The 62,580-nt window shown below is 42.2% G+C and overlaps 2 protein-coding genes and 1 long non-coding RNA gene across 3 annotated transcripts; all 3 read left to right on the top strand.

Moving 5' to 3' along the window:
* Positions 1-2,435: 2,435 nt before the first annotated feature.
* On the top strand, positions 2,436-14,583 carry LOC134445671 (tripartite motif-containing protein 16-like). Its single transcript, XM_063194707.1, has 8 exons — positions 2,436-3,052; positions 3,523-3,618; positions 8,039-8,272; positions 10,941-11,112; positions 11,208-11,243; positions 12,506-12,565; positions 13,475-13,531; positions 14,060-14,583. The coding sequence occupies exons 1-8, from the start codon at positions 2,468-2,470 to the stop codon at positions 14,581-14,583; spliced, it is 1,764 nt and encodes a 587-aa protein (XP_063050777.1). The 5' UTR covers positions 2,436-2,467.
* A 4,131-nt stretch (positions 14,584-18,714) lies between these two features.
* Positions 18,715-53,638, top strand: LOC134446519 (E3 ubiquitin-protein ligase TRIM47-like). Its single transcript, XM_063195882.1, has 8 exons — positions 18,715-19,305; positions 27,435-27,530; positions 29,539-29,766; positions 30,538-30,591; positions 40,232-40,311; positions 41,791-41,963; positions 43,448-43,612; positions 53,109-53,638. Exons 1-8 carry the CDS (start codon positions 18,727-18,729, stop codon positions 53,636-53,638), a joined length of 1,905 nt encoding a protein of 634 aa, XP_063051952.1. The 5' UTR covers positions 18,715-18,726.
* LOC134445683 (uncharacterized) lies at positions 30,420-31,155 on the top strand. Its single transcript, XR_010034339.1, has 3 exons — positions 30,420-30,709; positions 30,813-30,848; positions 31,094-31,155. It is a non-coding gene; the product is annotated as an uncharacterized LOC134445683 (long non-coding RNA).
* Positions 53,639-62,580: the final 8,942 nt, after the last annotated feature.

The following is a 62,580-nucleotide window of genomic DNA, read 5'->3' as shown; positions in this document are numbered from 1 at the left end:
GACGGAGGCTACAAAACGCTGGACCTCAGCGTTCTGGACATCTTCGCTCTGGATTCTTCATGACGAGAGGCTGCTGGAGAGGAACATTGTATGAGGAGGGACACACGTGTGTGTGTGTTGTATATCTTTTATATAGTAATCCCTTTAGTTTTAATAGTTTCCCTTTTGAAATGATTTTCATTTTATCTGTGATGATGAATTACACATGTAGAAGCCAGTTGCAGTTTGTTGTTCAAATGATTTGACAGTGGCAATAAAACTGAACTATTCTATTACCATCGTAAATTAACTGGTTTATGTGTGTGTGTTACATGCTTTAGTCACTCACCAGGTTCATCGATCTATATTTATTGTGAACTTCCTTTTCTTACAGACATATATCTAATTGTCCTCTTTTACTCTCTGATGTACTTTGTAGTGATTGCACACAGAAGTTCTGAAGTATAGTAGTCGTGAGTAATTGTTGAAGGGGCTGGGCTGGGTTGGGGGAGGGTTTGGTCTGATTGTATGTAAGCCTATTGACTTGTCTTGTCCTCATGTCCAGTGTGCCTACTACTACTGTAATGGGACAACACAGGCATACAATAATCATAGCCTGAGAGCTCCCATACTGCCTTTAGTTCTACACAATCGTTTCGATCTGAAAGACACTTGTGATTAGGTCTGGTGTTAACCAGGCAACAATAATCATGCATCACACAATGAAGTACATTACAAAGTTACTACAGTGGCAGCTATGCCAGCGACCCGCGTTCAAGTCCAGCCTGGCCATTTCCCAACTCGACCCCGTCTCTCTCTCCCACGTACTTCATGTCATCTCTTCACTATCCTAAACATTAACATAGGGTGCATCCCAATATGTGTCCTTGTCTCCTCCACTTGTGCTTGTCTCCTCGTCCCGCCTCCTGGCCCCTCCTCCGTGGAGAAAACGATAAAGTTTCCCAGCTGTCAGCCTCGCCACAACAACTTTTGAGGGACTGTTTTTCATTCACCATCCCAATTGCAAATGAGAAAAAAACTTTACAATTGAGCTTTTGCAAGATATTGAAATATAATGCTGTTGTCAGTGATGTCATCATGACGGGAAGCAAGTGGAGGAGGCAAGTGGAGGAGGCAAGGTCACATATTGGGATGCACCCACAGAGAACTAAATAAAGCAGTGCACTACCAGTACCAGTCAAAGGTTAAGGGTCACACCCCCACACCCCAACCCCACCCCCACCCCATACTTTTCAGGTATAATTCAGTTTATTCTGTTAGTGGGTTTGTTGTGGCACTGCTCTCTGAAATTAATTTGATGTTGGAAAAAATAACTGTGGATTGAATTTATAGGCAATTCAGGAAATAACACTCAGCATTATTCAAATGTATCTATGTACAGAACAGACCAAAATGTAGGCCTATCCTAAACATCAAAGTGTAGACAATCCACTATGAATGAATAATAGCCAGTTGCCATTCTACACTACTGTACTCCCGGGGTGAGCTGCTGTCCAGAATGCTGTTGTTATTGTCATGGACTCAGGGCCTACAGCTCCTCTGTTCTCCTCACAGGTTCCAAAAGGCTGCAGTGTGGTGCTGATGTTGGGAATGGTGAACATACTGTTTGGACTGAGGAGCTTCATTGGCCTCTAAAATGCATATGGTTAGTTTAGGGTGGAGGTGTTAGTTTAGTTAGTTAATTAGCTAGTTAGCTGAGGTAGGGTGGACACCAAGACAAAGGCTCCCCAAAGGTTTGAAGTGAGGAGTCGGCACGCTTAAAATCCGACAACATTTTTTTTGTTTAATTCCATGGCAGGATTACGTTTCAACAATCGTCTTCATCAGATTATCTACAACTACTATATGTATTAGAATCTCAACTTTACAGATAATCCTTACATTAAATTAAAAAAAAAAAAAGAATTGCGAGTGTGCGGACTCCTCACTAGATACAGTAGGCTAACTCTGAAATGTCAATGCCATGAATATCATTAAATTACATGCATTACATTTAGCTGATGTTTTTATCCAAGGTGATGCAGTTATACAGCACTGCATTGGTTACAGCATGCTCTCCCCAGACTACTTCAGGTAGGGACACGTTTACTAAGTGGGACTCGAACCACCACCCTAATTAGGCCACAGCTGCCCCTCACTATCAGAAAATGGTCACAGTCTTTTTAAATACAGGGTGTTACAAACATCACCATGCATTGTCAATAAACATCTGAAGATGACATTAAAACCAACTAAACTGTATTTGTTTGTTTGACTATCAAGAACAGTGTGGTGTTATTTGATACAGCCTCTGGGTAGTCTGTTTGCTGTTACTAAACATGACCACATGATGGCAGCAGTACTCCATAAATAAATACTCCACCCCATCCAGGAAGTTTGGAGCGCCACATGAGAAATCGAAACTAATGTGGACTTGTTGTTCCCAAGGAGCTGTGATGAGCCTACCTGTCGCCGATTTCTTCAGAAAATGGCTGAAGCCATGGCGGGTAACCAGGACATTTTCACGTGTCCTATTTGTTTAGATCTTCTTAAAGATCCGGTTGCTCTTAATTGCGGACACAATTACTGTTTGGGCTGTATTGAGGACTGCTGGAATGAGGAAGACGTGAAGGGAGTTTACAGCTGTCCCCAGTGCAGAAAGACGTTCACTCAAAGACCCGTTTTAAGCAAGAATGTTATTATTGCTGAGCTCGTGGATCAAATGAGGAAGAGCAGAATACAAACTGCAGCTCCTGTTGAATGTGCTGCTGGACCTGGAGATGTGGCCTGCGACGTCTGCACCGATAGAAAACTCAAAGCTGTCAAGTCCTGTCTGGAGTGTCTGAAGTCGTACTGTGCCACTCACCTAAAAGCTCACAACAGTGACCTAGATGGGAACCACAACATTACCGATGCCACGGGCCAGCTACAGGAGAGGATCTGTCCCAGTCATAAGAAGGTTTTTGAAATATTCTGTCGCACTGATCAGAGTTGCATCTGCTACCTGTGTATGGTCGATAATCATAAAGGCCACGACTCAGTCACAGCTGAGGCAGAGTTGAGTCATAAAAAGGTAAGATCTACTCAAATAGGCTACTGTATTTACTGCCTATTTCTCTTTTCCATTGAAGACGCCGTCTTTATTAAGCTATTATAACCAATGAAGGCATATGTGCAATTTGCTGGCTTCTTTTCACCGATGAGCACCTACAAGTACATTCACAAGTACAAGTACATTCTGTTAAACATTGACAGGCCATCTTCAGGCTGTAGCCCGCTGCTATGCCATACGTCGCATTGTCTTTAACAGTTTTTCAGTTTGGCTCTGGTTGCATAGGCCTACTGTTTCTTTATCAGCAATTTTTTTACATCTGCGCTCAGGTTGCATTTTTTCAATGTTTCAATGCAACTGTTAATATAAATCATAAAACAGAAAAAAAGTATATATCATGAAATGATATCTTCTATTGGACCTCCAAATATATGACAATTTGAAATCAAGTTACAATTCATACTCTGGTACTGTGATTCCTGATGTTCCAGGAGGAGTTGGGGCAGAGCCAGAGGAGATGCCATCAGATAATCCAGTTGAAGGAGAAGGAGCTGCAGGAGCTGAGGAAGGCTGTGGATACTCTCAAGGTGAGAACTGACCAGAGGAGAAGACACTGTGTGTGTGTGTGTGTGTGTGTGTGTGTGTGTGTGTGTGTGTGTGTGTGTGTGTGTGTGTGTGTGTGTGTGTGTGTGTGTGTGTGTGTGTGTGTGTGTGTTCGGCTTGTTTTGAATTTCCCCGCCGAAAGGGGTGCCAGGAGAGCAAAGACGTCGGTATAACTCCAAATGTGGTTCTTCTATTTTATTTTTCTTTACACACATTCCATCAGGTTATAAACCTGTAAGATAAAACACCAAAGTGTACTGTAGTTGGTTTCTCAGATTGACAAGTACATAATATCCAAGTGCAATTAAAATACCTATATGGATGCACGGCAAATGTGTCTATAAACCTTTCACTTTGAATAGGCCCATACATCATAAAGTGCTAAATTTATGTATATAAAGTCTTACATTTTAATTTTATGAATATTAGAATATATAAATTGGAAGTTGTAGTTAAGCTACATACATTAATACATAAGCAACAAGTACAAACAGCTAAAGTAGATAGCATTCTAGATAAGCAACAATTCCACAATAACATTTCTAGACAAAGACAATACCATTACACAGGAGCCAATAGAGCTCTTCAGCGTTGACGTCAACTTGTATGCGGCGTTTGGACTACCGGTTCCCTGGCGATTTTTTACATTGCAAAACGCCATAGAGATTCAGGTTTGGCAAAAATATAAGTTGCACGGCAACAACGAACATTAGCGTGTCCCCGCATCCCTTTCTCATTAGTGGAACGGATCGTATCATCATGTTGGTGTATTCACATGTTAAATCATGACGATTATAATTCAATATTGCTAACCCCTTTCTGATCATTAAAACTTCCGAACTACATACTTTCCTTTGGTTGCCATGGGTACAACCTTCCGCACGTACATGCCGTTAGATACTGGCGCCGTTTCTGTAGTCGCCAAAAGCTTCCGGGTTTAGCATATGGACGCAACATCGTATTTATGTCGAAGTTTGACACAAAATGATCAACCATGTCATACCTACAGCCTATTTTTAACACCCTCGACAGTTTGCGGGGGTTCGCTAAGCGCGTGCTTGCACTCGGAGCTTATTTGAAATTTACCCCTATTCATTCCCAATGGAGGCCGGAAGCCGATAGGAACCAGGACGTCCTTAAATGCTAACATGAAAGACTACAATCTACTACATGCTTCCGCTTCCGCTGAAGAACTCTATTTGCAGGGCAACAACCACAACCGGCAGCTCTAAATGGCACAAACAGCATCCACTTCTCAATAGTAAGTGGATAGACTACGCTACCCATAATGCACCACAGGAAGCGATCAATTATAGCGCGACTACATTTCCCAGAATTCACCGCGAACTAGGAAGTAGACCTCGTAAGGAGAACGCGCTGCGGTTTAAATGTTTACACAGACGAAACTTATAAACTAAACATTACAACCAGTGACGTGCAGTGAAGGGTATGGTAGGGTAGGCAGTAAATATAGAATATATATCTATTTATATATATATATATTAACGGTGGGTTCGGTCCTCCCCCAGAAAAAAATGTATTTCTTAGATGCAATTTCCTGCATTTTAACCAAATCTGGAGAGTCACTATCAGCTAAAAACTTTTACAAATGTGTGTGTGTGTGTGTGTGTGTGTGTGTGTGGTGTGTGTGTGTGTGTGTGTGTGTGTGTGTGTGTGTGTGTGTGTGTGTGTGTGTGTGTGTGTGTGTGTGTGTGTGTGTGTGTGTGTGTGTGAGAGAGAGAGGGGGGCCTTATGCCACAAGGTATGGTTTGAATAGGCAAATAGGCCTATTCACATAAACATGCTGATATTTTCTTTAATGTGCAACAAATTAGTAGGCCTATGTTTCTCTAAATACTGTAAATATAAAGTAGGCTATAAGATGCCATCAGTGCTTAACCACCACAGCTCTAATAACTAAATAAGCAAATAGGCTACACTATTTAGACATTTGGACATTGTCAGTAGACCTAAATCTGAAACAATAAGTGAAAACATAATTTCAATTTCTTGAAAAGGCCAGCTACAATTATTTGTTTTGCCAAATTGCCAAATTAGCTCCAGGACCCATACTTTGTACACCTTTAAGGACCTGTAGGCCTACATTTTACAATAATAATTTAGAAAGCTACAACATTTTGGGGGAAAAGCTTTAACTTTTGGCTTTAGCAGTTGATTTTGTTGCTCTTCTGTTTATTCTGTTGCAAATGCCAGGGCGTTTCACATGGATGGAGGGTGGCACAGTGTAGCCTACTTTTGAAGATAAAATGTCTAGTTCACCAACTGTGAATCACACCATAGCATGTGAGGGGGAAACGATTTACATTTAGCAATAAACCAACCTAGGTAACAGCTCCTGCCTCACTGCCGCGTTTTGTGCTGATAATCAAACACTCACAGACAAGAAGGAAAGTAGGCAAGGGGGCGGGTTGCTTGCAAACATGACCCGTGCATTCAGACAGTATCGAGTAAACCAACGAAACCACTTCTGAGACTCATCCTTGTGCGTGATAGTATTCTCAAACACTTCAGCTACGGTTGTGCAAGGTGTTTCAAATAAAGTCAATTTGTGAGTGCGGAAGCACTCCGAGAAACCATCCCCAGTCAATCGTCCTGTTCCACGTTGATCTCAACTCGCACACCGCGCACTTCAAAAGAACGCAGCTGCACTTGCTAACAGGCTCCACACAACTCACGCATTGCGTAGTCATCATCATAATAAATTAGGGAAATGGAGTCATGTCGTACGCTCAAAAAAACAATCTCGCGTCGATAATAACACACACACGGTCTATTCATGTCCACCACCGCACAACCAATCTTCAATGTCAACACCCTGACAAACGGTGACAACAAAAGGCACCACGAACAAACTTGAGCATGTTCATGTTAAAAGGCTACCCGCAGCATAATAATTAGATGAATCTTACCTTAAAGCAGAATCACAAGTAGGCTGTGTTTTTCATGCAAGCTAGTTCCATTAAAAGCCCGGGGTGGTTGACATGATGAAGACATTTTGTCCCAGTGCAAACTACTTGAAGCTGCTACCCATCTGATGTTGAATATTTCCACAATGCAGCGATTGCAAACGGCTCAGCTGTCTGTCACTTTAACCGTCTTTCTTGCTACTTCTCGGCATTTTTTTAAAAAATAATAAAGACAAAAAGCCAAAGACTGCCATGTTTTCTTTCCGATACGGCTAGAGATTTGAACAAGCCTTGCCTTGCTAGTTGTTGCTATCATAGCTGCCTGTAGGGCAGAAATTGGCTACTACCTGAATTGTAACAATTTTTCATTTTGGGCGCTGTGATTGGCTCACATACTCCCGCCACAGAGTAAAGGCTCTGCTTTTAGTCCCATTGACAAGCTATGTGACAACTTAATACGCATGCGCAAACTTCTACATTGACAGCATTGAAGGCAGGGTAGGCAGAGGAAAAGCGAGCCTTACCGGGCTGCCTGGCTGGCATTCGAAAGCTCTGCTTTCAGCCTGTCTCTGCTACCAGCCGGGACTGCGCGTTGCCACGGCAACCTGCCCAAGCCTGAGCGCTTTGCTTCGTGCGATTACTTAGGTTTTTGATCGTTGTCCTGTGTATACTGTACTTTAAACAGCTCATAATTTATGCTGAATCAATGTTATTGTTGTGTAGGCCTATGTGAACTCTGAAGAATATTTTTTTAAACACGTGTTAGTTTTTATTTTTAAGACATTTATCCCAGGGTAGGCACTGCCTACCCTGCCTACCCTGACCGCACGTCTCTGCGTTCAACACATTATAATACGGCTCTCACCAAGCAGGCAGAGTGACAAGTTACTAAATAAAGGGTCATTTAAACAAACGGAGATAATAACAAGCAGTTCAGCCAAACAGCAAAGGAATATAAAGAGGCACCTTACCAGTGGCGTGTTGCTCTCGAGGCATGCAAGTGGATTTGTGTTCCTTGTCTCCATACTCATTCTTGGAGTAACTGACAGTGCCTTTGACCAACCACCAGCCAGTGTTTCACACCCAGGTAAGTGCCCCTCCCATTTACTCAGCTGTGCTGCGTTACTTTTAAGATTACCCGTGGCTACGGATTCTCTCAACCATCACCAGTGTCAGTGAACGCAACAGTGTGTGTGTGTGTGTGTGTGTGTGTGTGTGTGTGTGTGTGTGTGTGTGTGTGTGTGTGTGTGTGTGTGTGTGTGTGTGTGTGTGTGTGTGTGTGTGTGTGTGTGTGTGTGTGTGTGTGTGTGTCCTATCACATTGCTTTCCATGATTTGGTCTCAATTAAAACAAAAATATTATGAATCTAATCACTGTGCCCCTCTCTCTCTATCTCTCTGTCTGTCTGTCTGCCTGCCTGCCTGTCTGTCTGTCTGTCTGTCTGTCTGTCTGTCTGTCTATGTGTGTGTCCTATTAGTCTGGTGCACAGACAGCAGTGGAGGAGAGTGAGAGGATGTTTACTGAGATGACCCGCTCCATTGAGAGAAGGCGCTCTGAGGTGACAAAACTGATCAGAGCTCAGGAGAAGGCTGAGGTGAGTCGTGCTGAAGGACTCCTGAAGCGACTGGAGCAGGAGATTGCTGAGCTGAAGAGGACAGCTGCTGAGATGAAGCAGCTTTCACTGACTCAGGATCCCATCCATTTCCTCAAGGTAGACAACATTACTTTATAGCAGTGACGTGCAGTGAAGGGTATGGTAGGATAGGCAGTAAATATAGAATATATATATATATTTATATATATATATATATATATATATATATATATATATATATATATATATATATATATATATATATATATATATATATATATATATTAACGGTGGGTTCGGTCCTCCCCCAGAAAAAAATGTATTTCTTAGATGCAATTTCCTGCATTTTAACCAAATCTGGAGTCACTATCAGCTAAAAACTTTTACAAAAGACTAAAAACTTTGAACAAATAGTCCCCTTTCATGCAGATCTGAAATGTAACGTGTGTGTGTGTGTGTGTGTGTGTGTGTGTGTGTGTGTGACAGTGTGTGTGTGTGTGTGTGTGTGTGTGTGTGTGTGTGTGTGTGTGTGTGTGTGTGTGTGTGTGTGTGTGTGTGTGTGTGTGTGTGTGTGTGTGTGTGTGTGTGTGTGTGTGTGTGTGTGAGAGAGAGAGAGAGAGGGGGGCCTTATGCCACAAGGTATGTAGGCCTATTCACATAAACATGCTGATATGGTCTTTAATGTGCAACAAATTAGTAGGCCTATGTTTCTCTAAATACTGTAAATATAAAGTAGGTTATAAGATGCCATCAGTGCTTAACCACCACAGCTCTAATAACTAAATAAGTAAATAGGCTACACTATTTAGACATTTGGACATTGTCAGTAGACCTAAATCTGAAACAATAAGTGAAAACATAATTTCAATTTCTTGAAAAGGCCAGCTACACTTATTTGTTTTGCCAAATTGCCAAATTAGCTCCAGGACCCATACTTTGTACACCTTTAAGGACCTGTAGGCCTACATTTTACAATAATAATTTAGAAAGCTACAACATTTTGGGGGAAAAGCTTTAACTTTTGGCTTTAGCAGTTGATTTTGTTGCTCTTCTGTTTATTCTGTTGCAAATGCCAGGGTGTTTCACATGGATGGAGGGTGGCACAGTGTAGCCTACTTTTGAAGATAAAATGTCTAGTTCACCAACTGTGAATCACACCATAGCATGTGAGGGGGAAACGATTTACATTTAGCAATAAACCAACCTAGGTAACAGCTCCTGCCTCACTGCCGCGTTTTGTGCTGATAATCAAACACAGACAAGAAGGAAAGTAGGCAAGGGGGCGGGTTGCTTGCAAACATGACCCGTGCATTCAGACAGTATCGAGTAAACCAACGAAACCACTTCTGAGACTCATTCTTGTGCGTGATAGTATTCTCAAACACTTCAGCTACGGTTGTGCAAGGTGTTTCAAATTAAGTCAATTTGTGAGTGCGGAAGCACTCCGAGAAACCATCCCCAGTCAATCGTCCTGTTCCACGTTGATCTCGACTCGCACACCGCGCACTTCAAAAGAACGCAGCTGCACTTGCTAACAGGCTCCACACAACTCACGCATTGCGTAGTCATCATCATAATAAATTAGGGAAATGGAGTCATGTCGTACGCTCAAAAAACAATCTCGCGTCCATAATAACACACACACGGTCTATTCATGTCCACCACCGCACAACCAATCTTCAATGTCAACACCCTGACAAACGGTGACAACAAAAGGCACCACGAAAAAACTTGAGCATGTTCATGTTAAAAGGCTACCCGCAGCATAATAATTAGATGAATCTTACCTTAAAGCAGAATCACAAGTAGGCTGTGTTTTTCATGCAAGCTAGTTCCATTGAAAGCCCGGGGTGGTTGACATGATGAAGACATTTTGTCCCAGTGCAAACTACTTGAAGCTGCTACCCATCTGATGTTGAATATTTCCACAATGCAGCGATTGCAAACGGCTCAGCTGTCTGTCACTTGAACCGTCTTTCTTGCTACTTCTCGGCATTTTTTAAAATAATAAAGACAAAAAGCCAAAGACTGCCATGTTTTCTTTCCGATACGGCTAGAGATTTGAACAAGCCTTGCCTTGCTAGTTGTTGCTATCATAGCTGCCTGTAGGGCAGAAATTGGCTACTACCTGAATTGTAACAATTTTTCATTTTGGGCGCTGTGATTGGCTCACATACTCCCGCCACAGAGTAAAGGCTCTGCTTTTAGTCCCATTGACAAGCTATGTGACAACTTAATACGCATGCGCAAACTTCAACATTGACAGCATTGAAGGCAGGGTAGGCAGAGGAAAAGCGAGCCTTACCGGGCTGCCTGGCTGGCATTCGAAAGCTCTGCTTTCAGCCTGTCTCTGCTACCAGCCGGGACTGCGCGTTGCCACGGCAACCTGCCCAAGCCTGAGCGCTTTGCTTCGTGCGATTATTTAGGTTTTTGATCGTTGTCCTGTGTATACTGTACTTTAAACAGCTCATAATTTATTCTGAATCAATGTTATTGTTGTGTAGGCCTATGTGAACTCTGAAGAATATTTTTTTAAACACGTGTTAGTTTTTATTTTTAAGACATTTATCCCAGGGTAGGCACTGCCTACCCTGCCTACCCTGACCGCACGTCTCTGCTTTATAGAGGGTTCAAAACATGGCTAAACACAGTGGCAGTGCAGCCCTGTTAATTACAGTTCAAGCTCTCATGCCAATAGCTCCCCCTCAGCCTGTTGTGTGTGTGTGTGTGTGTGTGTGTGTGTGTGTGTGTGTGTGTGTGTGTGCGCGTGTGTTTTTCTGTGTAGAATATTGTGTCCATCGATACAAGGCCTTACAGCACAATTTCAACCAACGTGACCTTCAGCCAAAACTTCTCCTTGGAGCCCCTGAAGAAATCTGTGTCTGCACTGAAGATGCAGCTGGAGGAGAAATTAGAGTCAGTCTTCAAGCAGGAAATAGTCAAGATATCTGCAGCAGGTTGGAGAAACATAAGAATCATAACAGACATCTTCAATTAGTTTTTTAAAGTGAAACATGACTCATTTGATTGTTTTGCTCTTTTTATCTTAAAGCTGTGAAGAACATTCAGATCATCGAGAGCATACAGCGTGAGTTTTCAAGACACACATATATGCACACGCACGCACGCACAGACACACATACAAACATACACACACACATACACCACACGAGCACGCACACACAAGACACACACACACACACACATGCACAAGCACGCACACATACACACACACATACACCACACGAGCACGCACGTACGCACACACAAGACACACAGACAGATATTGGACAGGATGTCTGTGTCTATGTGTTTGCATCACCAGACAAGTATGTGTGAGTGTGTGTGTGTGTGTGTGTGTGTGTGTGTGTGTGTGTGTGTGTGTGTGTGTGTGTGTGTGTGTGTGTGTGTTATTTGTGTAACATGGTTTTTGTTTGAAAGTTGAACGGGCAACCTTTTGGCGCCTAACCGTTTACCCATGACTGAAAAAACATTTGGCTTGTCGTTGAGTCAGAGGGACGAGTGCTCTTACTAATTATAACGTCGACCAGTAACACACAAAGGCATTTTCTATGCTGGTTATTGAACGGTAACACACAAAGGCATTTTCTATGCTGATTTACCAGTAACACACAAAGGCATTTTCTATGCTGATTACTGACCAGTAACACCCAAAGACATTTTATAGATGCTGGATATGCCCTGGTCTGATTTGATGATTATTTCAACCAATAGCAGTAAAAGGCATTTTATAGACACTGGTTATGCCCGCCCACTGAGAACATCCAGGATACTGCAGCTTTGCCAAATTATTGTTAAAAAAAACTCTGCCGTTACGAAAGCCATGCTATCACAGAGTAACTATTGTGATGTAATATTGATATATTGTGATTATATTCATGCTCCAGACAAAATGCCACCAAAAACAATGTTTTGAATAATAATGATTTAATGAAATAGCTGCAGGTTTTGGATGCGGTCGTCAACAAGCCATTTAAGACTAATCTGTCCAAGTGGTAATGGTGCCTAGTGCAGGTTGAGTGAGGAAGAGAGGAACAGGAGCTCTTTGTTGAAGAGCAGCTCTGTGGCCTTTTGTGAGATGTGCTCATTGAAATGAATGATGCTGTGAAATGTGTTGTATTTGAATGTGAAAAACACAATCCTCAACCTCTCCAACAACAGCAGAACAACCGAAATGTTCATCTTGAGTCTTGTATCTAGGGTTGTCCAATATGGTCCAGAACACAGGTATCCATGTGTCACCATTTGTACTCACTGATGCCCAGCCCTCCTAAGCCATTGGATGTGAGATGCATGTGGGTGAATGTGTGTCTCTGTGTTGGTCTGCAGATACTGATCCTGAACTCCCAATCAGAAGAACAGACAGCAAGCAGGGCATTCCACCACTTAGTAAGTCATTACTGTGTCAGTATATTGTGTAGTGGGGGGATGGTGGGGGTGGAGGTTAGGTGGTGTTGAGGAGTCTGACTACAGAGGAGTGTGTGTGTGCAGGGAGAGGGGTGGAGGAGACTGGAGGTGCAGCTGTGTGGTAACTCAGTGAACTCAGACAGCAGTGTGTGTGTGCGTGTGTGCGTGTGTGCGTGCGTGCGTGCGTGCGTGCGTGCGTGCGTTTGTGTGTAAGGAGAGGGGTGGAGGAGACTGGAGGTGCAGCTGTGTGTGGTAACTCAGTGAACTCAGACAGCAGTCATAGCTACTGTATGGGCCAACTAGTGGTATCAGGGGGTTAGATGGGCAGCCCTGCTTCCTATAGGTGGACTATTCCACAGCAGAAGTAACTACTGACCACTCTAGTGGCTAACAAGGTAGCACATATGATATTGGGAAGCACATGTGTCATTTCACAAGGAGAATTATTGCAGAACAAAGTTGCCCTGACACGTAATGCCCAGTCGCTCATGTTGGTTAGTTTTAGTAATCATAAACCGGTAGCAATCATCAGAACAGAAGGATCTTGACATCTATTCTGAAGCATACAAGGAGCCAGTGCAGTGAGGCTAAAACAGGAGTGACGTGATCACACTTCTTTGTCCTGGTAAGAAGCCTGGCAGCAGCATTCTGACAAGCTTGAAGCTGCTTGATAGATTTGTGATTGAGACTAGCAAATACAAAGATCCTCAATCTACAAAGGGACGTACAGAGTGCACCCTCATCGTAAAAGAGATGCTGCCCTGTAAGATGTCTAAAGCTGGAGACTCGTAGTGTCACTACGTCATATGGTCTCCTCTGCTCTGGTTGAATATGTAGCATATTGTGGTGTTCATGCACTTATTTAGATCAATGTGATGTTTTATGTTTCAGTGTCTGATGGCCAGGCTCTCATTGCTGAACCAGTGACCAAAGAAGACTTCTTACAGTGTGAGTTGGACACACACACACACACACACACACACACACACACACACACACACACACACACACACACACACACACACACACACACACACACACACACACACACACACACACACACACACATACACACACACACACACACAAACACACACACACATACACACACAACCACATTGTATATTTGACAACACGTACACACACATGCACGCACACACACACACAAGCATATTGTACATTTGACAACACACACAAACACACACACACACACACACACACACACACACACACACACACACACACACACACACACACACACACACACACAAACACAAGCACATTCTACACCACACACACACACACACACACACTCACGCACACACTTGCACATTTGACAACACACACACACACACACACACACACACACACACACACACACACACACACACACACACACACACACACACACACACACACACACACACACACACACACACACACGAGGACTAAAAACGTGTGTCTTGTCTCCTCTAGATTCCTGTCACTTCACTCTGGATCCAAACACAGCAGAGAAACACCTCCATCTGTCTGAGGGGAACAGGAGGGTGGAGAGGAGACCTGAGACCCAGTCATATCCTGATCATCCAGACAGATTTAATTTGAATGTTCAGGTGCTGTGTAGAGAGGGTGTGTCTGCACGCTGCTACTGGGAGGTTGAGTGGAGTGGAGTGGTTAATATAGCAGTGTCATATAAAAGCATCAGCAGGAAAGGAGATGGTAATGAGTGTAAGTTTGGAGGTAATGATCAGTCCTGGAGGCTGTACCTCAACCACTCCAGCTGCTCTTTCCATCACAATAATACAGAGACTAAACTCCCTCTGGCCAGCTCTAGAATAGGAGTGTATGTGGATCACAGGGCAGGAACTCTGGCCTTCTACAGCATCAGGGGAGACACAATGACCCTCCTGCACAGAGTCCACACCACATTCACACACACACTGTACCCTGGATTTGGGTTATATGATGGATCATCAGTGAGGCTCCATCCCTACAGATAAATGCTGCTCCTGTGGCCACACCACATAACCTGTACAACACGCGTGCATGCCGTGCACACACACACACACGCACACACGCACACCCTGTTGATCAGACCTGGAGTTTGTTCCTCTCCAGACCCAACTAGAGTAACTGGGGAGAGCAGCCTGCCCCTTAGCCACCACAAGAGGCACATGGTGTGTAATGAACAGACTAAACTCCCTCTAGTAACCAGATTTTGTATGCAGATTGTTTAATGTAATTCTTTCTCATCCCTGACATATCTGTTCCTACTGTATGCTCATGAATGCAGGCATGTCCCATATCAAACAGAACTTGATTATACACCACTGATCATATTACACTACATTCAGTTGTATCATATGTGATGACAATACACACACTGTTATGTTGATAATATTAAGTAGATGCATCGTTTAAGACCATACCATATTTCTATTTTAATATGGGGATGGTGTGATACTGTTTTACTTTTGTGTTTGTAATTAAAGTGTGGAGTACACCTGATGAAGACAGTAAGTGACAGTAAGAGAGACGTTCTGTATGGGTTGTGGAAATATTCTTTTTACTTTTCTGACCTGTATTGATGCACTTGGTGAAGACTTGTAGACTTCTGTACATGTATGCAATAAAATGTTTACTCATAAACTTTGAACAGCTGTGACTGATTTGATAAAAACTCATAATGGTAGTCACATGGTTGAATCACACAGTGATGATAGTACTAGATGCCTCATTTAGACATTTATATTTCTGGTTTAATATGGGGATGGTGTGATACTGTTTCACTTTTGTGTTTGTAATTAAAGTGTGGAGTGCACCTGATGAAGACCTTTATGTCCAAACTCTATGTGTTCCTGTCAAATAGATCACAGTAAGAGAGATGTACTGTATGGGTTGTGGTTTTTCCTTTTCTGATGTGTATTTTTGTACTTGGTGAAAGACTACTGTACATGTATGCAATAAAATGTTTTCTCATAAACCTTGAACAGTTGTGAATGATTTGATAAAGACTCATATGAGAATCACATGGTTGTAATCAGAGACTTTTGATTGGACACTCAGCAAGCACTACAAGGCAGCTGATTAGAGAACAGGGGGGGGGGGTGAATCAGTCTCTCTCTCTCTCTCTCTCACACACACACACACACACACACACACACACACACACACACACACACACACACACACACACACACACACACACACACACACACACACACACACACACACACACACACACACAGGGCCACTGACAGCTTTGGCTGGGCCTGGGACCAGGACATCTGAAAGGGCCCCAAACCCAATACAGTATACAGTGTAATGGGAATCCAATTCTGGGCCCCCTCTCTCCCTGGGCCTGGGACAAGTGACCGGTTTGTCCCCCACCCCTCCTCTGTCAGCTTCCCTGCACACACACACACACACACACACACACACACACACACACACACACACACACACACACACACACACACACACACACACACACACACACACATATTCAAAATATGTAAACTGCTTCACTGGTCTGTCTCCCGAGGAGAGCGAGGCGCCGGACATCACAAACCTGAACGTGGACCACGACTTCTTCCAGGACCAGATCTGGCCCCAGCTAGCCCAGTGCATCCCTGCCCTGGAGAGCCTGAAGGTGACAAGTGCCTGGGCTGGCTTCTATGACTACAACACCTTCCACCAGAACGGCTTGCTGGGAATCCACCCCCTGGTGCGAAACATGTACTTTGCCTGCGGCTTCAGTGGCCACGGGCTGCAGCAGTCGCCTGCCGTAGGCCGAGCCGTGGCCGAGCTGGTTCTGGACGGAGGCTACAAAACGCTGGACCTCAGCGCTCTGGACATCAAGAGGATTCTTCATGACGAGAGGCTGCTGGAGAGGAACATTGTATGAGGAGGGGCACGTGTGTGTGTGTGTGTGTGTGTGTGTGTGTGTGTGTGTGTGTGTGTGTCAGTAAATACAGGGTGTCCCATGTTTCTACATTTCCACACTGAATCTGTACAAATAGCATCAGAAAATCAGGAGAATGTGTTTTAAGATAAAACAAATGTTATTGGTGTTATTTAATAATCTGCATTTGGCAGAATTGAAGATGAGCAGTGTACACTAGTGCCTCCATTTTCACTCTTCAGACTCCTTCAGGCCTTTTTGTGGTCTCTTCCCAGGACCCTCCTCTTGTATTGGTGGTGGGGGCCCTATACATGGGTCAGCAGTGTTTATAAACACGATGTTATGAGGAGGGGCAAGACACTGGGACCCTGTTGTATTGGTGGTGGGGGCCCTATACATGGGTCAGCAGTGTTTATAAACACGATGTTATGAGGAGGGGCAAGACACTGGGACCCTGTTGTATTGGTGGTGGGGGCTAGGGGTGGGCAATATGACGATATAAATCGTGAATCGTGATATTGAGTAGTACAAGATCGTCTTGAATCCACCAAAGTGAAGAAATATCTTCTTGCAGTGAGGATGTTAACTATGAGTATGAAAGTGATGTTTACTTACTTGTGTTATTGTCTTCACCTTTATTCTTTACATTATTATATTCTAATTGTCCACTTTATGAGAGTGTCATCAGTGTATTAATATTTTATTAACTACAAATTACAAATTGCAAGCATATCAAAATTGATTTTAGTTGTTTTTTATTTCTTGGATGGAAGATCGTGATAAAAAAATCGAAATCGAGATTTCCTGTTAAAAAAATCGTGATATGACATTTTTGCCATATCGCCCACCCCTATAGGGGCCCCTATTGTGACCTCGGCAGGCGGTAGCCTATGGGGGGCCCTGTCAGTGTTGTGCCCTGGGGCCCTGTGTGCAATTATTCCACCACTGTCCCTTCCTTCCCCAGCCTTCATGTAGGCAGCACAGCACAACACAGCTACCTCTCTCAAGCTGTGCCAAATGTACTTTATTACCAAGGTACTCTCAAGCTGTGCCAATGTACTGTATTATCAAGGCTCTCTCAAGCTGTGCCAAATGTACTTTATTACCAAGGTAGGCTACTCGTTTTAACCCTTCAGGTCCTTATGCAAAATACTCATTACCAGTTAAGTGGCGTGCACAGACATTTTTGGGGGCAGGTGCTGAAAGGGGTGGTTGAGGGCATGTTGAACTTACTAAGCTAAAGAGGCGATATATTATATCGGTGGCATTATTGTCACATGCTTTTGATCATGAAGCTTTTTTTTAGCTTATCATGTCAAAATGGACAACAGTACATTGTGACAAAACACTTTTTAAAAAAAAGAACTTTCAAAAAGGGCATTTTTGTCCAGTAGTGCAAGGGGGGCAGGTGCTTCAGCACCACCTTGTCCCTATCAGTGCACACCTCTGCTCATTACACATAACACGTGGTCTCAAATGAGGACATAGTCCGCAAACCAAACCACACATTCGTATTATGTGATCATCATAGGCTACTTGATTCCTTAATGTTCTCATTTCCTGTTTTGCTGGGCGAGTTTGGACAGATGAGGTGGACGTAAGGAGGTAAGACTAACGAGTGAGAGGTTGCAGGGGGACCTTATGAAATAGCCTACTATCTGCATTTAGGTTATGACCAAAGTTATACACACTAAAATTAGGCCACCATAATTCCAAGAAAACACCCAACAGGATAACCAACATTACAACCAAAATCTAAAACATATCTCTGGTCCTCCCTGTACTTAGTCATGAATGTATTGATTAATGTGTCAAGCAATAGTAATGGTAATTAGTCCCTTAGATTAATTCTTTCAGCCTGTATATGGGTTGAATTTTGGGTTGGGTTGGGAAGAGCTTCGATAAAAAGTTTCAGGACCACCAATGAGAGTAGGGCCTACATTATAACCAAAGAATATGGAATAATAACATTACAATGGGAGATAGGCTACTGCTCTAATGCAGTGCACGTCGAATAACTATCCTATCAGCCTGTATCACTAAACATGGCCACTAGATGGCAGCAATACTCCATGAATACCAGAGCCGTTTATAGAAATCTCTATATACGGCTCTGATGAATACTGAACTCCATCCGGGAAGTTTGAGGTGCCACAAGTGAAAACGAAACTTAACTCACTTGTTCCCGGGACGTTTTGGCTGTCTTCTTCACCACGTATCGCTTCGACAATTTGAGAAAATGGCAGAGGTCAGGGCAGGTAATACGGACATTTTGGAGTGTTCTATTTGTTTGGGTCTTCTGAATGATCCGGTGACTCTTACCTGTGGGCACAGCTACTGTTTGCGCTGCATTGAGAACTGCTGGGATAAGGGCGACAAGGCCGTTTACAGCTGCCCCGAGTGTAGACAGGCTTTCGCTCAACGACCCGTTTTAAACAAGAATATAAAACTTGCTGAGCTCGCGGATCAAATGAGGAAGATTGGAATAGAAACAACATCTCCTGAATGTGCTGCTGGACCTGGAGATGTGGCATGTGACATCTGTAAAGGGAGAAAACTCAAAGCTGTCAAGTCCTGTCTGGAATGTTTCGTGTCGTACTGTGACAGTCATCTGAAAGCTCACGATGAACTTCTGGGTAGAAAACACACATTGGTCGATGCCACAGGCCAGCTACAGGAGAGGATCTGCCATAGTCATAAAAAGGTTCTTGAAATATTCTGTCGCACTGACCAGAGTTGTATCTGCTATTTGTGTATGGTGGAGGATCATAAAAATCATGACACGACCACAGCTAAAGCAGAGTGGAGTAATAAAAAGGTGAGATATGAATTTACAACAGGCCTACCTCCCAGAGGTTTGTATTTTCTTTTACTACTAAAGAAAGGAAACAGTCCATAGGCTACACAGCAAATGTACAATTTGAGTGACTTTTTTTTAAATGTTTTTATTTTTTTTTACTATTGTGGCTATTTACCCCAGTGAAGAGGCACCAAGATATAGGGCCCCTCTCAAAACCTAGGACAGTGCACTTCCAAGTGTATCAGCCTAATTACTCACGCCCAGTGATTGGATACTCTTTGGTGAACTCTACGGAATATCCAGTCCAGTGATGCGCGGGTCGACGAAAAAACAAAACACACCCGACCGCTTTTTTCCCGTCCGCTTGCCCTGCCCGCAAGAAATATTCATGAAAAATATTGACCCGGCCCGTTTCCCGACCCGCCTTTGAAAATAGTAGCCCTGCGTCTTTATGAACACCCTAGCGTCATTGGCAAAGCGCAATCGCGTCAATAAAGGTCTCAGCATGGTTCACTTCCGATGGGGGGCCAAGATGGCGTCAGCGGAGGAAGGCGTGTTCGTTTGAGCTCGTCAAGGGAAGTGGTTATTACAACTTTATAACAACTAATATTGATGCAAACCATTCGTTTTATTTCGTGTTACGCTATGTTTAATAACTGAACTTCATGGGAAAGAAATTGAAGAGTGGAAAAATAAAGAAGAAGATACCGAAGATGGCAGCAGACAAGGCTAACCATGTGGGTGAGCAAGTGGAAGACATGATATTCTTTGACGACTCGAATTCAAAAATAACTGAAGACATTGCACTAATTCCCTTGCCGGATACCCCAGTGAAACCGTTGTCCAAAAAATCTAAAAGAGAAGAATCACACAGTGTTAACGAGGACATTTTAGCTGCGATAAGCAAATTGTCCCTCAAGCATGATGCTACCTTCCAGAAAGTGTCAGTGATTGAAAAAACAACTCAGGCTACTTCAAAAGAACTGGACAAATTATCCACTACAGTGAAGCAACTCGTTGCCGAGGTTGGTGAAAACAAAAAGGAGCTTTCCCGTCTGCAGAATGAAGTGCACATGCTGCAAAAAGACAACACCGCTTTGAAAAAAGCTTTGATTGAAACGCAACGCTACGGCTGGAGATCCTTTCTGAAACTCCATGGTTTGAAAGAACAAGCTGGAGAAGATGTCAGAGGGAGAGTCATCGAGGTTCTACAGCGAGTGGCAACTGATCTTCCTGCTAACGACCTCTACGCGGGTGTGGATGTGGTACATCGCCTCGGGCCGCCACCAACGGATGCGAAGTGCAGCTCAATTATCATCCGCTTCTCATTCAAGTTCAAGTTCAAGTTCAAGTTCAAGGAGTTTATTGTCATTGTCAATGAAGTCAACGAAATTGTGGGTGGAGCAACAACACTGCGTAGTTTGAAGTAGGCCTATAGAAGTAACCAAAAAGAAGTCAAATAAAGTCTAAATTCATGAAGGATATCATGAAGTATAATAAATTAAAGTAAATAATAGTAATAATATGAGTATTAACAAATTAATCAAGTAAATCAAAAACAGTAAAAAAAAATAAAAAAAAAAAAAAAAAAAACAAAAAAAAAAAAAGAAAAAAAATTCAGAGAGAGTGTCGGCCCGTACCCACACAGAGTAATTCCGCTCCGCTCTCATTGACTTTGAATGGGGGCGATATCGCGCTTGACAGCGCGGAGGGGAAGCGATATCGCAGCGGGACGCGGTTTGATATAGACGAGATCTCTATATCATGCAAATTTGATGGTCCAATAACCAATCAGATGGGCGTATGGGTAGCAAGGGCGGGAGTTACAAAAAAATTTGAAAAACATGGCGGCGATTTCTGTGATTTCCAACATCACGTTTTTGCTTAATATAAAGACCCTAAATGCTTATAAATGTCACAACTACCACGGATTGATGTAAAAATGCACCACGAACTTATGTAACACAAATAGGTTACCCCACATTACCATTTGATCACTCGATGTTTTGAGCTAACCGGGTAAGCTAACGTTAGCATTTTACCAGAACCAGACAGCTACAAGCTTATATTAGACTACTTCTGTACTTCTATACTGATATAACGGGGCTTAAATGTTATCTAGGACCAAAACACAATCAAATTTAAGCCATGTACACACTGTGTTGTGATATTGGGTGAGTAATGTGTGCAAACGACCTTTCGCCGTTTGTTATCTCGCTCGGTCTACCCGGTGTCAGCTGCGAGACAATGCCGCGCCGCGAGGCTCGAAAGTCGGGTGAGCAGCGTTGTTAGCCCCGGGGAGAATCTACTGGGAGTATCCGTGACCACACCCCCAGCGCGATATTGCGCGTCGCGGATCCCGCCTGCCAATTTCCCCAGTCGGTACTAGGCGTGAGAGACGCGATCTGGCAAGCTTCGAAAAAGTGCAAGTGTCTTCAGCATAACGAACTATCTATCACGGAGCCTGTCCCACCAGAAGATAGAGCGGCACGAGAGAAGTTGTGGCCTTTAGTCCAGAAGGCAAGAAGCCAAGGGAAGAAGGCATCTTTCAAAGACTCTCATGCTCTCATCGACGGTAAAAGATATGATTATACAGAGGTCACTGTGGATTGAATGGCATAGGCTATAGCTCCATTTCTAGTAAACATGCCAAATCTACCTTTGCTCTTATTTTCCTTCAGAGATGATGGGCTCTTAATTTAGTCCTGCCTTTTTAAGTTGTATGGTTAGACCTACTCTAATTTATAGGATAGGCCTATATTTCCCAGTAACTTCTGTGGTAGCCTATTTTTTTTCTCTCTTTTGCTGATATTAGCCCATACCAAAAAAAAAAATCCTTTGTTTTTCAATAAGCCTAAATTCAAAATAAACAGTCAGTTTACACTCAGTGAGCTGAACTTAAAGAGATTTCAATAAGTTTAATAGGCTATCTGGTGATGCTTATTGTGCATCAGAATATGTTAAGGTTGTTATCCACCTCCCTTTGTAGGTGAGTTTTTTGTGCAAGTTCTTGCATATCAGTGTTTATTGTTAAGTTTATTTTCATGGTTGAATCTTTGTGTTGTGTGTCTTTAAATGTTAGAGGAATACGAGAAAATGTGAAAAGAAAGGCTTTATTTTTATTTTGCAAGAGAAGTGAGGCAGATTTTGTTCTGTTACAAGAAACACACTCACTTGAAGAAGATGGTAAATTTTGGAAATTACAATGGGGGAACAAGACCTACTATTCTCATGGTAGCAGCCACTCTGCAGGTGTTGCGATACTCTTACATAGATTTAAAGGAGAGGTTTTGGAAATGATGCATTCTTTAGAAGGTAGATGGGTCTTAATTGTTGCCAAATACGATAAGAAAACCTTTATTATCGGTAATATCTATGGGTATAATTCTAGTCAACTTAACAAAATCCTTTTTGCTGAGATCTCCAGTAAAACTAAATCACTCAATGACAAATATAAAGACTCAATAATCATTCTGGGTGGAGATTACAATGAATGTATGGACGGTTCAATTGATAGATTATGAAGTTGAATCAAAGTTCTTATTTAAATAACTTAATATTGTCCTTAACTTCTGATCTATCTTTAACTGATACTTGGCGTTTCTTTAACCCAGATTTAGTTGATTTCACTTGGTCCAACAATACTATGACATTGAAATCAAGAATTGATTTTTTTTTAGTCTCACAGTCTGCTTTGTCTTTAGTTATAGATACCACCCACTCTGCTGCACCTTTAACAGATCACAAACTCATAACTCTCAAGATTGGTGACCTACACACCAAACCAGCAATAAGAGGATATTGGAAATTTAATAATTCCTTATTAACTGATGAGGAATTCAATAACTGTATTAAAGCACTTATTAAAGAGCTGTTTGCTGATTGCAGTGATGGATACAAACAAAAATGGGAATTTTTTAAATACAAAACCAGACTCATTGCTTCAAAACGATGTAAACTAATTAAAGCCAGTAGGAATCAGTTAGAAACTGAATTATTGCAACGCTTAAATGTATTATCCAAAGAAGATAATACAGAAGAAGAAAAGTTAGAAATAAAACAAATCAGTCTGCAACTTGATGCTCTTTATTTAAATCTAGCAAGAGGTGCCTTTGTGCGGTCTAGAGCCAAATGGCTGGAAGAGGGAGAGAAAAACTCTACTTACTTTTTTGCTTTGGAGAAAAGGAATGGTCAAAGGAAAATGCTGAACTGTCTTAATATTAATGGTAAAATCTGTAATGATGACACTCAAATTTCAAACCATGTTTATAATTTCTATAAAGAATTATACACCTCCAATTTTAATGACTGTACAGCAGAGGTGTTCATCAAAAAAATTGAGAGATACATTCCAACCATAGATGACTCTTATATGTCATTCTGTGACTCTGACATAACGAAAACAGAGATAAGGAAAGCACTCTTTTCAATGAAGAAAGGTAAAGCCCCCGGTATAGATGGTTTATCTATAGAATTCTATGTTCATTTCTGGGAATACATTGAGAACCCATTATTCTGTATGTTCACAGAATGTATTGAACAAATGCATATGACGACAACTATGAAGCAAGGAGTTATTTCTCTAATTCCTAAACCAGGGAAAGATGTGCATTCCGTTGAAAATTGGCGCCCAATATCTCTGTTAACAATTGACTATAAAATTTTAGCACTGGTCTTTGCAAAAAGGTTCAAAACTGGCCTTGATGCTATCATATCAGAGACACAATCTGGATTCATGAAAAATCGCCACATTACAAACAATATAAGACTGGTACTTGATCTTTTGGATTACTCAGATGAGGTACACTCTGAAGCTCTCATGCTACTACTAGACTTTTACAAGGCCTTTGACTCCATTGAGCATCAGTTTATTTTTCAATCTCTCAAGCTATTTGGATTTGGTGAACCCTTTATTAATATTATACAGACGCTTTATAAGGACATAAACAGCTCTGTAATAGTTAACCACAGCACTACTCAAAGATTCAATGTTGAGCGTGGAATAAGGCAAGGGTGCCCTCTTTCCCCATTTTTATTTCTGCTAGTGACAGAGCTTCTTGCTTTAAGTATACTGAATGATTCTGATTTAAAGGGCCTAACCATTTTTGAAAGGGAAATTAAAATATCACAACTGGCAGATGACACAATTTTATTTTTACAAGATAAATTACAACTTCCTCATGCGCTGGCTCTTGTGGAGCAGTTTTCTGATGCATCAGGCCTAAAGTTGAATGTTTCAAAATGTGAAATATTACCCCTACAGGTCTGCAATGATACAGTATTGTATAACATCCCAGTAAAACAAACAGTTAAATATTTAGGTATACAAATAACTAAGGATCCCAAGATAAGAGAGGAATTAAATTTTGCAGGGAAAATAATAAAAGCCAAGAACATCTTTAACTCCTGGTTACAACGAGATCTTAGTATATATGGTAGAGTATTGCTTTCTAAAGCAGATGGTCTTTCTCATTTTGTTTATCCATCTCTCTCCTTATTTCTAAAAGACAAAACAATAAAACAGGTCAACAAATTATTTCTGGATTTCATTTGGAGAAATAAACCTCATAAATTAAAGAAGGAAGTGGTGGCAGGTTGTAAAGCTAATGGAGGCCTAGATGTTTTAGACTTCTCCAACACAATCAACTCCTTCAGGACTGGTTGGATTCGGAGATGCCTTTTACAACCCAACTCACTCTGGTTCTTTATCCCTAATCACATATTCAATAAATTAGGTGGTCTTTCTTTTATTCTTAAGTGCAACTTTTCCCCTTCTAAACTACCTCTTAAACTTTCTAATTTCCATAAGCAATGCCTACTTGCCTGGAGAATGTGCTTTGTTCATAACTTCTCCCCCCATAAAGTATTTATATGGAACAATTCTGATATCACTGTAAGAAACAAAACCTTATTTTACCCTAGTTGGTTTGAACATGGAATTTATGATATTTTCTCTTTATTTGATGATTCAGGTTCTTTCTTGACGTATGAACAGTTTCTGTCACGTTTTCTTTTTCCTATACCCTTTCGTCAATTTCAAACAGTTATAAAGGCAATCCCTCAAGGGTTAGCGCTTTTAATTAAAAGTCACCTGTCATATAATTTACCTAATTTTACTCCACTCTCCTCAGAAATCATATTGAACGGCATTAACATATTTGATAAAAAATGTGACAACAAACATATACGTAAATCTCTTCAACAAAGGGACAGAATCACTCCTAGAGGGAAATTTTTTTGGAATCCTTTAGTTCAAGACATCATTTGGAAGAAGGCTTGGCTACTACCTCACAAATACTGCATTACGAATAAAATAAAGGAAACTCATTTTAAAATTCTCCATAAGATTTACCCCACAAATGTATTTATTTCCAAATACACAGACTTCAGTTCAAATTGCTCTTTTTGTGGTAATGAAGATTAAACTCTTGTACATTTATTTTTTGACTGTAACACAGTGAAACGCTTTCTTGCAGACCTTAGTTTTTATCTTTTTTCACAGCAAGACCTTTATGTTTTCAGTCTTAAAGATATTTTCTTTTATTATGAAAACTCAAGTGACCCTTCTTTTGAATTTTTAGTGAATTTCTTCCTTTTACATGCTAAGTTTTTTATTCATAAGCAAAAATTGATATTTATTTTAGAAATGTCTTCTCTTCTCAATTCTCTCAAACTTGTAAACAATAAGAAAAATGACAGACTTATGAGTATTCTTTAATTTATTCCTCTTGTTTGTTTGTTTATTGTCTATTTTATTCCTTTTCATTTCTTATTAGAATTGTTTAATGTAACCTAATCCAAATTGTCTATATGTACTATGTTTTCTTGACCTTGTGTGCCTTATTGTAATGTCATGTCTTTGTCATGCTCTTTTATTACAATAATAAAAAAAAAAAAAAAAAAAAAAAATGGTTCACTTCCGATGGGTCTGGATACACTTCATCACAGAAAATGCTGAGCTGCAGGTATAAGTTCGCTTAAATGGTTGATAGGGAACAGGTAGGCTATGAAAACACCCATAGTGGCAATGTAGCCTACAACACTTTGTCTTCTTTTGGTTTGGTAGGCTACTCCTCTGCTCTGTCCTTTTCCTGAACTGAAATTGGTTTCGCTTTTTCTTATCCCGAAGTTGAAGGACAGGGTGCCAAGGCCACCCCCTCCTTCACCAGAGACCAAGCGGTTAATTTGGGAGTTTGGGAAAGATAATCGCGTCACATGTGTGTGCACAAACCACAAACGCAACCTGCGCCGCCTGGTGCCACTATAGGCAACGCTTGTCTTTCTAGCGCAAATGATCATTTAGCCCACACAAAGCGTGAACTTTCGTAATCTTAGATGACTGCAATGTAAAGATCCATACATGATCACGTAGGCTGCAGAGCCCTTCTCAACTGATTGACAGTTGCACTCACGATGCTATAACGCGACATGCCCTGTCCAACAAAAAGTAGCCTAGTCTATGTTGAATAGGCTAGATAACATTTTCTCACAAATTATTTACTAATATGACAATTTCGATCATAATATGTTTGTCTGTTACCCAGACTACCAAGTTTGCTCTTCATACAATGCTATTTTATTATTTAGGCTATTTATTAGCCTATTTATTTCTTTTAAGTGGCGAGGGCATTGTTCTTCCACTGTAGGCTAAATTACTCAAATGAGCACTGCATTCAAAGGGAATAGGCTAATAATTTGGACATTGTAGGCTATAGGCTATAGTAGCCTATTCTATTTCGACAATGTAGGCATAGCCACTCGAATGGCTATGCCTATGAAAAGAGCTTTCTAACAACACCACAGACATTTTTTGTGACTAACACTGACTTATATAATCAAGGCTGAATGTATAGTGTCCTACCCTCATTTGTAAACCTTCGCTAATCTGTTTCTCCCTTAATATTCATGTCAGATTCAAACCAATGCAGGTCTGGGGTGCTACCTTGCTACTAAAAAGGCACACCAAGTATGACTGAAATCCGGGTCGGTCGGGTCTCAAAGTGTCTAATTTCACGTGAAATGACCCATTACGAGTTTCCCTGCCATTTGTAGTATCTAAGTTTTTCATCTATTAAACTAGGCTACTATTAATAAAGATGAAAGCCCTTAAAGCACCTTAAAATTGTCTTTAATTCCTGATGTTCCAGGAGGGGTTGGGACAGAGCCAGAGGAGATGCCAGCAGATAATCCAGTTGAAGGAGAAGGAGCTGCAGGAGCTGAGGAAGGCTGTGGAGACTCTCAAGGTGAGAACTGACCAGAGAAGAAGACAATTTGCAGCAGATCTATGGTTATTTATAGTTATGATAGTACTCATAAGCTGTGACACAAACATGGCTCTAATCAGGGGCGTCAGTAGACCCAATACTATACAGGGGCACAATAGGGCACCAAAAAGAAATGCGAGCGCGCGAGAGCTGAAAACATTTTGGGCAAATATATATATTTTTTAAATGAGCAGAGATAATTTAGAGGAGGGGGGGTATTATTTGTAATATTTATTTATTTAGTGATTTATGGATATTCTAATTTATGTTACACAATACAGTGATGGACAACCTGAATTCATCAGTTTAGAATCCAGTGCCACATATTCCAAATGACATGATCTTTAGGTAAACCCAGGTAATTTGGAATAGCCTAGTGGCACTGGACCATAACTAATGAACCCAGATTGACCATCACTAAAATGTAGCATTGAGATGTGTTCATGGATTCGATAATCATGTGAAAGGGCCATGGATGCATTGACTTGGAATAACACATGCAATACTGTGCTGGTGTTTACACAAATTCTATGTCATTACATTTCATCTTCTTCAGCCTTTTTCATCTGCTATATTGTTATTCTCAAAAATTGGATCGTTTTATCAAAGCTTCATCTAGTAGTTGATTTGTTTTCTAATGTTTCTGGTATTTTATTAAGGCTATCTGGTAAATATCTGATTTGTGCACAATGCACTCTGCCTCACTTTGTGCCTGTAGTTTCCCCACCACAACTCGCCGATAATGAACGTTTGTGTTCGCAAGTGCTCGAATGGTTTTCTGTCTAATAGCTCCTTCATTTGGAAAAGGAGACACGGGACAGACGCTCTTACACCTAGTGCGCCCATGCAGTGCCGTTTGAGCGCTCCTCTATGGGTTTGAGTTTATAATTTTATAGGCTACCACCGCAGGCGTGCCAATATTCTTGCGTAGTGCTGCGTCAGGTGCGTAATGTGGCGCATGCTACAAGTGAGAAGCACACCAGGCTACGGAAAATGAAAGGGTTGGAATTGTGTTCCCTGGCCCTGACATGATGACATCGAATTTATTTGAAATGCAGGCTCCAGTAAACCTACGTGTTATTTGTTACCTAAATGAGTTTTAATGTTTCATTGACATGAAAACCAGGACATTTCCATCATTTCATAAAATATCCTGGGACGCCCAGGACAGGTCGTAAAATCAGGACATGTCCTGGGAAATACGGACGTTTGGTCACCCTATATGTAGGCCTATTACAATCAATGTTTTAGTGTATCTTTACTCGGAGAACTAGTAGGCCTGTCGTGTTTCTTAAAGATAGTTTGACAAACTCCTGCATGGCTCTGTGTATTAGCCAACAGGCAACTTTCCGGCTACATGCTCCGAGTGCGAGTGGCCGTTACTGGCGGCAAGTGGATTCTGAGTGCAGGCTGCGTCCGTGTCAGACTGAAATTCTAACTTAGATGTAGTATAGGCTACGCCTATTTTAAGAAAAGAAAAACATGCAGGCATGTATTCTGTAGATTATCGGATGAGTCAGACTTAAATAATAAAAAATTAAAGGTATGAAGTTAATAAATAAATATATATATTTTTTAAAAAGCAGTGCCCCATTATACCCTGGCACCGCAGATCCATAACAGGGCACGTGCCCGGGTAAAAATGGTCTAACGACGCCGATGGCTCTAATGCTGTTTGTATCGTCAATTTAACCACTTCTCCTTTTACCTTGTTATTACATTAGACAGCTGAGGCTTTTTTATCCAAAGCAACTTACTGATATTGCAGGTTATTGGGTACAGTCCCTGGAGCAATGTGGGGTTGGGTGCCTTGCTCAAGGGCACTTCAGCCATGGGTGGATATGTACTACTGTAGGGAGTGGTAAGGGCAGAATTCTCCTGATTGTATCCTTCTGACCTGTGTGTGTGTGTGTGTGTGTGTGTGTGTGTGTGTGTGTCTGTGTCTGTGTGTCTGTGTGTCTGTGTGTCTGTGTGTGTGTCCTATCAGTCTGGTGCACAGACAGCAGTGAAGGAGAGTGAGAGGATGTTTACTGAGATGATCCACTCCATTGAGAGAAGGTGCTCTGAGGTGACAGAGCTGATCAGAGCTCAGGAGAAGGCTGAGGTGAGTCGTGCTGAAGGACTCCTGAAGCGACTGGAGCAGGAGATTGCTGAGCTGAAGAGGACAGATGCTGAGATGGAGCAGCTTTCACAGACACAGGATCCCATCCATTTCCTCAAGGTAGACATTTACTGGTAACACTTTACTTGACGCCGGTGTCATATGCATGTCATTACAGTGTCGTTAAGTGACATTCGGTTATGGCAAAGACAACCTTGAATTGTCCAACAGTCATAAATTGTTTATGACATGGACATATTGTTTATGACTTATCTATGACTGTGTCATGACACTACTACAACACTGTAATGACATGCATATGGTGCATAACTGGGTCATGATACTGTTATGATAATGTAATGACATGCATATGACACCGGCGTCAAGTAAAGTGTTACCCATTTACTTTTAAAGGGACACTCCACCCATTTGCATTAGACTTTCCATTGCTAGACACCCAGTCATACTTTTGAATGGTTGTGCAACACTCTCTCAATTCCCCTTGAGACAGGAGAAATCCGTATTCACATCTTAACACTTCCTCCTACAATGATGTAAAAATCGTCATTTTATTGAGCATTGCAATGCATTATGGGGATTGTTGTCACAAATCCACAAGCAATAAAAAGCCATTTTCTGCCTTTCCTCAGCCAAGAAGGCACCAAATTAGAAATTTATGCTGCTATTCTATTACATATATGACCCACTTTTAATACATATTCATGTCTCCACCGGTGGAATGCCCCTTTAACAAGGTTCAAAACATGATTTAAAGGGTTCATATTAGCACAGTAATACAGTAGCTCTGTCTATGTTCTTCCAATCAAGTGTCCATTGTCAGTAGGTCTACATCACCCTATTGTGTCTTTGTGTTTCTCTGTGCAGAACATCAATTCCATCCCTGAGAGTCCTTACAGCACTGTTTCATTCAGCGTGACTGTCAGCCAAAGCTTCTCCTTGGAGCCCCTGAAGGAATCTGTGTCTGCACTGAAGACGCAGCTGGAGGAGAAATTACAGTCAGTCTTCAAGCAGGAAATAGTCAAGATATCTGCAGCAGGTTGGACATACGTGCATAGAAACTAAAACAGACATCTTCTGTTAACTTTTCAAAGTGAGACATAACTCATCTGTTTTTATTTTTGCTCTTTTTTGTCTTGAAGCTGTGAGAAATGTCCAAATCATCCAGAGCATACAGTGTAAGTATTAAAGTGTAACATGATTACTGTATGTAATTGTCATCATGACCATATGCAGCATGATCAGTCTGATTTACATTCACAGAGTAATTATTGAAATGCAAAAAGATTCTGAAGTACATAGAGAGCTCTCTGGAAACATAATGTATGTATTCATGTGTCAATATTTGTAGCAGCCCAGACCTCCTGAGTCATCAGATGTGAGATGCATGTGGGTGAATGTGTTTCTCTGTGTTGGTCTGCAGATACTGATCCTGAACTCCCAGTCAGAAGAGTCAACAGTAAGGAGTGGCTTCAACCAGACAGTAAGTCATTATTCAGGACCTCTAACAGCCTCCAACCCTTTAGTTCAAGCCAATGACATGATGCTAACACAGCCTTAAAGCCTCTCACACACACACACACACACACACACACGCACGCAGTAGTGAGATATTGTGCTGTAGTGGTGGTGAGGGTGCACGTTAGGTGACATTAAGGATGCTAGGCTGAGCATCTCCAACAGGCTGCTAGGCTGTCCATCTCCACCTAGCTGTCTATCTCCATCACGTTGCCGACTATTATGAAGACCGATGGTGGTGCTGTAATCCACCAATTTAAGCAGCGTTACAGGTTGTAGACTGGAGGTGCAGCTGTGCATGTGCAGAGGGAGGGGTGTAGGAGTGTGTGTGCGTGCATGCAGGAGACTGGTGGTGTGGTAACTCAGTAAACTCGGACAGCAGTCATAGCTACTGTATGGGCCAACTAGTGGTATCATTACCATTGTACATGATGTTGTTCACAACCATCAACCATCAACATGAACCTTCCTTTCACCTACATTTCAGACAGGAACCACTGCCTCAACTGGGATTTGAACCGACAATTCACTGAACTACATACCTGCACTCTAACCACTAGACCACCACTACCTGTTCTCCAACAGGCACCATTACCTTCTTGAAGTAATAGTCTTGAGTAGTACACTTTAAGTATACTTTTATATACTTAATAATAATACTTAGAAATCATTGGTGGTGATATGCTTTTATTGCATTAAAGACACTTTTATATGTTTAGTTTGTGCACCAAAAAGTACACTTAACCCTCTAGCTACCAGAATTTTTTTGAATAGGCCGGAATTCTACCAAGAATTCTGAGGAAAAATTGACATTTTGGTCATATTTTAAATAATGTCAAATAACTTGAAAAGACATGAAAAGTGTCAATTACAAGTTACTTTCATATTAAAGTAGAGAAAACACACTTTCAAATGGTATATCATTTATGAATAATTAATTGTTCAGTATTCCCATCGAGTGCCTTTGATGTGGATTAAATGATAAAAATGTGATAAATCCGATATTATCCAGGCCTATCTATCTATATATCTATATATTTAGGCCTATCTATCTATCTATCGATCTCTCTATCCATCTATCTATCTATCCTTCCGTCTATCCATCCATCCATCCAGGGTCAAAGTTGAACAATGATCATGTGACGACAACAAATGTCGTTCACCCAAAAGTCCTGTTTTCAAGCAGTTTCAAGGTGTAGTAGAGAGTAGAGTAGACTTTATTGTCACTATATAAATATAGCGAGATTATGTTTAGTAGCAACCCACAAATGCCCACAAAATAAAAGATATATTAACAATAAATAAATAAAATCCATAAAAATCCATAAAAATCCATGTGCATCTCACAGTATCGATAGTCCTGAAGTATTGAGGGGGGGCAGGTGACGAATTGAGTTCAAGAGTCTAATGGCAGTAGGGTAAAAGCTGTCCTTCATTCTTGTAGTGCGGGCACGCAGAGTCCTAAAGCGCCTGCCAGATGGTAGCATGGTGAGGAGCCTGTGACCAGGGTGTGTGTGATCTTTAAGGATGTTTAATGCTCTGTTTGTGCAGCGTATATGGTGGATCTCCTCAAGTGTGGATAGTTGGCAACCAATGATTCTCTCTGCTGTTTTAATGATGCGCTGTAACATCTTCTTGTTGTTGTGTGTGCAGCTCAGTGTTTCCCATACATTGAGGAAACTATGGCGGCCCGCCATAGTTTAAATTTGGCCGCCATAGTTTCGAAAATGTAAAAAAAAAAAAAAAAAATTTTTTTTTTTTTTTTTACGATTTCCGTTTTTGTTAAAAACGATTTGAATTACGATTTCCTTCGCATTTTCCTCCTGGAGTAAATACATCCTATAGAGAAAACCACAAGTGCAGTACAGAGGGATCAAAGCCCAGTCAAGTTGTTGTAGTTAACTTGGGTTTGGGAGCAATAAAAAAAAAAACCTTCCGAGAAGGGACAGTTGGGATGAGTTTACTAACACTCCCCAGGCTTTGTTTTACAGTTGTAATGAGTTAGGTGACAGGCCTTCATTGGCACGGCAGAGGTTATGTAGCCTTCTTTCTCAAAATATAAATGGCTGAAATGTAGGCCTATGCCTATAGTTTCTCCATGCGTCAATGTCATACTGTACTCATTGTTTTGCCATTTTGCATTTACACTGCGTGAATACCCCCACCCCCCCCAAAGGCCCGCGTGAAAAGACGACCCCCCCCCCCCCCCCCGGACAAAAATCCCTGCTGCCCCCATAGTTTCCAAAATTTCTGTGGGAAACACTGCAGCTGGTGTACCAGGATGTAATGCTGTATGTAATTACTGATTCAATTGTACACCTGTAGAAGTTAGTGAGCAGATCTCGTGGTAGCTGGGCCTTCTTTAGAGTGCGAAGGAAATATAGCCTTTGGGATCCCTTTTTAGCCATTGCAGAGGTGTTGGCGCTCCATGACAAGTCCTTGCTGATGTGCACACCCAGGAATCTGAAGCTCTGTACAACCTCCACTGGCTCCCCTCCGATGTTGATGGGTTGGTGGTAGTGGTTGCCCTGGCCACACCGCCTGAAGTCCAGGATCACCTCCTTCGTTTTCTTGGAGTTCAGGGCCAGGTTGTTGGCTGAATTCGAAACGGGAGGCAGTGACTCGATGACTCTCCTCCTACATAAACAGGTCACTGATCAGAGAGGCGAAGTTAGCTGATGAGGCAGCCGTTACGAACGGCACTAACGAGTGCGCCGCCTTGCGCATTTGATGTTACGGCGATTCTTGCGATTCTATGGCGGGAGTTACGTTCATCACGTTAGCGCTTAGCTTACGCATGCTATTTGAACGGTGAATGATCGTCAGACGGCGGAATCGTAAAATAGGCTATAAATAGATCTAGCGACAGCATATTTAGATACTACAATGTTGATTTATGCATTCGATTTTCAATATCTACATACATAAGTGTCAGAATCAAGAGTATGATAAGGTAGTAGCTTGGGTAGTAGCCATGTTTGTTTTTCAGGTTTCCGGTTGAGAGGGAGGTGGCGCACAGCATGTTGGGTACCAAGGCAGCGAAGTCAGCATCTGATGTATCCTCGAAATATCCTCGTTACGCCCACAAATGCAGTCAACTGCCGAGAGAGGAAATAAAGCAATTTTTCGTTTCGATCCACACTTCATGACTCGATGTCCAGTTAGCTCACTGGAAGGACAGCTGCCTTCCCCGTTTCGAATCGGGCCGTTGTCTTGGCTCCAGCGTGCCAGCTGCTCCACCTCCTCTCCGTCTCGTTGTTGTCAGAGATCAGGCCAATCACGGTTGTGTCGTCAGCAAATTTAATGATGGTGTTTGTGCTGTGCTTAGGATCACAGTCATGAGTGAAGAGGGAGTACAAAAAAGGGCTCAACACACATCCCTGCGGCGCGCCTGTATTTAGGGTGATGGGTCTTGAGTGATGTTTGCCCATGCGTACAGACTGAGGTCTGTTACTAAGGAATTCCAGTATCCATCTGCAGACATGGGGACTGAAGCCGAGGTTGTACAGCTTAGTGGCCAGCTTGATAGGGGGAATGGTGTTAAAAGCGGAGCTGTAGTCAATGAACAGCATTCGCACATAGCTGTTTGGTTTCTCCAGGTGTGAGAGGGCAGTGTGAATGGCCAATGAAATGCCATCCTCTGTAGATCTATTCGCCCTGTAGGCAAATTGATGCGGGTCGAGGGATGGTGGAGTGATGGACTTGAGGTGTGCTAGCACCAGTCTTTCAAAGCATTTCATCACAATAGGTGTGAGCGCTACAGGGCGGTAGTCATTGAGAGACTTGATGGCCGCCTGCTTGGGAACAGGAACGATGGTACTGGTTTTCAGACAAATGGGGACTGCAGCTTGTTCTAGGGAGATGTTAAATATGCGGGTAAAGACTGCACTTAGTTGGCCTGCACAGTGCTTTAGGACCTTCCCAGGGACCCCGTCTGGTCCTGGTGCTTTGTGAGGGTTAATGCTGCTGAGGGCTCGCCGAACCTCGTGCTCGGTTAACACCAGGCCTACATGTGGGGCATTGTCTATCAGTTCAGTGGGGGAGTGAGGGATGGGTCCCTCATCGAACCGTGCAAAAAAGTTGTTGAGGTCATCCGGGAGAGTTGAATTGTGAGAGCTGGGCAGACAGGGGTTTGTGCTCTTGTAGTTGGTGTAGGATGTAATGCCCTGCCACATACGTCTGGGATCAGAGTTCACAAAGTGCTGTTCTATTTTTACTTTATAGGAGTGTTTAGCTTCCTTGATGGCCCTCTTCAAGTTGGCCCTGGCTATGGTGTAATTTGATTGATCACCAGAGTGAAACGCATCGTCTCTAATTGCCAGCAGGTTCTGGACTTGACTGTTCATCCAGGGCTTGCGGTTTGGAAATGTGTAAATGGTCTTGTGGATGGTGACATTATCAACACAGAAGTTAATGTAGTCCAGAACTGTAGATGCATATGTATTTAAGTCTGATTGATTAAAAAGTTCCCAGTCAGTGTCCTCAAAACAATTTTGCAAACGTTCAATTGCTCCTTCAGGCCAGACTTGGATGACCTGGCTAGTGGGCTTTGACCTGGCGATGAGCGGCTTGTACGCAGGGGTCAAGAGCAGAGGGGTGTGGTCGCAGCTACCGAGGTGAGGGGAGGGGGATGCTTTGTATGCGCTGGCTATGTTGCAATAAACAACGTCTAATGTGTTCTTTCCTCTGGTTGGAAAATCAACAAACTGATGGAATTTAGGCAGAACTGACTTAAGATTGACATGGTTGAAGTCACCTGCTGTAACGAACACGGCGTCGGGGTGAGAGTTTTGCAGGTCGCTGATGGTGTCATAGAGTTTACTTAATGCAATCTTTGCGTTCGCTTGGGAGGGAATGTAAACAGTGAGGAGAAACACCGCGGTGAATTCTCTTGGGAGATGAAAGGGTCTGCACTGCAGAGAAAGATATTCTAAGTCCGGAGAGCAATGTTGTTCAGTGATGATAACAGAGGTGCACCAAGAGTTACTCACGTAAGTACACACACCTCCTCCTTTCCCCTTTCCGGAGTCGGCAGTTCGGTCCGCCCGGTAAACAGTCCATCCAGCAATCTGAATAGCAGAGTCTGGGATGTTGCCGCTTAACCAGGTTTCCGTAAAGAGAAGAGCGCAGTTGTTCCACCTCTTTGTTGAAATCCTAAGTCTCAGCTCGTCAATGTTGCTGGTAAGAGACTGTGTGTTAGCGAGGACCAGGCTGGGGAGTGGAGGTTTGTTTGGGCAGTTCTTCTGCCTCTCACGAATGCCGCCTCTCTTTCCGCGCTTCTTCCTCCGACGGCGACGGTGAGATTTGCACCGGGCAATTATCCATGCAGGCACCGTAGTTCTGAGTAGTTCCTCGGGGATGTCCATAGGTGGTGGGGGAATAAAACTTTCCAGTCGGATATCGATCAGTTTTTTCCGGACTGTACACTGCACATGCACTTACTGATTGTAAACTGACACTATATCTAAGTAAAACAATATTAAAAACTATAAAATAGAACAAAAAGTGGCATTTGTTTTGGGAGCTCCGGGCCGCAGCATCTAGATGCGCCGCCATGGCAACGAGGAATTCAAGCGGTATAACTGTAATGGACTACACTAGCTAATAATGTTTGAACTAAACCATGCCAAAGACGTGTAAGGATAACCGTTGAAGTGTCCGCGATAGCAGACAGGACATGAATGGAGCTCTAAGGAACTTTCCCCTCCCAATTTGGCACAGGTAAGACGCGCCAGGCATCACCGAGTAATACGGAATTGAAGTGCTACAAACACCACGTTGGTAGGCTATTATTGGAAGTTAGCTTTCAACTCAACGTCTTCACGCACATTTTTATGAAGGACAACGTGGAGTAGTAACAGTCCTTGACTGCTTTGCCAAGGCTGACACGCAAAATGAGTAGCCTATCATGCTGCCAGACCCGTCGCCAGAACTGATTCTTAGGGCGGGCTTATGAAATCCAAGGGTGGGCACCAATATTATTTTGCTTATTTGACCATTGACTCAGCCCAAATCCATCACAAAAATTACATTAAATATGGCCGGACAGCGTGCGCTCTCTCACACACGCGCACACACACACAGGCGCGCGCGCCGAAATAGAATAGGCCTACACGCAGCATCTCGAACTAACCAAACAAACAAAAACCACCACGACCATAGACAGTCTATGACCACGACTGGCAGCGGCGATTCTAGGGCAAGTTGGGAGCGAAAATGTTAAAGAATTTACCGTCTTAGCTGTTATTCACCATAATAGCCTAGGTTTGGGGGCCCTAAGCGGCTACCTCGAGCTGCCTGGTGACAAGATGCACCTCTGACGACAGGTTCAAAGCAAAGGAACCGTCAGAGTAGCTGCCTTTTGCCAAAATGCCAACACAGACAAAGCACACACCACCAACAACAACAACTGCATGTGCACATAATGAGGTATTAGATGACGAGCAAAAAGCATCTCAAACAATTATCCATACAAAACAAAACACCACGGCGCGGCGGCCGGGTATTTCAAAGCAACCAACACAGGTATAGCCTACAATAGTTGTACACACGCGCACGCACACACACACACACACACACACACACACACAATGTGACTTACTATGAGTAGAGTGGCAGCGCTGTCTTTTATCAATCATGTGTCAATGTTTTTTCAAGCTGAACTTCCACATCTCATCTCCTGTTAGCGTCCAGAACTAGCCAGCAATATCGCCACGTAACGCAGATGAAAATAACCACTAAAAACTCCAGCATATCGTGTCGTAACTTATCTCTGCGAGCCAACTGTTCTGCGGTTTTCTGAATCTCGCCATATCGCTTCAAGTGACTGAATGTTCCTTGAAAGCGGCATGCTTGTTTACGACTTTCTCAGTTTCGATAGCATGTTTCTGAAATCATTTCAGGGATTGAAAAGGTTGTGTCTGATGAATGATTAGATGCATCCTCTGCAAGGAATATCCTCTGCGATGGAGTAACTTAGAGCTACTCGAGCCAATCCCAATTCCCAACTACAGGAAAATGAACGTCTTTTCGAACCAAAATATATCACGAGGTATTCTTTCAACAAAACCTGATTGGGTTTATCGGTGCCGAGGTCATTCACAGATCCATCAGTGGGGATAGCCACGGTGACCTGGCTGCTAGTGCTACTGTAGGGCACCGCTTCCTCGCTCTCGGTCCGGCTGTCATGGTCAGGAGGATCCACGAAGATAGTCCAGGCTTTTCTAACATGCCGTGAGTTGTCCAAAGTTACCGATGTTGGAGTTTTAAAACAGTTGCGCATAGTGTTATCCATTGGAAAGCACAAAAATGTGCACGTCTGCTTGAAAGAACTAACTTTATTTCCCTTCACAAATGTGTTTACTAGTAAGTTACTAGTCAGCTGATGGTTGCTGAGCAACACTGACGTAGACCAACTTTCCAACAAACTCACACGGTTTTAACCCTATCCAGACTGGGGGGGGGGGGGCTAAAAGTGCCCGCACCAACTTTGATGTTGTATAATTCCTTGACGACTTAAGCTATGACATCGAAACTTGGTGACTTTTCCTAAAATTTAGTTGGCTACAGTTAAGTACCAAGAGATTGTGTTTATCATTTTTGCCGTTGCCATGACAACTGTTTTCTGACAGGTATGTCTGACCGAAAATCACTGATCTAAGTCTCATTATTGTTTCTTTTTCATATTTTTTTGTTATTTCCATTAGCATCAGACAGCTTTGTGAGCATTAAAGTGGTCTGAAGCATATAATCATTAAAATTTAAGTGCATTACCTAAATTTGATGGAAAATACATTATGGCGAGATTTTGGGTATTATAAACAGATGATGTCATAATGACGTCATAATACCAGATAATGACACAAAAATGATGTCATTCATAGATGTCCATATGTAGATCATCTCCCCAAAGTTTGGTGGTCATACCGTATTCCGTTCATGAGTTATGAGGGGGGGGGTCAAAAGAGCCCCCCCCCAGGCCCAGGAATGCCAAAAAAGCCCAGTCTGAATAGGGTTAATAATAGCCTATGTAATGTCTTAATGATTGCATAACACTAGGTTTTAACCCAAAACAAGTAAAACAAAATGAAATTATGATTTTATATATCTATTTTAATATTATTATTATATGTTATATATTATTATTATTCATTAATTTACGATCTGAGTGACTGTGATCTGGCTTGGGTGGGTGGGCACTGGGCCAGGGCGGGCCCAAGCGTGTCAGTGGGCGGGCCCGGCCCCCCAAGGCCCGCCCCTGGCGACGGGTGTGCATGCTGCGCTTCCTTCACACGACACGCCTGTTACGCAGAGCTGTCGCTGTTTGTTGTTCCTGGAAACTAAGATAGTTGGATACCAACATATGGTTTGACTCTGAAAACACACCGAAGACAGTTTACATTTTTAATATGTAGCGTGTAGACATCGGCTGGACAGTTGTGTTTGCTATTTAGGACCATGGCAGAACTCATCACAGTTCACCTTTCTGCGGCCACCCCCCAAAATGCTAACTGACCAATCATAGCATAGCAACAGTTACTAAGCTCGGGACCTTGGTCAAGCCAGCCATTTTGATGAATGGAAGTCTATGAGAGAGATCCCGAGTTTGGAAGATAAAATGAAATGTTGCGCGTATGGCGTGTGTAATTCCGACAACGGAGATACAAAAAGTTGGAGGGAGGGGTTACATGTCATTCCTTCCCCAAACCAAAGACCGAGATGGAGAAATTCCTGCTGTGGACTAAACAATGTGGACTGCCCCACCACCAGCAGCATGTAAACAGAAGCCACTATGCAAGCTAAGGTAAGCAGCTATTTTAATGTCGCTAAAATCCACCTACCTCATTGAAAACGTGATGATACCACTACTTCAAATGCAATTTAGTAGCACTACCTTGCATTTTTGGGCAGCTAGAATTTAGAACTGTGTGGATGATCATAATAACACTGGATTTAATGGGTTAGCCTCATTTAGCATAGGATAACTGTAAGTTTATTGTCACTGTTGACTGTTCTGTTCATATTGTGCATGCATGTGTCACAGGTGGGGGTGCGCACGTCTTCTGGCGACACCCCACTTAATAACGCCACTACCCAGAGGAGCAACTGTACACCCAAGAAAATGTCAGGACACCAAGATACGTTTTAGTCAGCATTTAATATTTCTTTTCTTTCACGCTCATCATATAAAACAGTTACCAGTAGCCTAATCAAGAGTTTATGTTCAAAGGGGGCAGTGTTAGTAACCCTCCGCGAGCCCACGTCCGGGCAGGGTCGTCTGAAGAAGGCTGGAGGCTACCAGCCTCAAAGTCGCAGCCGCGAGCCGCAATGGTTCTGAAGAGCATGGAATGGAATACTCAAAAGTTTGTGTTAGTCCATGAACAGCGTCATACTCCCATGTTAGGGGCTAGTCAACCCATGTGTTGAGATCTAGTGCTACGAAAGGCTAGAGGAACACAGCAAGCGTCCACACAGTGATAACTATAAACTACACACCATCCCAAAGGGCACGGCACACAATAATTAGATAATTAGGACTAGCCATCCATAATGGGGCGAGGCACTGGACAGGAATTGGATAAAATCAATCACTATAATTTGGCTTACTTTTCGATGGGGGGAAGAGACCTGTATGGAGGGAGAGAGAACGAGGAAGGCCAGGAAGCGCGCGTCAGAGATGGAGTGGGGGGGGGGGGGGCTTCTGGAGAGGCGCACGTCGATCAAGCGGAAACACTCTGCATGGATGGGCACTCCCACCTTTCCAACGTCCACCGAGGCATCAACTGCGGCTGGGTTCGCAGACCATCTTCGGGCACTATGCCATCTGCACCCTCTCGAGTCGCCAGTTGCCAAGACGCCGATCCATAGGATCTCGTGGGCCACCATTCGTCTCTTCTTCGCTTGGCTCGTCCGGTTACCGGTGAATCGCGCTTCTTCTTTCTCTCTCACACCTGCTGCCCCCGACTGCGGCCATCCTCCCCTGGAAGTTCTTCCTCTCTCTCCCGCTGCGTGTTCGTCTCTTCCCCCAGCCGTCCTCCTTGACTCTGGTGTGGCTCAATTTAAAAACGCTCACCTGTCCGATGCCAGCCAATAGATTTCATTTCCTCTCCGTTCCGCACCTGACTCTTATTGTCTGCAATTAAGCGCGTTGTCAGACGCAATTACCTCCCCAATAGTCACCCCGTGACATCCACCCACTCCAATGGGTTCCAGTCCCTGGAACCCGTAGAGAAGAATTAGTCCAAATGTCAAACACATCATGTCCTCCTTTTTTTCTTGAGATAAAAACATCATGTAACTAGTCCAAATGTAAGACGCATACGTTTCTTTTTTTTTTCCTTTTTCCTGATTAAAAATATTTAAAATAGTGCCTACATTTTGGGGTCCGACATATCCGAGGTGCACAGCTACTCAACTCTGGGTAGAATCCTGCCGACTACGCCACTTGTCACAGGTGGGGGTGCGCGCGTTTTCTGGCGACACCCCACTTAATACCGCCAGTACCCAGAGGAGCAACTGTACACCCAAGAAAATGTCAGGACACCAAGATACGTTTTAGTCAGCATTTAATATTTTTTTTCTTTCACGCTCATCATATAAAAGAATCACCAGTAGCCTAACCAAGAGTCTATGTTCAAAGGGGGCAGTGTTCGTAACCCTCCGCGAGGCCACGTCCGGCCAGCAGGGTCGTCTGAAGAAGGCTGGAGGCTACCAGCCTCAAAGTCGCGTCCGCAAGCCGCGATGGTTCTGCAGAGGATGGGATGGAATACTCGAAAGTTTGTGTTAGTCCATGAACAGCGTGATACTCCCATGTTAGGGGCTAGTCAACCCATGTGTTGAGATCTAGTGCTACGAAAGGCTAGAGGAACACAGCAAGCGTCCACACAGTGATAACTATAAACTACACACCATCCCAAAGGGCACGGCACACAATAATTAGATAATTAGGACTAGCCATCCATAATGGGGCGAGGCACTGGACAGGAATTGGATAAAATCAATCACTGTAATTTGGCTTACTTTTTGATGGGGGGGAAGAGACCTGTAGATGGAGAGAGAGAATACGAGAAAGGCCAGGAGGCGCGCGTCAGAGATGGAGGAAGAGGGGGGGTGCTTCTGGAGAGGCGCACGTCAATCAAGCGGATACACTCTGCATGGGTGGGCACTCCCACCTTTCCAACATCCACCGAGGATTCAACTGCGGCTGGGTTCGCAGACCATCATTGGGCACTATGCCATCTGCACCCTCTCGAGTCGCCAGTTGCCAAGACGCCGATCCATAGGATCTCGTGGGCCACCATTCGTCTCTTCTTTGCTTGGCTTGTCCGGTTACCGGTGAATCGCGCTTCTTCTTTCTCTCTCACACCTGCTGCCCCCGACTGCGGCCATCCTCCCCTGGAAGTTCCTCTCTCTCCCGCTGCGTGTTCGTCTCTTCCCCCAGCCGTCCTCCTTGACTCTGGTGTGGCTCAATTTAAAAACGCTCACCTGTCCGATGCCAGCCAATAGATTTCATTTCCTCTCCGTTCCGCACCTGACTCTTATTGTCTGCAATTAAGCGCGTTGTCAGACGCAATTACCTCCCCAATAGTCACCCCGTGACACATGCAAGTAGCAACCAAAGTAATGTTAATGTTGTGTACAGTTGAAAAGTTTATCTTGTACAATGGCATTTAAAGTGGGTATGCCACTTGTTCGCTTGTAGTAGGCTAAACAAGCATCAGCTATGCTGGGCAAAGTATTCTGCTATTAGCGTTAGAATCCCACCTCATGTAACCATTGCAACTGAACTGAGATTGAATAATAATTAATGGTATTGATTTAAGATCCCAGATGTGCTCTACTTCACAATGTGCATTTTATTTTAGTGCCTTCAATCAGAGATGATTTAAGCTTAGTTATACATTGCAACATTAATAGAGATTGTTGTGCCCAGTCATCATTCTCAAAACATCAACAAAACATCTTAGCCCTACACTAACATGCATCAACCTTGCATTACTATGAAAATGTAATGGAAAGTCAAACTGATTGTTTACAGGGTACGAGGAGAGAGCTCAAACTCCACTGAACACCTTAACACTGTGGAACAAAGTGCTTCAAACACCAGTGTGTGTGTGTGTGTGTGTGTGTGTGTGTGTGTGTGTGTGTGTGTGTGTGTGAGAGAGAGAGAGAGAGAGAGAGAGAGAGAGAGAGAGAGAGAGAGATATTATTTATATGCAGTTTGTTAACTTTTCCTGTTGTTGTTGTTCGTTGTTTACAGATCCCACCACTGATCATGGAGATGAGCTTCAGATGTTGAGGGACATGGTGGCCACTCAGAAGGCTGAGATAACCAAGCTGACTGTACAACTAGAGGCAAAGGATGTCCAGCTCCAACAACTTAGATACAAACTCCATTTACACACTACTTTGGTGTTAAAACTGTGTGAGTCTGTGCATGAAAGTGATGTGTTAGGCTATTTCCAGTAGGCTACTGCGCTTGATTCACCTATGAGCAGTTTAATACCTTGTATGAGTTCAACATTTCAAATAATCCAGGTACAGTGGCACACCAGACCTTCCTTTGTGTAGTGAGCTGTTATTGACACTGATGACATTTAGACAAGTATTTGGTTACAAAAGATTCCACATCAGTTTACAGAATGTGAGCACAATATTTAATCAGTCAACATCAGCCCTGTGTGTATTTATTGTGTATTATGTATTGATTATTTTGTTATTGTGTATTAAATACCATCCATCATCATGCATATTGTCATGACCTGTGTATTTTCATTTTTTGCTTAAATGCTTTAACCCATTTCATGTCATGGTGAATTACCTGATGACTTAAGCCACTCCAAGAGGGTATGTGTGGTCTGCAACAACAGTGATGTCCACAGGAGGTTTGCACCAAATAGCTCAGGTGTTCCTGTCTGCCTTTGTAGGACAGCCAGTTTGTCACCTGTCACATTGAAGTTCCAAGGGGGAGGGCAGTAGGCCTACAACGAAATTCTCTCTAACTTCCACTGTTTACAATGTAGCCAATGTATTTGTAGATTACTGGAAATATTTATTTATCTATTTACTGAACTTTAATGTAGGCTTACTGGTTTCCTAGTGACCGTAAGAGACACCTTATAGAAACACCTTTGCTTTTGGAGCAACCACAGATGACACAGGCACTGGTTTTATTTTGGTATCATTGTGCCATTGCTGTGTGAAGCTTGTGGAGGATTGGGGTTCCAAAGGGTTGCCTTTCACTTACATGAGGTCAAATGTGTTGAACAAGCCAAGTCAACGATGTGGGAGCAATAGACTGGAGTGCTAGGTGGGAATGTTTACATTTGGCATCTGTTACCATCACATGGATTTAATGCAACAAATATGATTATCATGTGCATTTTAATGCAATGTGTGATAAAGGTGACTTACCCTTTAGGTCTAGGCCTACATAAGCACTGCTGCTCTTGTAAATTATTAGGTGCTTGCCTCTTACATTGGGATCTGTAGGCTTTACCCTCTGTCTCATCTGGCTACAAACACAGCATATAATGTTGTGGATGTAGCCTTCATAAGCCTGTTGCAGACCTTTTTGTCAACTTTTATTATTTATTTTGCTGTTTCTCAACAAATTGCTTGTGATTTCCATGGGCAGAGCCGAAATTGACAGGGGTGAAAACATGTCGCATGCCATTCATTCTAATGCTGAGAACCTGGAATACGTGAAAGCTTGACTCGCATAGCAACCGTTGCTAAGGGGGGGAGGAGTTTGCGGAAAGGTCAGCTGAACACCATCTCATAAGCCTAATAAAACAACATGATCTAAAAATAGCCTAAATAGTCATAAACATGTGCTGTTGACCATGAAAATAGATTGAAGAGGGTTGGAAGTTTTCATATTTAGTGTATATTGGTTGTAGAAACAGAATGGTTGTGTTTGTAGCCATCCAATCTCGGACGGCCGTCATTTGAATTGACGGCAGATTGCCAAATCGCATAAAGCGGCGCATCTCGTAATAAAATCTAAAATACTGAAAAATAATATAATATAAACATATAGTTTTTATACTGAAAGTATATCGAGGAGGGTCTGTAATATTGAGCTAAAGTGTTTGAAAGCTGGGAAAACTGCATGATGACGGCCGTTCAGCTGTATTTTCATATGAAAATATTCCGACCGGCCGCGGCCGTTCTGGTACAGATCGAGCCGGACGTTCACGGCCGTTATGGGAGCTAAAGGGTTAAAGTGCACTTAATACACTAATAACCCAACTTAAGTACAGACTTCAGCATTGTGCTTAAAAGTTTAATAGGTAAGGCCTTACATGCTTTTGATCTAGGTGTGCTCTTCAATATGGTGTTTTTACCATGAAAATACATTAACAAAATGGAAGGTGGAAGGTTATTTAATGTTACAAAGCGTAATGAATAAATAAGCCTAGGTTAAAATACACTAAAATGATGGTTAAAAAAGTACCCAGGTGAAAAAAGTGTACTTAATAAGTATGTATTTTTGTATTTAAAATATACTTCAAAAGTGTGTATTTAACCCTCTGAGGTCTAAGGCCTTTCAGAGGCTTTTAGGCTGCTTGCACCACCCTGACATTTTGAAGTATTTTCAACTAACAGTAAGCATCTATGCAAAAGTGGAATATATGGTTGTATTCTGAAAAGCCTGACAAGAAATAATCTGAAAGAAAATTGGATGTCATACAAACATGTTTTATTTAAATTGAGTATAAACACAACTGTACAAAAAAACAGGTTTCAGAGGTCTTCAAAAAGTGCAAGAAAACACACAATAAATATATCTAGCCAAGACTTTTGAAGTTTGAATCTTGTAAACAAATGTGTTGGCTGCATAAAAGTAAAAAGGGCATTTAGAAATGTTTTGTTGTTTTCATACAAAATGCAAAAAAAGAAAGACTATGTCATGCCCCTGCCTGTCTCATTTGAATACTAACGAGATAGGTGTGAAAAACCTCTAATGGCCCACACCCCCCTGCAGTGGCGTAACAACTTGGTCACGGGCCCCGGGGCGAGTATCCAGCACGGGCCCTCGGAGGTTGTGCTAATTTTAGGATATTTTATCTAGCCTAATACATTACGGGTGATAGGGTGGGGTATATTCTTTGCAATTGCAATAGCATCGTGAATGCTGCAACGATGTGCACATTTAGAGTATTTAAGTTATCTGTCCAAAAAAAAAAAAACAGGACAAACGCAAAGAAAGGCTTTCGGAATATGTGTCTAGAGACCGGTTGAGACAGGGACAGGGGGCTGGAGACAGTAGTAGTGTGTGCATGCGAGTGCACGTCTGCCCAGCTGACAGCAGGCTACACAGACGAGGGAGACAACCCTGCTGATCTTAAGCACCCCAGTTTAAACTTCATAGATAAAGAAAATAACACTAAGGACTTAAAAGATAGATAGCACAATCAACAGGATATGCCTTCATAATGATTTCAATCTTCCACTACTCCACATACACAAGGTGCCACTGCAAAGTAGTTTTGCGTCCTTTGGCATCATCAAATAACGGCACAATATGCAATGCTGGTTATGGAAGACGGTCCCGGCTACCATAAACATGGGAAAAGATGGAGACGGTGCACTTTGAATGGAAACACAACATCCAAGACAACCATGACAACACATTGGTGACAGCCCACCAGTAAAACATACACAGATAGAGCTCTACACACGCACACAGAATCGTCCACTTATTTAGATTTCTTTCTCCCCTCCCCTAGCTGACGACTCGAGTCCACTTCGTAACATAGCCAAGCTAACAGGAGAAACGCTAGATGATAAAATCAACATGGAGTGGAGATGCTGTTAGCAAGTCAGCACAACTAGTTGTCAATTGGAGAACACACAACTAAGTTTTAACGCTGGGAATAACTACAGCAATACCGCTGTCACAGATTACAAAATAGAATGGACACCGATAAAAATGTGCCTCGTCTCTTTCATTTAGCCAGATCCTGCCGAACCCAGACAACTGGACTAGAAATGTGACAACAATTGGAAAATATGTGAAGGAGATGAGTGATATGAAATCAATGTAATGCCACGGCGGACATTATTATAGGGAAACCTGTAGGGCTGGGCGATTCACCCTAAGAAAAAATCTAGATTTTTTCATAAAGAAACTCGATTCACGATTCACGATTCACGATTCGATTCAACCCCCCCCCCCCCCCCCCCCCCCCCCCCCCCCCAATCATTTAATTAATTGAATAACCTAAGGAGCCAGAATAAACAAAAAATAGGCTTAAATCCCAGTGGAATAATTTCGTTCTTTACAATATTTATGTATTGTGCTTTCTGTAGTAGGCCTACCTGAATGGTCTTAGGAATACACAACCTTTATCAAGGTGTCAGGGAGGGGCTTGGCTGGAATCTACCTGTATGTGGAGGGCTCAGTAAAGTTTGGGAACTCCAGGCCAAAATAGCCTAATGTAATGTTATCTCAGAACATTGCTAATAGAAATGACCAATTGGGATTACATTGAAACATCTCAGAGAAAGAACAAAAAATGTGAGGGGTAAACCCTCAGGGACTGTTGAGATTTGTCGTCACGTGCCATCCATCCCCACGATATATTAAGTAAGGGTTAACGTTCGGCGAGAAGGTCGCTACCGTGGAATAGCAGCACGACAGAGAGAATCTTTAGACCCCGACGCGGAGTTGAGATTCATTTCAACTCACATATATTGTTTAAGATTATACAGGCGAGGAAGCAGCGCATCCAAAACTTTGAGCAGTTGAAAACCTCTCTTCTCCGCCAAATAAATTGGAAGCATATCCATAGTAGGTAGTTCTAGGGTAATTGCATCCGTGATTGCTTTCCACCTTGCTCCACTCTTGTGGTAGGGGAAGAGTAGTTTGTTTAGCATTTTCTCCGCGAGATGTTTTCGTTTCAAATATTGAAACAAGCTTGTAGTCCGGCTGCTACAGCTTACGTTACGACAACACTGTCATTCACAATTTACAAAGTGGTATTGTTTGGCAAAACGATAGGAAGTAGTGTCACCTTTTTTGAACAGGAGCCCATATTCTAGACATAGACTGAGAAAGAGCTTTTTTCCTCATGCCATTTGCTTACTGAATTCCTCCTAATTACTTTGATTGAACACACACACACACACACACACACACACACACACACACACACACACACACACACACACACACACACACACACCTTTTATTTTAATTTTTATTTTATTTCTTCTTCACCCTTCTTCTGCACACTTGTTTTGCAACGGCCATGCATTTCATTACAAGTGACACGAAAGTGTCTCTATCTATCTGGCGCGGCCGGTTCATTAAGGGCAGATGGGCAGTGCCCCTCCAAAGATTCTTCCTCTGAGAAAAGTAGATCCATTCAGAAATTGTAGATAAAATATGTATTGCATCCTCAATCACACTGGGAATCGTATTACATCAATGTTGTGGTTTGTGACGAGCTTTGCGAGTGGAATCGGGTTTTATTTTTGTTGAGAAGTCAAGTTTACATCCAGTGTGGCTGTTTAACGTTACTGTCTATGGCACTGGCCTGGGCAGATTTCTCGCCGCCTCAGCTAAGCCCGGCCCCCTCGCCCCGATCCCATTCTACAAAATTAGCACTGTAGCCTACTTAGCATAATATCATAACATAAGCGCGACTTTATGGGCGCTATCAGGGCAGATGTATGATCTGCCCTGACCAATGACAGGTTGGTGGCCCTGCCTGCTTTGAAAAAGACACAACAAACATATTACTCCGCTCATCTCTAACCTGTGGGATTTTATTAACTCCATTGCCGCAAATTTCCCTCACAAAATCGGTGGATTAAACGGATAACCATGTCGGATTTGACAAAGGATATGTGTTGGCTGGTTAAGGATTCACGTTTGGGGTAGGTACAGTTTGTATATTTGCTATTGCAAAGTTTAAGGTTTTATGACCAAAGTCTTTGCATAATGGGTAACTGTCTGTTATTTAATGAAATTTGTGGGCTTGCAATGTTGAGACAGCAAGCAAATGTGTAGCTTCGTAAAGTCTGCTGCTGCTACCCCCATGTAGCCGACTAGCTGATGACATTCTCTGAGAAGCTGCGTTGGGCTTACTACATAGTTTAAACAAAGCGTGAGGGATTATGAATCAAGTCTTTGTAAAATAGGGAAACTGGAAGTTATTTAATGAAATATCTGATCTTATTGAGCGTGGGATGTTGTTGACAGCTTCATTTATGCTCAGTATTGTCTGCTGTGTGTCCCCGAAAGCTAGCTAAAAAAATACACCTGCACACGGTCCAGCCTAGCATTGCAGAACAGGAGCGAGTCTGTTGGATAGTGAGCTTCAGTGGCTGAATGCACAATTCCCCTTTTAAGTTTTAACCATGGCTACTCGTTTCGAAAATAGGCACGTCCTTTCCCGGTATTGGTAGCATTTGGTTCTGTGGTACATTTGAACCGGCAGCAAGAGGACGACTGACTGAATTGAATAGTGTTGCAGGGCTTGTTGATTTGGTTGCATCCACTGTAATGTACGAACGGTGAAGGCGAGATCACTCCAGCAGCAGTTTGTACTGTAGTAGCCTACTTGAGGACAGTTTGTTTCGCATGTTGGTCGACAAAAATGCTTCTACATTTCAAACGAGTATGTTTGCACACAAGGAGTTTTGCTCTGCTTTGGCAAAGGCTACGATGCTGGCTACGATACGAGGCTACGATAGCTTAGTTTTCCTGATTGTTCGTGCTGTCCGGTTGCGTGGAGTGCATATTCTTGTCGTGTTGCTTGTCACAAACTCCAACTCCGCAAGCGGACAAAGCATTTTTTCTTATAATTTCTTAACATGTCTGCAAGCTCTGCTTAAATGAGCAAGAGAACTAGCTGCGTGGAGAGAACTGTCAAAAACAGCTTTCTTCAGAACAGAAGTTGAACAGATAACGCGCATGCCTGATAAGTGCGGTGTATCACGGGAGGTGGAGTTTTACTAACACACCAAACACTGCGTAAACGCTCTCCTGTCTTGCCTACACACACAATGCAACTCGTAAATGATGCAGTATTGATTTTATTATTATGGACTTGATCGCCAAAATTTCTGCCCTGCCTGTTTTCCCATCCACCGGCCGCTACTGCTATGTACATGACAAATAAATACCCTTGAATCCTTGAATATTCCTCACCCCCCGTTTCACTATATTTCTGCATAACTATTTCACTGACCACGTATGTTTGTGCATGTAATGGGGGAGGAGACACAGAGAATGTACCAGGTAGGCCTACGTCTCCGGACGGAGGTCTTGGCGAACGTAATGCAATGCGTGCGCTGTGCGCTTGGATACATAAACTGCCAAGGGACAGAGGATTTTTTTAAATCGTATAACGCGATTTCTAAAAAAAAAATCGATTTGACGTTCAAACTCGATTTTAAAATCACATCGATTTTTTGCCCAGCCCTAGAAACCTGCCCTTTCTTCGTAGAGTCTTTGAAATCTTCTTAGATAATATCCAAGGAGGTCTAATATCCATAGGATGTTCTTGCTAGCCAGTAGCCATCTCTATTCTTGGCGAATGAAGTGACTAAACTCATTTTATATTCCGCCTTCAAGAAAGCCAACAACGCATACTACTACAACATAGATAAGATGAGAACAAAAGGCCACGTTTTGACTGACCAGCATGAATTGGTAAGGGAATCAATCATGTGGTAATTCCAAACAGAACATTACCACTGGCGACTCGCGCTCACAGCCAATGATAGTGTATGAAAATATATATCCCACAATTCCTGGCCGCAATGTAAAAAATAAAATGCACAAATATAGCGTTCATGTGTTACCTTTATTGCTATTTGAAACATTTGTCTGAATAATTTCACTGCCCATGTAATGACTATAGCAATATAGTAACTAAAAGTGCCAATTTGCAATTGATTTAATGCTCTAAATTCCCACCGTCTTGTGGGAGTCTGCCATGGTCTATAAATAGTGTCTGGACATGTATTTAGTTAGAGCACAATGGTTACTTTGCGTATCCGTTTTTCAATTCGCTATCAACTAGTACAGACAGGGCCCGCGAACCACTTTGGAGTACGTATAGCCTATATTATTATATATATATATCTGGAAGGTCTGAGGTTTCTTATGGTGTGACTTATATGTTTCAATGACAAAAACTCACAGAGTTACAGATTTGTTTTTGGAGACATGTCAAATTGCCCTCTGAAGGGCACTCGGAATGTTACAGAATGTTATTTTGGGACAACTTATAGTATACTTAAATACACTTGAAATGTAATTAAGTAGAGCTGTAACACATTTTAAGCTGACTTTTTGGTACTAAACTCTATTTTAAATATACTTATTAATTCACTTTAAAAGATGTTTAATGTGTACTTTAACATGTGGTTAAGTGTAACTATTTGAAGTATGCTACAAATCTATTTCAAGGTCATAAGAAAGCACTTTATAGCATGCTGCAGAAGTACATACTTAAGTTGTGTTATTTTGGGACAACTTATAGTATACTTAAATACACTTGAAATATAATTAAGTAGAGCTTTAACACATTTTAAGTTGACTTTTTGGTACTAAAATCAAACTTTGTACAAGTGTACTTAATATACTAAAATCATACTTAACTTTAAGTACATTTCAAATATACTTTACAATACAATACCAAACTTAAGTACATTACTTTAACAATACAAATACACTTAAAATACACTTAAATACAATACACTAATATTATGTTTTCAAATACCAAACTTAAGTACATTACTTTAACAATACAAATACACTTAAAATACAGTTAGAATACTTTACACTAATAGAATATTTTCTAAAACGACACTTTATCACATTACTTTTAAAATACAAATACACTTAAAATACACTTAAATACAATACACTAATAGTATATTTTCTAATACCACACTTTAGCACATTACTTTAAAAATACAAATACACTTAAAATACACTTAAAATACAATACACTAATAGTATATTTTCTAAAACTATATTTAAGTACATTACTTTAAAAATATAAATGTATTTAAAATGTGATTAAAATACACTCAACTATAAGTATATTTTTAAAAACATATTTAAGTACTGTACTTAAAAAATATAGTGTACTTAAAATATACTTATCGAAAATTAAATATTATTTAAAATACACTTAAGTACAAAAAAAATGACCTGGGTTATTAAGGCCAATGTAATGTTTTCTATTTCAGTGTCTGATGGCCAGGCTCTTATTGGTGATCCAGTGACCAGAGAGGACTTCATAAAGTGTGAGTTACGCACACACACACACAAACACACACACAAACACACACACACACACACACACACACACACACACACCCTGGCAAACACATATAAACTCACAAGTGCACATAAACAAACACACACATTGTACACTTGACAACAACAACTCACACACACACACTGTACACTTGACAACGCCCACCCCCCCACCCCACACACACAGACACACTGTACACTTGCCAACACACGCACACACAGAGACACAGACACACACACAGACACACACACACACACACACACACACACACACACTGTACACTTGACCACGCACGCACACACACACACATGCACCCACACACACACACACACACACACACACACACACACACACACACACACACACACACACACACACACATTGTACACTTGCCAACAAACACACAGACACACTGTACCTTTGACAACCCACACACACACACACACACGCACACACACATACACACATACACACACACACACACACACACACACACACACACACACACACACACACACACACACACACACACACATTGCACACTTCCCCCTACACACACACAAACACACACACACACACACACACACACAGGGAAGTAAAACAACTATGTTTGTGTCTTGTCTCCTCTAGATTCCTGTCATCTCACTCTGGATCCAAACACAGCAAACACATTCCTCCATCTGTCTGAGGGGAACAGGAGGGTGGAGTGTAGACCTGGGGCCCAGTCATATCCTGATCATCCAGACAGATTTGATTATTATAGGCAGGTGCTGTGTAGAGAGGGTGTGTCTTCACGCTGCTACTGGGAGATTGAGTGGAGTGGTAGAGTTGATATAGCAGTGTCATATAAAAACATCAGCAGGAAAGGATGGGGTTATGAGTGTAGGTTTGGAGGTAATGATCAGTCCTGGAGGCTGCACCTCCGCAGCTCCAGCTCCTCTTTCTGGCACAATGATAAACAGACTAAACTCCCTCTAGTGGCCAGTTCCAGAATAGGAGTGTATGTGGATCACAGGGCAGGAACTCTGGCCTTCTACAGCATCAGGGGAGACACAATGACCCTCCTGCACAGAGTCAACACCACATTCACACACACACTCTACCCTGGATTTTGGTTTTATGACTCATTTTTTTCATCATCATCAGTGAAGTTGTTGTGAGGCCCCTGCAGCCCCCTCTCATACACACAATATGCACTAAACACTCATTCAAATACCAACACACACGAGGGCTGGGTGGTATACCGTTAAAAAAACGTGATAACGGTTTTCACCTACACAAGATTCACTTTTTGATGAGAGGTTTTTTTCAATTTTTGTTCCATCATGAGCTACATCACACTTCCTACTACATGTGTGAATTTCATACTTCGTGTCACACTTCACCTCAACTCTCCACGTCCACTGTTGTTTTTCCAATAGAGATGTCAACACAATGTAAGAAGTTGATTGAACTAATAAAAATAATTGCCATTAGAACCTAATCGCGTTAACGAGAGATGAGAGTGAAACATGATAAACCCACATGTCATGGATGAAATAAATTATAAAATATATTATTGAAATGAAAAAGTGATTAAAATAGAAATGGAGAATTGGAGATGAATTGAAATTCAGGATTTTATCTCATTTTTAAATTTAATTTCAGCCTTTTCTCCAGAAACATTGAGATTTTGGGGGGAAATCGCTGCTTAGCAAAAAACCGTGCAGAAAACCGTGATATTCATCAAGAAAACCGTGATACACATTTTATCCAGAACTGCCCAGCCCTAACACACACACACACACACACACACACACACACACACACACACACACACACACACACACACACACACACACACACACACACTATACACTAGCCAGTACACACACACACACACACACACACACACATACACACACACACACACACACACTCTCATACACACAATATGCACTTGATAATAAATAAACACTCATTCAAATACCAACACACACACACACACACACACACACACACACACACACACACACACACACACACACACACACACACACACACACACACACACTAAACAGACTGAACTCCCTCTAGTGACCTGCTCCAGAATAGGAATATATTTTGGATCACAGGGCAGAACTGGCCTGCTTACCACCAGACCCAATCACAAGTGCTATCTTGTATCCATCATTTGCATTGACGTCACAATATTACGTAATCGATTTTGCTGGACGGCAGAAGTACACATTCGTACATAGGAATTATATGCAGACGAAGACAACTTTGACCATAAAATACCAAAGAAACACGTAGTTCTTGTATTTTTTTTAAACGGGATATGTACCTGGCGTTATCAGGCTAGGTTGGCCACGGTGGATGTGTTCAAATCATAGATTTATTCAAATGTATTCTGCTCCACTAGATGGCATAACGGGGACGGGCGGTAGGCTACGACAAACTGGGAGAAGAAGAGAAAGTTGTTGCTTGCTTCCAGCCATGAACTTACTCTGCCTGCGATATATATTTTTTATCCCGTGTTTATTTTCTTCAGTAAAGTTGTGAACTTAAACCAAACCTCTGCATTGGCAAAATAAGCACATTTATGCACCGTTTCTTCATTGGTGGCTGGGCACCGCGGCTGCATCCTCTTCTTCGCATGGCACAGGTAAGATAATGCTGCTAACCTAACTTACTAGGCTATAAGACGCACGGTACATTTTGTTTTCGCAAAGTGGTGTTTTGAATAGCATATCTTTTCATCTCAGATGTATCTTGTAGGTTAACTTGAATTCTCTCGCTTCGTTTCATCCAAGTGGATTTCATTGTTGTTTAGCCACGTCTGCACAATGTAGGCTATTGTGAAATATAATTATATATCTCATCTTCTGTTTGCATGTCCAATATGTTCATTTGTACTGTATTATTATTGACCACTTATGTTACCAGTCCATCACTGCTACCTGTCCTGTCTTAGTCTTTCTGTCTGTCTGTAATTGTCAGTCCTGTCTATGTCCTGGCATGGTAGAGAGAAAACGTTGTTTCCCTTGTATGACCATAAGTAAAGTGACAATAAAAGCTGACTTGACATACTTCAATGTTTCAAATCGGTGTTGCATTACATTGCACATGTAGAAACACATAGGACAGAATGTCGGTTACATACTTTGATTAAATAATTTTGATTTGATTAAATAAATCATTTGAAAAGATGACCTTCACAAGAGAAAGAAAAGCACAACAAACCTGTTATTTATCTTTTATTGTTTTTATTGTTTAGTAATTGCAGGTTCATCAGTCAGGTGGTCAGCACCCAAACTAAAACCATGAGTCATGGTGGCCAGGATGACGTCCAAGAATAGCATCCCAGCAGCACAGGTAAATACATGACTAGTAAGTTGGGATGAGTGTTATTTTCTGACATTTTACATCACATTTTAATTCAGACAATATTGCCAAGGGAGTTAATTATTCAGTACTGTACCAGTACATTACAATGCATGGCTAGATTCATTTTAAATAGCATGTTTGTCTTTTCTTTTTTTCTAATTAGATGGGGGAGCCAACATGAAGAGGTGTCCAGAGAGGCTTCTTCCTCTTTGGCTTTGCAGCAGCACCAGGACCTCACCATCAGTGATGCTGTTCCCCTCATCCATCGGGCCTACCCTTACATTCCTCCCCTGATGCACTGATCACCTGTACCAGTTGTTGGAGTTTTCAGAAGGGCTCTAAATTAACTTTTTTATTCACTAGTAGCCAAAATGGCTAGTATGTTAATCTCCAAACATGTTTTCTTTTCTACTAGCAAAACTTAATTTTCCCAGCATTTGGCTGGTTGGCTGGTGAGCCCTGGTTGTCATTGATGGTGAGTAGCTGTGATAATAAATAACTGAAATGATGAAGTCCATCCAGACATGTCTTGCTTATTTTATTGTACTAATACAACAACGTAGAACATTTTCTGTGAAAGCCCAACTGGGAAACTCCAACTACCATTGTCATTGTGACACATCACACAAGTTTTCACTGCACACCACGAAACTGCATTTATGCTTCACCCGTGCAAGGGGGCATCCCCCAATAGCGCCCCAAGGGAGCAGTGCGGTGGTACCATGCTCAGGGTATCTCAGTCATGGAGGAGGATGGGGGAGAGCACTGATTACTTAACTCCCCCCACCAACCTGGTGGGTCGGGAGTCCAACCGGCAACCTTTGGGATACAAGGCTGACACTCTAACCACTTACCCATGACCGCCTGTCAATCTTCAGTCTAGTCTAACTAATTATATTGTCTCCACTAAATGTATATCTCAGGTGACATGGGTATACTGGTATGGGGATAGTGCTGTATGTAAATAATATTGACCCATTTCAGCCGGCACCAAAATGCCAGCTAATTGCATGCCCCTTTTAAGAAAGGGGTCCTCATCCTATAAACCCCCCCCCCCAAATAACTAAATAAGTCTCTGAAGCACATACAGACATGATATGAGTTTTAAAAGCTAAGACCATCCTCTTGCATTAGAACATGTTAATTCAGCTCTAACATACCCACATTTTTAATCTAAAAAAATCCAATATGTCATGCCTAAATGCTGTCGCTCCAGACACCTAGGTCAATACAACGAGTACACAGCATCCAGCATCAATGGGTTGACTATTACAGGCCTAGTTCAGATAACCATTTATTAATATAAGTACTTGCACGTCTATTGTACATGTCCACCCATATCCCCTCCCATCACCTACAAAACCTTGAAATGTATTTGTACTTTGTGTCTAAAAATAAAGTATTTGAGCCATTGAATGAACTGATTACTACATTGAGTTGGTGTGATTAAGAGGTTGAAATCGGCTAAACTTGACTTGGTGTGCTGGACCTCTGGCTCTTCCATACATCCAATGTGTCATGACATCAGATCATCGCTCTTCTCATCTGGAGAAACAGAAAGATAACACTTAGCTGACACTTATCCAAAGCAACTTCGTTACTCACAGTGAATTGTTAACTGTCCCTGCAGCATGGGGCTTGGTGCCTAGCTCATAGGCCTACTTCAGCCTGGATGGGAGGTGAAGGGAGAGGTGTAGGATGGGATTTGAACCTGCAACCCTCGTAATACCACTTCCCAAACCATTAAGCCTCTGATGTGTGTGACTGATTTCAGAGGGCAGACAATTTGGATGACAACACAACAAAGTGGTGGACTTCATATTATTGACAACAACATCGACACTGGTGGGCCTATGCATGTCATTATAAATAGGCCAGCATGGATAAGGTGATTGGCATTTCATGACAGCATCATGCTGGAGAGTAGGCCTACTACTTGGGAAATCAGCGCTAGAGATGTACACATGGTTTATTTTTACATTTGAACCTTAACAGTATGAACGTCATAGCCTTGCTATTTCACCAAGAGCTTTATGAATTCCGTGTTTATGTTACAGCCTGCAATATCTTAGCATACGTCCATCATAGCGTAATGATGCTGATAATTAACGTTAATCATGTAAAGTATCTTACATTGACCTAACAGAAAAAGCCACTGAAATTGCACATTAGACTTAAATTAACTAGCGTTCACGAATTAAGAGACAAATGATGATACAAAGGATGACAAATGAGAAACTTACCGTGGTGCTCATCCAGCTACTTCAGTAGGCTAGTTTGATGGTTTTCCAGTTGGTTGCCGCGATTCACCTCAGCTTTCTCGTTTTATTTTGAGATCCATTGAAAAGTCACGCCTGGGTTGTAACCCTATCCGTTTTTGTAACAAACAGCGCAATGGGTGTTCACGGTGTTTAGTTTATCGGCGATCTAAGTTACGTTATGAGTTACTAAGCGTTGCGAGTCCCATAGGAATCCATTCATTAATGCGGCACTCTTGCCGTCCAGTAGCCGTCCACTAGAACGTTTGACGTCACATGCAAATCATGGATATCTTGTATCCTGTAAGAGAGATAAGGTCTGGAGACCTCACTACTTTAAATCTCGTAGGGGGGGGGTGTGGTTTACGATTGACAACGGCTGTTGATTGGGCGTTATGAATGTGTATCACCTGGCATACGTAGCCATAGCCAATCACGTCAGTTGTATCTATTCAATCAAACTGCAGTCTACGCCTTTCCACGCCTCCCTGCTCTTTGATTGGAGAGAGACAGGGACCATGATCTGGTACCCTTGCTGAGGGTAGACTCCATGCTGTCTTTCAGATTGGAGCGATTGTGCAAAGCAGCATGCACGGGATTTCTCAGGCTAGGACAGAATTGTTCTGTTCACCTCTGCACATCCCTACCAGTTCCCACTTCTCCCTCTCTCTATCTCTCTCTCCCTCTCTCTCTCTCTCTCTCTCTCTCTCTCTCTATCTCTCCCTTCCTCCTCCTCTCTCTCTCTCTCTCTCTCTCTCTCTCTCTCTCTCTCTCTCTCTCTCTCTCTCTCTCGGTGGTAAAGGTGGACATTTTGGTGTATGTTTGTGTTTGTGTGACCAACAAGTGAGTTTGTTTGCATATTGTCCAATGCAAAATTTTCTCATCTCTGTGGAAATATTTGTTTTTATATTCATGAAATCTGCCATATTCCATGTCAATCATGTTCAGTTGGATTGTATACAACATTGATGATATAACTGTAGATTTATGGTGCTATGGTACTTTCATATTTCTGGTTTGGTGTGGGGGTGATGGGGTGCCTGCTGTGTTATTTTGTAATTGGTGTTAACAACCACTAAAAGACAGAACCCAGTAGAATGCAGCTGAGTAGAGAACAGGTGGGGGGTGGGGGGGGGGTGGCAATTTAGGATGATCACACACCTGATAGTGGGATGCTGTTTAATATGTTGTTGATATGTTGATTCTGTTTAATATCTCTCTGTTAATAGTCTCAGTAATTGGTGTTCATGTACTGTATGTAATAAAACAATGACTCAATAAAAATATATTAAATTGTAAAAAAAAAATATTTATAAGCTGAATTATTTTATCAACACTCACCCACATGAGAATCACATAATCGTAGTAAGACACTTTTGAAGGGACAGCTGAGTACAATGCAGCTGACTAGAGAACAGATTAGGGGGGTGGGGGTGGTATCTTGACATCTTGACCACAACTCACAAATCCTAAACGCTCTGTATTTTAAATTAACACTGGATTGTTGACAGCGGTGACAGTACAATGATTTACACCCTGTAGCAAACAAGGACTATGGGCAAATCCCAATCAGGGGGTGGGGCAAAGAAGCCCTCGAGGGGTGTACATTGAGAAGGAAACATAAAATTAGCCAATTTTAATAATAAGGGGGGTGTTGGCAGGTTTATGATGAGATCAAGGGGCCATTAGGAGGTTTATGATGAGGTCAAGGGGGCGTTTTTTTTTTTTTATTTTTTTTTTTTTTTTAGAACCTATACTCTCTGTTCTAAGGGGAACCTTTTGTTAACGGGAGGAGGGGCACCCCTGAAGCACTTGACTGGAGGCCGAGGGAAACGACTGGGGAGGCAACTTGCCCTGCAGGCCGTGTTCAACTGCTGCAACATTTTGCTGCCGTTTCCAGATTGAACAACTTGTTTGGCCACAGCATAGCACAATGTTCAGCGAAGAAAAACAACCACCACATTTCTGTTGATGGAAATGTGTTGTAAACATTCTTGAACACTGCCCCTGTCACCTGGTTGACAACACCCTCATCCATCCCACCTGCTCCTATCTTCTTCCCCCCCTGATAACAAGAATGATCCTAATTGGCCGATCCCATTCTGGGCTCCTCCTTAGTGTTCCGAGGGAGCCATGAGGGAGTCAGCTGTCACTCTGCTGCTGCTTCTCACAGTTAGCACCAGTGTTAAGGAGAGCTACAAAATGGCATCAGTGTCTTCTCAGGAGGAGTCCTCTTGTCCAGTCTGTCTGGAGCTGTTGAGGGATCCAGTGACTATTCTCTGTGGACATAATTTTTGTATGAGATGCATTAAGGGCTGCTGGGATCAGGAGGATGGGAAAGGAGAATACAGCTGTCCCCTGTGCAAACACAACTTCGACTCCAGGCCTGTCCTCCACAAAAACCCTCTGATTGCTGAAATGGTGGAGATGTTCAGGAAGACCAGCATCCAATCTGCTGCTCCTGCTCGCTGTTATGCTGGACCTGGAGATGTGCCGTGCGATGTCTGTACTGGGAGAAAACTCAAAGCTGTCAAGTCCTGTCTGGAGTGTCTGAAGTCTTTATGTGACAATCATTTAAAAACTCACAATGAACTTGTCGATACAAATCACAAAATGATTGATGCCTCGGGCCAGCTACAAGAGAGGATTTGCCCCCGTCATAAGAAGGTTTTGGAAATATTCTGCCGCTCCGATCAGAGTTGCGTCTGTCTTCTGTGTGTGGTGGACGATCATAAAGGCCACGACACAATCACAGCAGATTCAGAGTGGAGTCATAAAAAGGTAAGACGCTGATCTGCTTGGGAATACCTTATTTACATTTATTTAGGCCTACAGGGTTTAATAGTCTGTTTTTTAGAGGTCGGAGAGAGTTGTTTTTCTTGCTACTAAAATGAAAAGTATTTTTCTTTTAACATATATATCCAGTATGACACATTCATTGAGCAAGTGAACCAGGGAGTGTTTATGAAATGAAAGGTCCAATGTCCAATATTCTGTAAAATATTGACTGGGAAACTTTAGTCCAGCCTTCTATAACTTGTCATAAAGTAACGTGTGATTTAGGCCTACATGCTCTGCCAGTCTATGTTTATTGTATATTAGAAAAACAAAGTGGTTTCAAAAGGTTTCCAAAATAAATGTTGTGTTATGTCCTATAACAGCATGAGGTCAGTTCATGCTGGAGTAGTGTCTCTCTCTGGGTCATGAAAAAGGTGACATTTGTGAATGGGCAGCATCAATTCTGGAAATAGACTGCTAAAATATTAAATGCTCTTTTACCTTTAACAGCAACTGAACTGTTATACGTATTTAACAGCAGGAGCTTTGTGTGAAGAATTTAAGCAGAACAGTTTCATAATCTCATGAACACTTATTACCAATATTGTAGAACATCAAAATACATTCAGATTATAAATAAAATCAATTGAAATTCGCAAAAAGCAGATCACCATGTCTGCACAAGCTGGATGTTCCAAAACAGTGTATCCTATAATCATGCATGTTAGAAATAAGAAATCAATTCAAATACAGCATTATGTTGTTGGTGTGATGTTCCAGGAGGGTTTGGGGCAGAGCCAGAGGAGATGCCAGCAGATAATCCAGTTGAAGGAGAAGGAGCTGCAGGAGCTGAGGAAGGCTGTGGAGACTCTCAAGGTGATAACTGACTAGAGGAGAAGACCATCTGCAGTAGGTTTATGGTTATTCATAATTATGATAGTACGTATAAACTGTAAGATGTGACACAAACATGGCTGTGATGATGTTTGTATTGTCAATGTATTGTGTGTGTGTGTGTGTGTGTGTGTGTGTGTGTGTGTGTGTGTGTGTGTGTGTGTGTGTGTGTGTGTGTGTGTGTGTGTGTGTGTGTGTGTGTGTGTGTGTCCTATCAGTCTGGTGCACAGACAACAGTGGAGGAGAGTGAGAGGATGTTTGCTGAGATGATCCGCTCCATTGAGAGAAGGTGCTCTGAGGTGACAGAGCTGATCAGAGCTCAGGAGAAGGCTGAGGTGAGTCGTGCTGAAGGACTCCTGAAGCGACTGGAGCAGGAGATTGCTGAGCTGAAGAGGACAAATGCTGAGATGAAACAGCTTTCACTGACACAGGATTCCATTCACTTCCTCAAGGTAAACATTACTGTTAAAAGAGTTCAAAATATGGCTAAACACAGTGGCTCTATTGATGTTTTGCTATTCAAAGTTTCTTATCAGTAGGTTTACCTCTAGTTTTTATCAGTTACGAGTAGTATCCAAGGCCAAACCCTTTCTAGCATTTGAAAACTTTGAAAGAGTCATCCACGCTTTTATCTCGTCACGCCTTGACTACTGCAATGCCTTGTATGCTGGCCTTAGTGCTTCCTCCCTCTGCCGCCTGCAACTTGTGAAAAATCCTGCTGCCCGCCTCCTTACCAAAACTCGAAGGCGGGAGCATATTATGACTGTGCTTGCTGCTCTTCACTGGCTCCCCATACGCTACAG

The sequence above is a fragment of the Engraulis encrasicolus genome, chromosome 3 (genome assembly GCF_034702125.1).
Source record: "Engraulis encrasicolus isolate BLACKSEA-1 chromosome 3, IST_EnEncr_1.0, whole genome shotgun sequence".
Classification (NCBI taxonomy): Eukaryota; Metazoa; Chordata; class Actinopteri; order Clupeiformes; family Engraulidae; genus Engraulis; species Engraulis encrasicolus.
The sequence above is the reverse complement of the archived record's forward strand: the minus strand, read 5'-3'. Positions and strand labels throughout refer to the sequence as shown.

What these genes read in the sequence shown, in the direction of transcription:
- LOC134445671 (XM_063194707.1), top strand. Translation starts at nt 2,468, where the DNA reads ATGGCTGAAGCCATGGCGGGTAACCAGGACATTTTCACGTGTCCTATT. An exon ending in ATCCCATCCATTTCCTCAAG is followed by an intron (nt 8,273 to 10,940) that starts GTAGACAACATT and finishes TTTTCTGTGTAG; the next exon opens with AATATTGTGTCCATCGATAC. An exon ending in GATCATCGAGAGCATACAGC is followed by an intron (nt 11,244 to 12,505) that starts GTGAGTTTTCAA and finishes GTTGGTCTGCAG; the next exon opens with ATACTGATCCTGAACTCCCA.
- LOC134446519 (XM_063195882.1), top strand. Translation starts at nt 18,727, where the DNA reads ATGGCAGAGGTCAGGGCAGGTAATACGGACATTTTGGAGTGTTCTATT. An exon ending in AGGCTGTGGAGACTCTCAAG is followed by an intron (nt 27,531 to 29,538) that starts GTGAGAACTGAC and finishes GTGTCCTATCAG; the next exon opens with TCTGGTGCACAGACAGCAGT. An exon ending in ATGGGATGGAATACTCGAAA is followed by an intron (nt 41,964 to 43,447) that starts GTTTGTGTTAGT and finishes CGTTGTTTACAG; the next exon opens with ATCCCACCACTGATCATGGA.